The sequence below is a fragment of the Biomphalaria glabrata genome, chromosome 9 (genome assembly GCF_947242115.1).
Source record: "Biomphalaria glabrata chromosome 9, xgBioGlab47.1, whole genome shotgun sequence".
In the NCBI taxonomy this organism is placed as follows: domain Eukaryota; kingdom Metazoa; phylum Mollusca; class Gastropoda; family Planorbidae; genus Biomphalaria; species Biomphalaria glabrata.
Window position 1 is genome coordinate 19,991,442 of NC_074719.1, and position 66,189 is coordinate 20,057,630.

Genomic DNA, 66,189 nt, shown 5'->3' on the forward strand with positions numbered 1-66,189 from the left:
CTAACTACTGTCAAAAACGCAAACTTAAAATCTATGGCTATATCACAAGGTCATCAGGGCACGCAAAGACATTCCTTAGGTGAACAGTATCAGGAAAAAGAAGAGGAAGACAGAGAAAACGATGGGAAGACAACATAGAAGAATGGACAGGCCAGTCAGTGAAAAAAAATTGTCAAAGGCAGAAAGACTGAGAAATGACGAGTAACAAAGAAACTAAAACCAATAGATTACACTTATCTTATTCGTGGTAAACCAGTAACACAGACTAAAACCGCAAAATATCTAGGTGTTATAATAAATGAAAAACTGTCTTGGAATCTACATATTGATGAAACTATTTTTTTTTAAATTTAAAAAGCATTAGTTTTTATTAAAAGAAATTTATACAAATCAAATAAGAACATAAAACTAAAATGTTATTTAATCTTGGTTAGGCCAATACTAGAATTTGCATCCTCTGTTTGGGACCCCTCAACTCAAGAAAGCATTATGAAATTGGAACAGACACAAAAAAAGATCAGTGAGATTAAGACTAAGCTGGAAATTTGTTATAATTACAAGGACTCTCTTCTCATATAAAGACAACACAACAGAAACATATGCATAAATAGAACAGACACAACATAAAGAGTTCATTGAGCTACTACACACATGCAGCTTCGTCCTTTTCATGTTTTTTTTTTAATCAAAGTGTGGCGTTGATAAAGTCTGACCGAGTAAGGTAGGAACGAGTTTTTGTACCTCTCTGTTCTTGTCCTGATTGACAGAAGTCGACCTCTTCGCGACGACTTGACGTAGTTATGATGGAGCGATTTTTCTTAGACATTTCTGTTCAAAAAGTTCCTTCATAACAAAAGAATATTCACGTTTGATTAGAGTAACGCCTTTAGTAAAATCAAAAAATTTAGAAACCCTTAAGGATTGAAGACTTTAAAGTAAAGTAGCAATTTTACATAAAACATTAAACCATAATCTTCACATACAAAACGAAACCTAATAAAATACTCAGAAAGACACAAAGATAAAGGCGCATTCCTCGTTCCATATGCTAGGACAAACATGTACAAATGCTCCTTCTTCCCGAGTGCTATTAGAGAATGGAATGGGTTGCCTGAATCAGTCATGAAAACCAATTACTTGGCAGAATTTAAGTCATTGGTTAACAATCATGACTAGATTGACCTAGGAACACGCATAGGGCGTAATAATCTTTTTTTTTTTGACGTAAGCCTATAATTTATAAGATAATATAAGAAAGACGGTCAACAGATCTTGTGTGGTTCAACAGACTAAGGGATAGGTGAAGGTGAAAATAGCCTCGCTGGTTTCTTTGCCCTGGTTTTCCATGTGATTTTGGCGTCCAGAGGGGCCTATCAAAAACCAGTTTTGTGAGAACCAAATATATACAATGAAGGTCTCAATATAAATGTGAGCAGGTCAGGGTGGCGCTACTGAGTGAGGCCTATTTGTTATCTGCCACTTAACATTTATTCAATATTTTACAGTAGGCAGGTGGTAGCTCTACTGGGTGGGCCCAATCTGTGCACCTCGGTCTGCGACCAAGGGGCTAGAGTCGCCTAAACAACCAGACAGCACAGTTAAACTAAACTAAACTAATCTAGCTAACTAAAAGAACAAACTAAACTAAATTTATAAAACAAAACTTATATACACTTTATTTACATCGACACAAAAAAACAGTAATAAAACAAATATACCCACTACAAAACAATAAACCACTCAAATAACCTAAATTACCCCAACACTAAACAGTAAGCTACTAGGGGCAGAAAAGCAGAACTACAGCAGACAGGCTGATAGGAATTATAGCCTGCAATTACAAATATAAACAAACATAAAAAATATATAAAATAACCATTATAATATTAATGGAAATACTTTTAGAAACATTAACAAATAGACATGGTATAGAAAAGCAACAAGGGGATTATTAGGGATAACTCGGTTGGGGGGGGGGGGGAGAGGGGTGACGCTATCCAGATTAATGGAGCTTCCGGTTCCATCATAGACAATGGCTGAGTAATTAAGCCGGTGATGCACGGCACTAATCCGTTTACATCAAAACAATCTAACAACAATCAATCCTAATTAAAATATATCAAGTAAATATAAAACAATTTCTCAACTTACAGGCAGTACATCATCCATTCTATTTATAGAGCCAGGTCATGACTCGTACAAACTAACTTCTAAAGTAAAAGAACTGGCGGGAGACAGGCATGCACTCAGCACTAGCCTAGATAGTTTACAAAAATTAAAATACAGAAATAAATAGATAAAAAATTAGATCAAGGAGCGCCAGCTCACATAAAGTTGGCAAGTTTTAAGAACTCATAATGCCGGTGTCCATAATTGTACATTATATGTCTATCTTTTTTTTTTTTCTTATTAATTGTTGTTATGTAATTTTAAATCGCTATCAAAAATGTGCATAAACATTATATGCTTTTAAAATAGAGTTATAACTGCTTTAAGGGAACACATTCTTGGAAAAGACTTGAAAGTCAAATGTAAGTCTTGTCTTCGAGTCCAAAGATTAATGAGGAGTGCAGTAGTTCCCGTGGCTATGTCAAATGAATCTTTTGGGGAAATCCATTAACGTGCGTTGTCATAGTAGGCTACACTTTGTAAGTAACAAAGTTCAGTTAGATCAAAACGACACACCTAAAAAACTTAAATCGTGTGACATTATAATAAAGTGGGATTTTTCTTTAAACTTCCTATTCTCTATGTGTATATTACGTCCACTGAGATGAACTCTCTATAAGAGTGCAGTGTAGCCTCAAGGCTCAAATCGAAAGTGACAAGAAAGTGGTAAAGTTCGCTTTTTGTGTGTTCAACAATTTGAAATTAAGAGATATGTAAGTACTTGTTTTCCTTTGAGTTGACATTTACCTTTAGGATACCTTGATAGATACCTTGATAGTTCACGTCATTAGTTATCGTATGATAATCCTTTATTTCTTTCTGGGAAAGTCTATCAATATTAATATTATCTAAAATCAATTACATAAATCGATTATAATGTTTTAATTTTCTCTCTCTCTGGGCGTAGCCAGGATTTTTTTTCGGGGGGGGGGGGGGGGTTGGGGGGGGATTTTTTTCCTTCGCCCCCCTCCGCGAAAAAAATATATTGATATGTATGTATGTGTGTGTGTGTGTACATAATCTTTATTACATTCTGACCCAACATTCTTTCGGAAGACACTTACTGTGCCCTAGAATAGGTTCTTCCTGGAGTTAGTGGGAAAATTGTAGACCCCCGCCATTGCCAGCAAGGGGGTCTGGGGGAGCGCTAGGAGCTTCCCCGGCGCGGGGCGGAGCCCCGCCGTCAAGCACTATTTCTGATATTGAAAGCCAAAATGCACATTCTGAGGTATCTACATTGCATTTTCCTGCTATTAAATTTTTTTTTCAAAAATCTAATGTGCTATTCTTACTGACTTACACCCTCTTACGCCGTTCGGCGCATTAGCCGTCAAGTGTTTCCACTAAAATCTGTCACTGGTAATGTCTGAAGCCTCTTTCCACCTGCTCTGAGGACCTCCATGAATGTGTGGCGCCAAGTTGTACTAGGATGTCATCGTAACTCTTCTTATACCTAATTTCCCGGGCATGCTACCCTGCCTCATAGTGGCGCCCGGGTGGAAACGATCGTAAGAGGAAACGAGTAGGCTAAAGGGTAGTAAAACAAGACTCCCGTGGGGGTGCCTAAGGGGGTGCGAGAGCATCCTCATTGCACTGTGTGGAGTTGTAAAAAAGCTCCCACAACCTTGTCAAACCCAGGCGCTGTTCCTCAAGGGGCCGTTACATAAATGGCGTGTCCTGCACGGTTTAGCCTGGTATAGAAAAGGAAAATGGCGGGGGTCTTAGTGTACGCGGCCTCTTGCCGCGAGTCTGACCCACTCGTCAGACAGAACAGTGTACACTGTTCATTTTCAGGCCAGTGAGAGGGAGCTCCTGTTCGCTTTTGCTGGCTTAGAGTTTCAAGAGCTGAAGGCTCAACTCTATCTGACAGTTTCAAGAAGAAGAAGAATGCCTAATTCATTTTGTCGGAGAACATGTCCCGCAAACCTCATGCGACGCTCTCTCACAATCTTACTAAGGGGTCGACTCCCAGTTCGGCATAGAATTTCCTAGATTTACACCCGATCTCTATAACTGACTTCTAAAATCTGTTTTAGCCATCTTTGTTGAGCCACATTTAGTGTTTTTCAATTTCGGCAGATGACTATTCACTGCACTTTATTAATGGAGCCCCGCCACTGGTAAAAATGTGTAGCCTCTCTTGAATACGCTCTTGGAATTAAGTGACTGTAGTTTGCTTTTGATTTTATATTGAAAAAAGGGAAGTTTTATCGTCAAAATCATCTGTTGGGGGTTTTAAACTAAAAAATCTCTGGGGTTTTGGTTTTTTTTTTTAATTCAAAACCCCATTTAGCTACGGTAATAGAATTTAGTAACAGTAGTTTGCTTTAGAATAATATTGAAGATAGAGGTTTTCCACCTCAAACGCTCTGTAGGGAGATTTTAAACTCAAAACCATCTAGAGGGGTTTTAAACTTTTAAAAAGGCCATCTGTAGGAGAGGGATTTAAACTCAAAACCCCCAATTGTCTTGGCTGCGCTCAAATAATTTTATTGTGTAATTTGCTTTTTTTTATATTGAAGAGGAATTTTTTAGCATCAAACCACTCTGAAGGGAGGTTTAAACTCAAAACTCCTTTTGGCAACGCTCATAGCATTTTGAGTGCGTAATTTGCTTTTTTTCATACATTGGAGATGTATTTTTTAGCTTCAAACCCCGATTACGGGGGGGGGGGGGTTTAAAACTCAAAACCCCTTTGGCTACGCTCATAGATTTCTGAGTGTGTAATTTTCTTTTTTTTTTATATTGAAGATGTAATTTTTAGCTTCAAACTCCAGTGGAGGGGAGTTTAAACTCAAAACCCCTTTGAATACACTCATAACACTCATAACATGTTGAGTGTATAATTTGCTTTGTTTTTAATATTAAAGAGGTATTTTTTGCCTTCAAACCCCACTGAGGGGGGGGGGGGGTTTAAACTCAAAACTGAGTCAAAATCCATTTAGCTACGCTCATAACATTTTGAGTGCGTAATTTGCGTTTTTTTTTATACCGGGTATTGAAGACGTATTTTTTTAGCTTCAAATCCTACAGAAGAAGGGGTGGGGGTTAACTCAAACCCCTTTGGCTACGCTCATAGAATTTTGAGTGTGTAATTTTCTTTTTTTTTATTTTGAAGAGGGGGTTTATCGTAAATTTTGGAGGGGGTTTAAAAATAAAAATCTTCATTAACTGTGCTCGTGAAATTTGGGGGTTTGTAGTTTGCATTTTCTTTTTGTTTTGTGTTATAGAAGAGTGGAATTTAACAGCGAAAACCCCTGGTAGGGTTTTTTAAACTCGAACCCCCCCCCCCTGGTAGGGGTTTATAAACTCACCCCCCCCTGGTAGGGGTTTTAAACTCAAAACCCCTCTGGTAGGGGTTTTAAGCTCAAAAACCCCTGGTAGGGGGTTTTAAACTCAAAACGTCCTTTGCTGTGCTAGGGCAAGTGATAGTTTAGTCTCAAAATCTCACCTAAAATAAACGAAATCAAAGCAAAAAATCAGTCTCTAAATTCCGATAGATACAATGTGGACCAATTTGTAAATAAGCCCAGCATGATTACATAGCTAAACTACACTTTTTGTCCTTTTGCAACACATCTATTGAAGTCAGAACTTCATGGAGAGTGGGCGGAGGTTGGACACGGATCTCAAAAACGGCTCTAACGATTTTCCTAGAAATTTACAAGTACAAAATGTATATCAATGGTCTTCAACAGGAGCGCTAGCGCTCCTCCCAGGGGGGGGGGGGGAGGGGGCGATTCGAGAAATAAAAAATGTATTAAAATTAACATATATATATATATAAATAAGAACAGAAAAAAAGTTAGAAATTGAGTTCGGTAGTCCCCTTTTTCTATGTTTCAATCCTTACTCTGTTGTTTTTAGGGTGTCTATTAAGTTCTTTCGCGAGTAAACGTTTATGATTTGATTCAAAAACAACAACTAGGTAATACGCTTTTTAGATTATAGTCTATTTTATCTACATATGTGAATATGTACATGTTAATTAAAAACAAAACAACAACACTGGAGCTAACATTCAAATAGAATCATTTAACCTTTTTTTTTTTATCAATGACAACGTATAGCGATAAGACAAGAATGACTAGCTCGTTGGCCTCACGGGAAAAACTCTAGTTTGACCTTTATCATTTTTCAAAGTAAAAAAAAATAAATAATAAATTTGACTAGAAACTTAGTAGAAACTAGATCTAGATCTAGATCCAGCCGTCTATGGATCCAGCATATGTTTTGAAAGAACTATTGTGTTCTTGAAAGGGCTAACGCGTTCGGTAATTCCCGAATGCAAGGCATTACTGATTCAAGAATTTATTAAATTTATCTGTATGAAAATTGTACGCATCGTCCTCAATATCTAAATCTAAAAGCCTATCATTGGAATATTGTTAAGTGATCATAGACATAAATAAATATAGACTGGAAAAAGGAAATAACTTCATGTAACTTTAAAACATGTATATCTATAGTATTCGGATTTCCGAATTCTGAAAGAAAAAATTAAAAATTGCAAGATCTTCTGTCTTAAAGATTAAACAAAACTCATAGACATAAATAAAGTACACAAAAATTGCAAGTCACAAAAAAAAATGCTCCATTGTTTTTAATTGAACAACCATTAGTTATTAAGAGAAAAAAACAACACAATAAGTTGTATATAGTAGACATTGTCTTTTTTTTAAGTAGTTTTTAAAGTTCTTCTTGTTGTTCATGTTATTCTTGATCAGACTAAACTAAATCAGTCATCTGCTCTTTCTTTGTTGACATTTCTTATCTTATATAATACAGACGTTACTTCAAAAAAGAAGATGATTACGTCCTACGCGTCATGCATTTTGTTTATGTAAGATCCGATTTATATAATGGTCATAATTTAAGGATACCATTTTGAAAGAGAGAACACGCAGAGAAAGCAATATCGGAGAATGGTGATTTAGAGATGCCCAAAGACAAACATTAGAAAAGAGAAACATTGGGAAAGATTTCGAACTAAAACGACATAAATTGCCAAAAATAACAATTTACAAGGACGCTACATTGAAAGATTACCATCTAAATGATACAGATTACTTTATGCAGTATTTAAAAAAAAGTATACAAAAATTGTTGATTGCGTTTTTTAACAAAGCTAACCCTATAGCCATAAATTACACTTTTGTTTTCTTCCGATTTCCCAGTTCCTAAGAAGGACAGATCAAGATTGCGTCTCATTAGAAGAATTCCCTGAAGATTTTGTAGGTAGGGTCATTTCTTAAGTTGCTTTTCTTTTCTTTTTTAACTACTTGATTAGTATCAGAGCCAGTGAATTGGATTTTAATGTATTCTTTCTCAAACCGGGGAAATTGTATTAAAGGTGAATTGTTGGACAAAGAAAGGGTGGACTTTCTTACTCTTTGCCAACATAATAATAATAAGGCTTGTCTTCGAGTCCGAAGATTAGCGAGGAGTGCTGTATTTACCGTGGCTGCGCAGCCCCAGCTGTGACCTACATATTTTGCCACAACCAGGGCAAGCATAACTATTGTTCGCAGGTGGTCGATTTAGATTTTCCTTTCGCCGTCTGCGTTTGTCCTCGGCAGCGGATTTTCTTTTGGTCTCAAATGTGTATCCCGCAGCCTTCGTGAGTGACCTCCAGCTGTCTCTTTCTGAGGCCGCATGCAACCAGGTGCTCTCTTCTATGTCAGCCAAGAAAAGTTGACGCCTAAGCTGGTCTTTGAAGCGTTTCCGTGGGGCGCCTCTGTTACGTCGACCACCTTTTAGCTCACCAAAAATGACTGTCTTTGACATACGTTCGTCTTCCATACTGGATACGTGCCCTACCAAGCGTAACTGCCGGACCATAAAAAGTCCCTCCATACTGTCCATACCGGCGTTCGCAAGGACATCGCTGTTCGTAGTGCGGTCTTTCCACCGTATGTCCATGATAGAGCGAAAGCATCTTTGGTGGAAGCGCTCAAGAAGTAACAATAAGGAGCTCAAATGATGGATAGAAAATCATTTATTCATGTTTACTGGCGAATCTGCTGAGTAAATATCATTTCATACATACATTTGGTGCCAAATGAGTTGAAAAGTTTGTAACACCCAATGTCACAATTCTTGTTAGGTCATTAAGAGTTTTAGTCTTATAAAACGTTTTTAAAAAATGAATCATTAGTATTCTATTTCTTTATAAGTAAAGACAAAGTAAAATTCCCGTTTCAGACCTTGCGATCTGCTAGCAAGACCATACTCAGAATACTTGAGTGTGGTCAAGCAACTGTGTGGTACAAGTCACGCTTCGATGGTGACGCATAACAATAAAGATTCTCTTTTTTTTACAAGCATATATCAACTCGCTCCGTCTGTCTGTCTAGTACAAATTTTGTAAACGTTATTTCACCCATTTCCCATTCTGGAATTAATTATTGGTACAATTTATAATTGTAGCTAACAAAACATGAAGCAGTCAAAAATTTACCAGTTAGTGGCTGTTAATTAATTTTTTTTTTAAATAGAAAAGGTGTGTATTGATACACATGGCGGTAAATGTCCAGTTCTTTGTCATATATAAGCTCTGTTGTTCTTTTAGCATATTTTTTATATTTTGCTTGTTTCAACCATACCACTAATTATTCATATTACTAACAATAATCTGGTTGTACACTTTTTCAGGCGAGCACGAAAATCAGCTGTCCGAAGGTGGAGAAACAGAACTGCCCTATTTGTTTGAAAAGTGTGCAAAAAATCCAGGTCACCGGGAATTTCATCGTGCTTCTGACTTCACTTTATACAACCTACCTGATGGTCATCGTGACTCGTTAGTGTTCGATCTTGTCCAATCACTTGCTAACCTGACGGTCAAGCTTAAAGTCAACTTTACCAGCGAGAACAGGCCAGAGTTTTGGCCAGGAACGAAAGATAAATATTTCATGCACAAAATGAGAGGCAGTTGGTGTCTGAGGACAGGAAGTGGGCGAATAAGCCGGGTATTCTCCAAAACAGGCCAACTCTGTATGTGCAGAGAACGCCAATGTGCGGGGAATCCTAGCAGTGTGTGGTGGGAGATCAATGTGGAGACAGCCACACACGTTGTCTTCGATGAGAGTGAGGCCAACCACACTTCTGTGGTTCTGTTTCACGACGATAGGGACAGCCCTGATATCACCATAGATAAGGTCATAGATAAGGTCACCATAGAGTATGTGGACGTAGAGAGAGACAGGTGTGTCTTAAAGTTCGTCACCTGTGACCGAGACCTGGGCGAAAAGTTAAACAGCATGGTCATTCACTTCAACCGCGTGTGGGATAAGTAAAAAATATTAATTTCAAATACCGTAACATTGAATTTCTTTTTATTATTATTATTTATGACTTAGGAAATTTCCATCAGTTGGGGGCCCGGGAGGCTTGACCTCTTTGGGGCCCCAGCATTTTACGTAATATTTAATGTAAAAAAAACACTCATTTGGGGGTCCTCTCAAATGGGGGACCGGGGGAATTTTCAAATTCTCTCCCCTCCTCCCCACCCTAGCTACGCCCCTGATTGGGCGGAAAGCTGTCTTCATTCAAATTGGTAATCGAATGGTACCATGCATCATGTCTCCATATGAATACACCTGTGTATTATGCCTTAGGCAACAAAGATGCATCATGGCACTGTGTACCGTGTGGGTTACCTCAGTTTACATCAGGACTGTTTGATTCCTTTGATGCAGACACTTCTAACCCATACAACATCCTAAACACCATCCCAAACCAAACTCACCAACCACTAGCCAGATCCACTCCTGTTAAACCTAAATCTACTAAAATTAATACAACAGCCTTACTAAACAAACCTACTAAAGAAGTAACACCAAAATACCTTAAAACCTTAGTAATAAATTTTCAAAGCATTAGGAACAAAACAGCAGACTTAGAAATTTTATTAGAATGTGAGAAACCAGACATAATTGCAGGCACAGAAACTTGGCTACATCCTGAAATTTATAATGCAGAAATTTTCAATAGTAATTATGAAATTTTTAGAAAAGATAGGGCTGATAATCATGGAGGAGTTCTTTTAGCAATAAAAAACACTCTTATAGCAGAAGAAATTACCTTACCTAACTCAAAAAATATAGAATCAACATTTTGTAAAATATATACCACCTCAACATCCCTAATAATAGGCAGCATTTACAGACCACCAAATTCTAGTTTAGAATACATGCAGGAACTATGTAATCAGATTACTACACTTAAAGAGACAAATAAAAATGCAGTTTTTTGGATTATGGGTGATTTCAACCTACCTGATATAAATTGGAAAACACTAACCATAGATAAACACCAAAACCTTAAGGACATAAATGAGCTTTTCATAGAAACTTTACACAACCTAAGTTTAGATCAAATCATTAAAAAGCCAACTAGATTAAACAACACATTAGATCTCTTCTTAACCAACAGACCTGGATTAGTAGTTGATTATGATATTATCCCTGGTCTATCAGACCATGAGATCATAAAAATACACAGTCAGATAAAAGCAGTAGCCAATACAAAACCCAAAAGAAAAATCTTACTCTGGAATAAATGTAACCTAACACAACTACACCAAGCTGCATTAAACTTTCAACAAACATTCTTATTAGAAAAAGACATTAACCAACCAGTCGATGACCTCTGGAATTTCATTAAAAACCATCTTAAAAGCATTATAGAAAATCATATACCAACTAAATACACATCAAACAAAATAAATAAATGCTGGTTTAATAATAGACTAAAGAAGCTTTGTAAACAGAAGGAAAACCTATATAGAAAATTTAAAGAAACTAATGCAGAAAGAGTTTACAAAAAGTATATAAAAATTAAACACTTAACCCAAAAAGTAAGCAGACAGCTGCAGAGTGAATACATAAACAATGTAATATCTAAAGATAACAGCAAAAACCTATGGTCATATATTAAGTCTAAGAAAATGGAAACAACAGGCGTAGCGCCATTAAAAGATGAACATAACATAATACATAATGATAATGAAACTAAAGCAAACATTCTAAACAAATACTTTGCATCAGCATTCTCAGCCCCAGGAGACAAAGACATATTACTGAATTTGAACCAAGTAGACAACATAGAAGATATAGTAGTACAAGAAAATGGAATTCAAAAACTATTAGCCAACACCAAACCAAATAAAGCTTCTGGACCTGATGGTATTCCAGCTAGATTACTCAAAGAACTAAGTAATGAGCTAGCCCCAGTGTTCAAAATACTCTTTCAGGCTTCACTTAACCAGGGCAGAGTACCAAAGGACTGGAAAGAAGCTAATGTCACCCCCCTATTTAAAAAAGGACCCAGGAAACTACAGACCAGTATCACTTACCAGCATCACATGTAAAATCCTAGAACACATAATATGTAGCAACATCATAAACCACTTAGACAAACATAATGTCCTCACACCATACCAACATGGCTTTAGGAAATATAGATCATGTGAAACACAACTAATAGGACTAATTGATGATTTTTCAAAAGGTTTAGATAATAGTGAACAAATAGATGCTATCTTACTAGATTTTTCTAAGGCTTTTGACAAAGTTCACCACCATAGTTTGCTTAAAAAATTAAAATATTTCGGCATTAATGGTCCACTGCATCAGTGGATTAAAGACTTTCTGATAGGGAGAGAACAAACTGTAATAATAAATGGTTCTAAATCAACACCGATAACAGTAAACTCAGGTGTACCTCAAGGAACAGTCTTGGGTCCACTACTATTTTTAATTTACATAAATGATTTACCAAATTGCATTACTTCAGGAACAAAAGTCAGATTATTTGCAGACGATTGCATAATATATAGAACAATAAAAACAACACAAGACACAGATATTTTACAAAGAGAATTAGAGAAATTACAGAAATGGGAATCAAATTGGAGCCTTTCCACCCAGAAAAATGTCAGTTGTTAAGGGAGTAACAAAAAAACTAAAACAAATTAATTCCACTTATCTTATTCATGGCAAACCAGTAACACAGACTAAAAACGCAAAATACCTAGGTGTTATAATAAATGAAAAACTGTCATGGAATCCACATATTGATGAAACTACAAAAAAATCAAACAAAGCATTAGGATTTATTAAAAGAAATTTCTATAAATCAAATAAGAACATAAAACTAAAATGTTATTTAACCTTGATTAGGCCAATAATAGAATATGCATCCTCTGTTTGGGACCCCTCAACTCAAGAAAACATTAAGAAACTAGAACAGACACAAAATAGAGCAGTGCGATTCATAACAAACGAATATTCACATTTGACTAGAGTAACACCTTTAGTAAAATCACTAAATTTAGAAAGCCTTCAGGACAGAAGGCTCAAAAGTAAAGTAGCAATAATACATAAGACACTGAACCATAATCTTCAAATACAAAAACAAAATTAAATAAAATACTCTGAAAGACACAAAGATAAAGGCACATTCCTCGTCCCATATGCTAGGACAAATTTGTACAAATACTCCTTCTTCCCTAGTGCTATTAGAGCATGGAATCGGTTGCCTGAGCTAGCCAGGAAAACCAGTGACTTGGCAGAATTTAAGTCATTGGTTAATATGCATGACTAAATGCATGACGCGTAGGACGTAATCATCTTCTTTTTTGAAGTAACGTCTGTATTATATAAGATAAGATAAGAAGGTCTGAAACAATGACTTTAGCCTCTTCTCAGCTCGTGTCCTCTGCTCTGAAGTCTATGAAGGTGTGGTGCCATTTTATACAAAGACGTCCCTGTTTGTGATTTTTCTGGGTTTTCTTATCTGAGATTGGTCGAATTTCTTCCGACTATTACACTTCATTATAGTGACGCTGTTTGGGTGAAAAAAAGGTACGCGACAGAGACGTCTTACTTAGCACGAAGTTATCTTAAAAAAGATCACGCCCAATACAGACCTCCGTGTGTTATATATACCTAGACTGTCCCTCGAATAATACCATTGACCAGAGATGCCTCTTTATTATTAGACATTTTTTTTTACTAGGATGAATAGTGGTTCTATAAGAAAACTCATTAATATTGGCCTTTTCTATATTCTTTCTCCTTACTACGAGAAGAAGAATTTCTGAAGCTGAAAACACCAGAATACGCTCCCCGGCCCCCGAAATCAGACTCTTTTCCCGACTTGAGCGTAAAACCGCCGAATGTTCAATTCTATCTCCAGAAAGAATTTTTTACAACACTTAAAAATTATGTAGGCAACACTATTTCTAACAAAACACAACAACATAAAAACAAGGAGCACATTCTAGTGAAATTTCATTATGTAAATTTGCATTCTAAACATAGTGTTAAATTGCATGCATATGGCTCCTTTCGTCTCGAAAGGCAATGGATGCGCCCAAAAGAGTCACTGGTTTTGGCTTAATCTTGAGACGGGGCAGAATCTGGTGTGGCTAATCAAGCCAATTCTAGAACGGCAGACACCTGCCGTCAGAAACCTAGACTTAGACATCGAGCTGACAAAAAGGATAGGAAAAGCTACCACAGCATTGGCAAAACTCTCCAAGTGTTAAATTACTATAAATGAAAAATAAAACTTTAATATTGTGTTATAATTATGACTAAATGTCTTTTTTTTTCATTACCTTCTTAGAAAAACTCACAGACCTCACTGTGGGAACCTATATCGCTCCTCTAGGTCCCCAGCTTCTAGGGAAATGTTTGAGAAACACTGCCATAATGTGTTTTGTTTCAAGTCATTAAGTGACTTGTACTTAGGATTATTTATTTTATATCAATTCAAGAAAAATATTCAGCGTTGAGTTGCTTCATTTTGTCCTAGTGGTGTATTGGATAAATTTGCAGACACCTCCGAATCCGCTTATGTAAGAGGATTGTGAATACATTCAATACAAATCACATCTCTACAAAATACAATCGTGATAATCATTATGAAAGTTGAAGAAACCTTGAAGGTGTTTCGAGTCACTTTATTTTGCGTCACATGACCTATATTGGTTGCTTTAGGAATAAAGAAATAAAGACGACATTAAGGGTACAAAAGGAGTCAATGATTAGGGTCATATTCATTCCGAAAAGACACGAATATAATGCAGAAAGTAATTTTTAAAAAATGCTATTGAAAAGAAAAAGACAATAGATGCAACGCATTAATAAAGAATGCATGAATTTGAAAAGCAGCCTTAGCAAACCTTGATAGAACGAATTATTATCGGCAATGTCTCGCTTTCAAAGGATCCACAAATAGTTTATTCGACACACACACACAAAGGGTATTTGTATCAATTAATACAGGCAATTTCAAAATTTAAGTGAAATAGAAAATAAAATCCTTGAAATTGTATAAACAAACAAATACTTTCACAAAACGTTCGATTCTACACCAGGTAGGTCTGATACTGAACAAATTACTATTATTATTGCATCTCTTTCTTAAATACCTCATGTTGCAATACATTGACATTTTCTGGGGTTTCGCCCAATGACTGATACAACTGTAGAAGGACTTTGCAGCTTCACAATAGACACAAAATGTCATGTTAAAATTGGAACTAAAAGATGGCACGAGGGATGGACGACAACAATGCATGAACGGGGAAAAAAAAGGAAAGATCTACAAAAATGGATTTAAACCAACGGGCGCTTTTGGTCCATGGTTCAGCTCTGTCGTAATATATTTCTTTTTTAGAAAGAAAAAAAAAGGGGGAGGGGCGTCATTTTTTACTTTCGCACGCAGGCGGCCACAGCCGATATATATATATATATATATATATATATATATATATAAATATAGATATATAGATAGATAGATGGATATATGGATGGATGGATGGATGGATGGATATAAAGCAACATTTAAGAAAATACTTTAAAAAAAAACAACAAATTTTTGGCTATATTAGAAAAAAAAAGGGCCATTTAGTTACTTCCTATCTCTCAATACTACAAAATATATCTCCCTTTCTATATAAAACAAAATTAATTAACTAATTAGTTAATTTTTGGATTGATTCATGTATTGTCTTTGACAATGAATCCTTAGAGAAAGGGAAGTGGGAGAAATAACGCGTAAAAGATTTGTACCAGAGTGGATGTAGCCTCAGCTTTGAAACAACAAGGGCCTACAACCTAACAATCAATCCATATACTTTATGTTCAAATTGGATCGAATCCAACAGAATCGGATTTAATAGGATCTGTTCGGATCGAATAAGAAACGGATCGGATCAAATCTCTTTTGTTTGTGTGTGTTTGTTTCTGTGTTTGTTTATTTTTTAAAATAATCTTACCTTCCTAATAGTCTGGCTGTAAAATAAAGCTACAAATGTTTGAAATAAATTACAGTAGGATTCTTTTTTTTTTTCTTTTATTATTTTGTTTAATGGTCGTGTGTGGTGATGAAATGATAAAGGCATAGACTTATATATATATATATATATATATATATATATATATATATATATATAAGTCTATGGATAAAGGATTCAAATATTTCAGTCATAATGAGGAGCTAATCACAACAATTCGCTTCCCTTACAAAATTATACTCATTTTTAATGGAAGTTCTGTTAAGCGTCCTTGACCTTGTTTAGTGTAATCTGCGAATCGTTTTCTAAATTTTAGGCGTTTTACGTCTTACTATTTCTCAAAGAATATTAAATTAGAATATAACAAAAAATGGTTCCGTTAGAAAGATTGTTGTAATGTTCTCTTCAGTTTGTACAGAATACGGAAGTATTGAAGGAAAAATTTTAATAATTATTTTATTTTCAGCATCGCAAGGCCGTTGTGGCTGAGTGGTAAAATGTTTGGCTTCTTAACCGAGGGGTCTCTCGGTGAAGACTGTCATTTTGAATTTCCCAACAACTTTGAAATTCAAATTAGAATATAAAAGAAAAAGATTTGCCGAAACCCGGGATCGAACCAGGGACCTTTAGATCTTCAGTCTAACGCTCTCCCAACTGAGCTATTTCGGCTATATACGTTATTACTTAAAATTATCTCAAGTACAAGTGTTATTAGCATTTACATTAGCTAAAAAAATATTTCAGTTAATAGTCTATAATATTCAGTCATTTGAAATAGAAGTAAATAAACATTTAAAAAACACTTTATTGTTTTACTTATAGATCCAGATATTACTATTACGATATAGAGACCTTGACCTTTTACCCCAAACATGAAACTCTTGTTTCGTTTTCGAAGAACTGTTATATATAGATCACATGTAGAATTATTCTAATTAATTTAATTCAGATATTAATAATTTTAAATGCCACTAAAATAGACAAAACACCATACTAATATAGATCTACTAGAATCTAGATCTAGATTTATATTCGTTTATCTTATGTTAATGTATGCAATCTTAGTTTCTATGTAACACCACCCTGGCAAACGGAAACGAATGTAAGATTTTAGACCTAATTTGAATTCTCGGAAAGAAGATTTCTAGATACTAAATAGATTTAGATCTGCTTAGTGATTCATTTAGAAAGGAACCAAATTTTATATCGAGATCAGGTCCTAGCATCACATATCCAATGTATTTCAGGAAATAGAATCTACATTATTAGCTGAGTTGTAAAAATGACAGACAACGATCCTCCCGAAAGGGAAATAAAGGTATAAATTATTATTATAAATTAAATAATAATAAATAAATAATCTAACCTAGGCTAAGTCGGCCAAGACCTAGTCACTACTCACTAGTAGGTACTTCAACATCGCTATTTTTGTACGCCGGAAGTGTGTTTAAATTCTGGTCCTCATGGTTTCGGTCGCGTCCCCGGTTACCGTCGGAAAAGTGCGTAAAACGTCATTATTTTTGAACCGATCTTCTAGATTAGAGTATCATTTTGTCGGGGAGAAAATGGCGATTCTTTTGATACCAAATTTGACGGGATTGGTTTACTAGATCGTTTTTTTTTAAGTTTCCAAAATTAGGGTGTGTTCCAGATATGATTACTTTTTTATTTTTGTTTTGTAATTATTTATATTGGTTAGTAATTTGTAGTATCCATATCTACATAAGAATCACGTGTGATTATAAAGCTATTTTGGATGGCACTCTTGGTATATGAATGCCAAAATGACCACCAAATCGAAAGTAGCCATTTTGCTATCAATTCTACCGGAAGTAGTAATAAAATACTTATAAAATATAATAAAAACGAAGTTTCCTTGTTTATTAATATAGATAATGAAGCAAAAAAACTCGTATTAATGTAGATCTAGATTTAGTTAGTAATAGATCTAGAGAAGCAACAGATAATGTAGAAAAATCAAATAATTGTTTTAATCATACACTAGAGTGTAGATCTAGGTCTAATACTTAGATTTAGGCTTAGACTTAGATCTATTTTCTAGAATAGGAACAGAGATGCTTAGAATGAAATCTAGAATAAGAATTAGATAAGATAGATAGATCTTTAATTGATTTGATATATACTAGTCTAGTCAATACTTAATTGTCTTAATAAACTAATACTAGTTTCTAGATCTAGAATGTTGAGGACTAAATTTAGATCTATTTTTTTATGTGAAATTTAATGGGAGAAAATCTGAGAAATAGCCTAAAAACTAAAACAGCTTTTCAATATATATTATAAATTAGATAATTTAGCTGTTTTATTATAAGTTTGTTTAGATTATGTCTGTATATATAATATATATATAGACTCAGTATATTTTAAACTTTATAAAAGAGACATTCTGATATCTAATCTTGGCAATTTGACTAATTGTATTGATTTCTATTGCCTCTTGCCTCGCCCCCCCCCCCCCCCCCCCCAATATCCAAATATTTTTTAATTTTACATCTGCATTTTTTTTTAAATAAAAAAAAAGGTCAATATTTTAAAAATGTTTTTTAAAGATAACTTTTTCATACTCCAGCTGTTTAAAGTCTCCTTTTAATTTTATGATTAAATATTAAGAAATAAAAACAAGTTCTCGTCAATATTTGAAAAAAATCTAGCTGTTCCCATAGTACAATTTTTAAAAATAAATGTCACAATTTTGAATTGCTTTTTTTCTTTAAAATTATTATTTATTTTTGTAGCAAATAACATGTTTAAAGTTTCTTGAAAATTTGAAATGGTAATATTAACAAATAAAAAAGTTGTGCTTGAATAAGTCAAATTCCGACCAAATTTGTCGGTTCTATTTTTAGCTTCGTCTGGCTGTAAAAGTATAAAAAATAGATTTAGATCAAAGATTTGGGGGTTAAAAAATGATATATAGAACATGTAAAGTCTCCTGAAAATTTGAAATAGAAATATTGACAAATAAAAAAGTTGTGCATGAATTTAGTCAAATTTCGACCAAATTTGTCGTCTCTATTTTCAGCTTCGCCCGGCTGTAAAAGTGTAAAAAATAGATTTAGATGAAAGATTTGGGGGTTATAAAATGATATAAAGAACATGTAAAGTCTCCTGAAAATTTGAAATGGAAATATTGACAAATACAAAAGTTGTGCATTAATTAAGTCAAATTTCGACCAAATTTGTCGTCTCTATTTTCAGCTTCGCCCGGCTGGAAAAGTATGAAAAATCGGTTTAGATGAAAGATTGGGGTAGTATTACGTTTTAAATAACATACATAAAGTCTTCTGAAAATTTGAACCAAAAATATTGAATAATAAGAAAGATATGCATGCTTTAATAACAAAAAGTCATTTTTCGGGTACCAAAATTTTTTATTGAATACAAAGCCAAAGAAGGAAAAAAAAATAAATACAAAAAAAATCATAACTTTGCTTCTACTTATCATAGAAACATAAATTTGATATTTTTGTAAATGGGACACCAAGCTCTATTTAATGATATCAATTACAAAACAATATGATCAAAACAAATTTTTTTGTTGAAGTGCCTATCACTAGTCATAGTCACCGTGCCTAGTGGCGCCTAGGACCTAGTGACCAGAATCTAGATCTAGTCCTAACTAGCCCTAATCCTAGACTACCTGACCTAGGTTAGTAGGTAGGAGTCGGACTAACTCACTAATAAGTAATCTGTAATGTAATAGTATAATAGTAATAAGTCATACTCAGTAAGTCGTCTAACTAGTCTGACTAAATTGACTAAATCATATGTCACTAAGACTAAGTCACAATTAAGTCTATTAAATGATTAATAGTATTATTTATTATTATTAAAATTAAAGTAAACTTTACTAACTAAGCCCTGGCTATAATACAAAAAACAGAAATGGAGAAGTGGTTTGAGTGCTGGGACAAGTCCCAAAAAGCCTGTGGAGTCTGGGAGCGCACTTCCCCGTGGTGGAGGCTGTCCAGGCCTGAGAAAGCTTTTATAGTACAGTGCAGGACAGGCCATTGTCCTGTTGGCTCATATTTCTTGCGGCTATGGCCAAATTTTGATTCATGGTGCCCCCGCTGCGGGAAAGAAGAGGAAACCGTGCCTCATATTCTGTTTGACTGCCCCAGACTTGCTGATCTCCGTCTCGACAGGTCTGGGAAACCCAAAATTCTCGACCTGTATGGCGACATTTATGCACTACGCAAGGCGGCAGGGTTTCTGTCCAGGGCTTTTGCAAGAGAGGATTTGAGCCTCTCAAGCACTCACTCAAATGGAGTTTGACGATGATGATAACTAACTAAGCCAGACTAAAAACTAAAAAAAATTAGATTATTACATTTATATTATAAGTACTTTAGAAGGAATTAGAATAATTAATGATAAACTACTAAACTAGAGATCCGCTAGAGTAGTTTATTTATTCCGGCCATTACATACATGAATCCGTACAATAACTTACTACATCTGTTTTTGTGGTCATTACCAATTACATCTTTATTTTGTTATTTAATATGAAACTAGCTGCCTAGCATGCCAGCAAGCTGTATTATACGTGCGTGTCCATTTTCCAATGATTCTGACCTATTTTCCTTCCATTAAAGCTGTCTTTTTATGTAAGAAAAAAGAATTTCAAATTTGTAAGTCAGGTTGTTGTTTTTTCCTGTGTTACCAGGATGACTTTACCTATTCCTAGGGTTAATAAAGACTATATTTTTTGGTTGGCTAAGTCTATGCTAATGAGCCCGCCAACATTTATTCTGTTTTTGGAGCTGATTTTTTTTATTCATAAGCCAAGTTGTTTGATTCCATACACACACAAAAATATTAAATTACGATTTTCTTACCAAAATTTATTTCAAACAGCCAGTTTTGGTCATCAATGTAAATGATCTTATATTATATTTGTATGTTTGTTTTTGTTTTTTTTTATAGAGAATAAATGGGCAAATGTTTGGAGTGAGCTTGGTACATTGAATGAAGTTAAATGCCTAGATCTAGACCTACTAAATAGATCTAGATTTATATAGAGAGAATGAAGAGGATTCAGCTATTTAGGCAAGAATGGCTAACCTAGCCTGTACTGTACTACAAGAGTTCATCTGTATTAGAAATTTATTAAATGAATAAACAAAAAAAACACAAACATTCAGCACACATCTAATCAAGCAAACATAAAATAAGTCTAAAAGTTGATGTAGAAGTCACTATCCGTCCAGTGAACTATTTTTGGTAGAATAAGTGTGCATTTATTTTTTTTTGTGTTCATATTTATGCATAATTTGAAAACATCTTAATGATTTCATGTGAGGGGCTATGCCTGGGGATCTTAGTCAATATCAATATATAGAATTACAATCTGAGTTTATTGATGCCAAAATATAGAGACTGTTTGAAATAAATTTTGGTGTTTGGAATCAAATAATGTGTGACAAAATTTGTTTGAATTAAATGAAAACACATATGGCCTCTTTGACCTTAAATATAATAACAAATATAGGTTTGGGACACAAATATGAGTAGTCATCCTTATTGTCCATAAACTAAAAAAAATTTTGATACTTTATTTTCTTTTCTATGTCAAACCATTATCAAATAATGCTCTGTCAAAGTCAAACTTTGAATTTTCGTCCTATAGGTGTTTTAATAGCCATATAAACTACTCTAGATCTAGATTCTAGAATAATATTTAAATGTCTTGATCTATTTGTTATCTAGAACAAGACTATTCTAGACTAACTTCACTAAGTTTAAGAGCTTAAATTAATTTTCTTTTCTTTTGTCATTTGCATTAGGATTTTGAATTTATTCAACTCTGTAAGTTCCGTGTTAGTACATCTGACAATGCAGATTTATTCAGCAAAAGAGGAAAGCTTGTTGCATGTTCTTCCAACTATGGTCTTCTCTTTTTTGGCACCAAATCAGGTAATGCTAGTAGTATCAATCATTTCTTTGTTATAAAAAAAAAAGGTATATTAATCAAATTATAAAGTATAATTTGTTTAATTTGTAGTGATTATTATTATTTTTATTTATTATTTCTTGTTGTTGCTTTAACCAGGGTTTAATGTTGTGAAAACACAAGAGTTGATGAAGATTGATGAAGGTCTAGGTAAAGAGAGAAACAAAGTGACTGTCAATGATGTGCCTGTGGAGTTTAAAGTGGATATAAACTCATCCCAATTAGTAATCCTAGATGTGAGTGGTGACGGGCTTTACCTTGCTGCTGTTGTATCTCAAGCAGGAACATTTTCTGTACTGTTCTATGACATTCGCATTTTTGCTGATAAGGTAAGTACTGGACAGGATTTTGTTTTTGTAATGCTGTCTGAGCAAATGTGTAAAAGATTAGTGTTATCACAGGTGATTGTGGTTTATATGATATAACAGGTGATTGTGGTTTATGTGATATAACAGGTGATTGTGGTTTTTGTGATATGACAGGTGTTTGTGGTTTATGTGATATGACAGATGGTAGTTGTTTATGTGATATGACAGGTGATTGTGGTTGATTGAAAAGGGGTTACATAGAATAGATAAATATTAATTGATATTTATATTAAATTTTATTTATATAAATCTATGCAAGAATACTCAAGGAAGGTGGGAGTGAATGAATGATTAATGAATGGGAAAAAATTACTATGTTCAGATTATTCTAATTATTTGAGGCCTACAAGGTGATATAAATTGGTTCCTGTAAATATTTCAATTTAAATTTTCACATCAATGAAAAACCCCTCCCACTAAAGTTATCTTTCCTAAATCACCAGAATGCTCCAGTGTTTCCATTTGCTACTATGCCACTATCAGTGTCCCAGCCTGGATCAGTGTTGGATCTGTCTTGGAATCCAGCCGTGTACAGCATGTTAGCTGTTTGTACCTCAGATGGTCTTGTACAGCTTGTAGATGTTGCTGACAAACCAAAAGTCATTGCCACTTTACCCAGTCAAGTGGGGGCTTCATGCTGTAAGTTAATTTGAATAAAATTTTTAAAAACTTAAGCAATTCAGTTTGAATTGCTTGTTAATTAAAAAAAGAAAATGTATAAAATAAAGATCACTTTCATGTTGACTGATGTCTATAATATGTGAACCACAGTAGTAAGTCTTTTTAAAATCCAGAAGTGCTTACAATTCAAGTCTTTTTTAGCCATTATTCATGTTTTCCCTTCTTTCCTCTCTTCTTGTTTTATGTCAAATACAACCCTCCAGCAGTGATCAATTTGTTTAGCAGTTCAGCGCTTTCTGTCTGGGCAAACAGGCTCTATCTTATGAGCCAATCACAGACCTGCCTACCGTTACGCAAAATGTGTATTCGTTACGCAAAATCTCCAAAAATGACGCAAATACGCATTTAACCCGTCGCATTACGCATTTCGTATTTCCCCCCCCCCCTCTCTTGACTAGATTACGAGCGGTCACGGAGGTCACGCTAAGCCATCCTGTTGGGGGGGGGCAGAAAAGGTGGGGGAACACATTGTGTCCAGATCTATACGTTGATTGGTTCTTAAAAACAATTAGATTTAGTCTAGAAATGAAGAACGCGAGTGTGAGGGAGTGGCGGGTTGGTACCGTCAGTTAGCTGATACACCAACGTGACTTTTTTTTTGTAAGTTCATTAGTAGAAATTAATTATGTTGAATCCCTGATTCCCGTATTCATTTGTATAGAAAAAAATATTGAAGTGCTATCGATTCAAAACACATAGAGTGACATTGTAGATATCTAGTCTAGATCTGGATTCTAGATCTAGAATCTAGATAACTTGTTATACAGGAATAGATGTAGCTAGAGTCTAGCTAGTCATTACGTTATGTCATGATTCTCTACATTACTCTACAATCTAGATCCAATTTATTTGTAGTATGATTTAGATTGACTAGATCTAGATCGATAACATCTACTACCATCTAGTCTAGATCTAGATTAGATTCTTAGTCTTAGTATAGAATAGATCAAGGATGAAGGTAGGCTTACGAAAGTTTGGAGTAGACCTACGTTTGTAGCGGATCCACAGCATCTGTAACACTCTTGAGCCCAGATCTAGAGTAGATTATATTCATTATATAGACATAGATCCAGATCTAGTCTAGATATCATCTCTATTGTCGTATTGATCTAGATTTAGATTGTAGATCTAATCATGACATCTAGATCTAATATTATATATATATATATATGACAAAATAGTGGATCGCGTAAGTGTTACGCATTTTGGTGCCAAAATACGCATTTTGACAATCAGCATTACGCATTTGGACTATTTTTTGGTATGCAGGTCTGCAATCAGTTTAAAACAAATGACTGAACAATTTTTTGATGAAGTTTTAACATTATAACAATATTGGGCTTAGTGGTTATATCACCTTATTCAATTTCTGTACATCAGCTAAGATTTTTATGCAAACTTGACAATTGTGTGCTTCAATCTATGTTAAGCTTTTTTTTTTTTCAAAAACTAAAATTGATTGTTTATGAATCTCTATAAAACAGTTTGCTGGAGTCCAAAAGGCAAGCAGCTATTAGTTGGAAAGATGGATGGAAGTTTAGGACAATATGACCATGGCCTTGTGGAGAAAAAAAATTGGCCAGTTCCTAATATTTTAAAAGATGCACATTCTGGTAAATATAGACATGCTTTTTACTTCTTCTATATTGATAGAGCATAAGTAGTACTTTGTTTGCCCCTAACATGAAATTAAGACAAAATATTCCTGTATGGGATAATGAAAATGATATAAGCTTAATTTTTTTTTTTTATACTAAATCGTAATGAGGTTTTTCAAGAACACTACACCATTTAGTTCAGTCAGGTATTTTCATTTTGCATTAGGGTCAAACTACTTTTAGGTAAGTGGTTCTGTGAAAAAGTTTTCTCAAGGTTGTAAAATAATGCATTTATATAGTCATGTAATCTTAAAAGTCCTGGTCGTCAAAGATTTTATCTTACCACTTACAAAAAAAAAAAGATAATCATAAATAATAGTTTATTTACCCATGTCATACTTTTTCAGAAATATAAAAATAAAAAAAAAGGGTTTTAAACACAGCACTTCTATTAAAGGGCAATAAAAAGTAGAAAATAAATATTCAAAAAGATCTCTTTGTAATCTTGTTTTTTACTGCTTTTGGGGGTAAAGCCTTTTTTTTTTATGGAGTTTCAGTCACAAATGTATCACCAAATTTTTGTAGAAGGAAAATGATTTCTGAAAAGGGTGATTAAGGCAATGCTAATTTACAATCCATTGCAAAGTGTTTTTTATAATTGATTAATATACATACACTTATTGGTATAATCTTAGCATTAACATTTATTTTATTATTTTTTTTTTTTTTTAATATGTATTTTTATATATATATTAAAAGAAAATGTATTAATTATGACTAATTGATAAACTAATTGGTTGTTTTTTCATTTGATCCATGTGTTGTCATGGAGGAGCATGCATGTAAATTTTGATGACGATTGGATGAGTAGATTGTTGAAAAATTGATAGCAAAAAACCATGAAAGGTACAGAGGGTGTTAATATAAGTGTAACAAAAATGTTTAAACCTAAAATGTCACCATATATGTATTGTACTTTTTTCTCAGTTCTTGATGTTGTTTGGCAATCAACGCACACATTCATTGCTGCTTACCTGCCGGTTGGTGCTCAGCCTTCAGAACAGCCCTCTGTTATATTAACTTCAGCAAATGTAAGTCATTAGAGATGATTAGACAAACCGCTGAAACTATTTCAAAGTTTTTAAAATTTTAAGCTCATATAATATTTTATAAAAAAATAATAATAATTTATATACTGTATGTGAGTATTTCTAATGACCCTCTAAGAATCACTGTTATAAACATATGCAATGGAATATAGCATTCAATAGGGTAAGGAGTAATTTTTGTTATGTTACATGAAGTGTTGCATTGGTGATGATTTGATGACACCATTGCATTTATTGTGCTTGAGTGTAATCACCTGTTACTTTTGCTCCCTCTGGAAGAGTGCTGATGTGTTTTTCAAACTATAAATGTATAATGTATGTACATATTTTTTACATTATTAAATAAGGTAAAAAAGGACAATTTGATTAATGCTACACTTTTTTTTAATTTCATAATAAAATGTTATATTATATTAAGAAAACTTCAATGCCGCTAATATCTTGAAATAGATGCAAAGGCAATTTACTAAAATACTGTTTGTTTTTTACAATTAGGCATACATAATATATGCACATAGATTTAAACTAAACTATTTTTTAACTCTTTATCTCCATAATTATTTTCCACGTTCTGACAATTGTTCATTTTTCACATTTGAATATTCTACCCTGTTATCATTAAACTTCAGTAACATTTTTGTTTGTAGTTAGAAAATGTTTGACTTTTGGTCTAGAGTTTAGTAGAATGCATGCTCCTTTTATATAACACAAATTAAAGTTTATAAAAACACAAATTAATTTATGGAATCAAATCAATGAGAGAAAGAGTTGAGTCAATTTAAGAGAAGGCATGTACTCAATAGCCTTGTGATGTTAGTTACCAAAACAATTAGAGAGAAAAAAGGTCACTATAGATGTTTCCATATTGTTCTTCAACAAATAATAATTATGGTTGTATTCTTGTTATCTAGTTTCATTATTTGACCACACATCATTAAGCTACAAATGTGTTCATATTCTGAATAATTGAGCATAGGATTGAAAGTTTTTAAGTTAGAAATTTTAAAATGTGTTCAATAAAAATAATGAATCTAATCATTGAGGGTCTCAAGTAGTTTGAACTTGTTTTACTTTTGTCTCATGTCTCAGAAAGATCAAGTTCTCCATATCAATTTCTATGATGTGTGTTTTGGGAATGGGGAAGAAAGACAACCTCATTACTTTTTTCATCAAGTTTTGAAATGGTAAGTTGCTTTCTAAATTCATTTACACGAGTAGATGGTAAGTTGCTTTCTAAATTTCACATGAGTAGATGGTAAGTTGCTTTCTAAATTCATTCACACGAGTAGATGGTAAGTTGCTTTCTAAATTCATTCACACGAGTAGATGGTAAGTTGCTTTCTAAATTTCACATGAGTAGATCAGCATCCTTGAACTTTAGTTAGGCTGAACACAACTTCAAAAATACTTTCAGCATTTACAGAGACTAGTAACTATACAATATATCCATGTTGTTACTTTCAAAGTTAATAGCTACTTTTTTACTTTCCTAAAAGCAAAAACTTACATTTTTTATATGAACTATTTAAGCATTTTTTTAAAAATAAAAATATAAACATTTTTACAACTATTCACTATTAATAGTAAAAAAAAAAACGGGAGGTTTCTTTCAATGAAGGAGGTAATGTTTCCATACATTTTATGTAAACGGTTTTATTTTTTGTTCTAAAATAGTGTTATAAAAAAATATTTGTATTATTAGGTTTACATTGAACCATGTTTTCACTGAATACATATTGTAATGTTTCTCCCTATTCAGGCTTTTTGCAACTGCACTACACAACTCTACCAACTCTAGGAACTTGACAACTCAGGGCTAACAAAAAAAAAAAAAGTAAAACTTCAATGTCCAATAAATCACAGCCAAAACTGTACAATTAATTTTCATTCCTGGAAGGTCTCTGTACCTTGTTCAAATAGTACCATACTGAATTGTAAATCAGGAAGTTGTGACTGACTCGACTCTGATACCTCCATTCTTTATATAGGGTCCCTAATGGCCTTCCAGAACTGGACTGAACATCACTCGATCCTTCTTGGTAGTCACCTGACTATATCTGATGTGACTGGTCTGAGTAATGTTTACTTTAGATGTTTCTTGAAACTTGCCCACTCGTCACGATTGACCGCTTATCCTACTCTGGCTTGTGGCAATTTGTGTCAGCTGGCTACACACACACACACACACACACAACTACCCCTATCCGCATCACCACCATAGATATAACAATATGATAAGAATTATAACATAGATAAATCTCCATACTCTGTGGTATCATTCTATCAGCTGGCCTAACATAACAATAATATTATTGTTTCCACACTATCTATCTTTGTAATCTTGTGAAACTCATTTTCTATACAGTTAATGTTGAATGTCTGCATCTTATTCGAGACCTAACTATTGGTGATAATATCATTAAAAATTTGTTTTCTTTTAGGGAAATGGTTCTCATTGCATCCAGCAATTCAACAGAAGCAACAGTCATTGGTAAAAATTTAGATGACAAGGTAATTATTTGATAACTATGTTTTTTATTTTATATCCCTGTTACGGAGATGATTTAAAAGAATCTTGCTGTTTAGCAGGATATCCTCAGCAAATTAGTGCCAGTTTATTATCTAAAGCAAATTAGTGCCAGTTTATTATCTAAAGCAAATTAGTGCCAGTTTATTATCTAAAGCAAATTAGTGCCAGTTTATTATCTAAAGCAAATTAGTGCCAGTTTATTATCTAAAGCAAATTAGTGCCAGTTAATTATCTAAAGCAAATTAGTGCCAGTTTATTATCTAAAGCAAATTAGTGCCAGTTTATTATCTAAAGCAAATTAGTGCCAGTTTATTATCTAAAGCAAATTAGTGCCAGTTTATTATTACAATGAGTTCAAATGAATGTATCTTTTGACAGACCAGCTGGGAACACTGGAACTTAGAGGATTGTTCTAGAGCACAATTGCCTTTAACAGCAGATCAGAATGACTCATTCCCTGTTGGCCTTGCAGTGGACTACTCCCCCATGAAACAAATTATGCTCAGTAAGTTTAGAAACATTTTAGTAGCAGCAATATATTTGGTTTCATTGAAGTCTTGGCATAAAATTATTTGCATCACATGATATGTTTATCTTTTCAGCATGATAATTCATTTAGCACTTTTGATCCAAAATCTTTTAAATTTACTAATGTTTCATAGGAGTTGTTTGTTGGACTAAAGGTAGTAAGGATACAAAACTGTATATTTAAAGATTAAAATGGGTTGACTTATTTTCTGACAGGTGACAACAAATGTCTCCCACCATGTCCAGTCATGTATCTGCTGACCACTGATGGCATACTTCTGGGCTATTATTTACACTATAGCCATAAAGATGCTGCACCTGCAACAACACCGGCACATGCTCTAAGTTCAGTTGGTGCAAGGAAAGGGGGTATGATATGGTGCTGTGTTTAATGTCCAGTTTAAAAAATTTATCAACTGATGTAACTATTAATCATTATTTATTTGATATTAATGTAACAATGGTTTTTTACTTTGATATTTTGTGACCAATACTTTATTTATTAACTTGTTCAGTGCCTGGGACATTCACTGCTGTTTCACCACCTAAACAGCCTGCCCAAGATACTTCAAACTCTGCTCTGTTAGCCACTCCTCTCAATGTCTTTGGAGTCAACAAGCCCACAGCAACACCAGCTCCCAGCATCTTTGGTGCCCCTGCTGCCAGTCCCTTTGGAGCTCCAACCCCAACACAGAGTATCTTTGGAGGCAGAACCCCAACTTCAGGTATATTTGGAGCGCCTGCTACGACATCAAATGTTTTTACAGCACCAACACCAACTGCAAGTATATTTGGAACACCAACATCAACGTTAGGCTTATTTGGAGCATCCGCCTCCACATCAAGTGTTTTTACAGCACCCACGCCAACTTCAAGCATTTTTGGAAAATCAGCAACACCAGCATCTACTTTATCTACCCCGAATGTCTTTGGGGTGGCGGCTCCAGTTGCCACCTCAGCACCTGGTAGCACTGGTGCTGGAGCAACTCCTAGCCTGTTTGGTTCTGCTGTTCCTACTGCAACTTCAACTCCTGCTGTGTTTGGTTCAGTGTCACCTGCAACATCCACAAATGTATTTTCAACAACGACAACTACTTCAGCCTTCTCATTTTCAGGACTAGGGACAAAGACTACAAGTGAGTTGTTACTGTTACTATTTATTTTTACTACTTGAGCTATTGTGTACCAGTGACACCTCACTGCTGTGCGACCTTTAGTGGAGACTCTGCAAAGTCTATTCTTTTATTTTTTCTTCTCCATCTTTTTCTGTTACCTTTTTTTCTTCCTTGATTATGTCTTTTGGAACAGTTTCTGTAAAGCTAACTATTAGCACACAACTTAGCTTCCTAAGACTGGCTAATGGGGAGCTAAATACAAAAGTTGGCAGGGATATTTTTTCAGACATTTTCATCTGTGGTTGGTGGTTGAGCAGACTTGCTTCCATGTCTTATCTGATCCAATGGAAATCATCATCATCTTTCCTTTGCGTTTCTTCAGTTGTTCTCCATGTTTCATAATCTAGTTGAAATAGAATGACTTAGTTATAACTATATATCTGTGTGTAGGCAAGATATACATTTATTTTGAAGCGTATGTCACCAGAACTTCATGGATGGATGAATGCAAAGTGAAAACGAATTATCCTTTATGTTTATTTTTTTTTTGTCTCTGCCATTTTCAAACTGAAAAATAGACTACTGTTGTCTAGTGCTATGTATATACGATAGTTGCCATTGATATATTTAATAATTTTAATATTTTTACTCATATTACATTTGTGAGAATCAAATTAACCCTTTCTCTTCTAATCGACAATATCATTGTTGATTTGATCCTGCTATTTCTGTCACATGGACAATACTAGTTTTAATGCTTTAAAAGTCTTTTTTTTTTTTTCTTTTTTTTTTTTTTTTTTTTGCCAAACTGTTTTTCAAAATTTAATCTTGAATTTTTTTTTAACAAGTTTTTTTTTTTTTTTAAACAAAAACAATGTTTTAAAAGTGGGGGGCTTTAATAGTCTCAATATATTTTAGATTGATGGTTAATATAGTAATGACAATGGATAATGAGTTGTAGACAGTCCTGTTATAAAATGTGTTTTTTAATATGTTATGTATGAAGTTTAGTGAAAATATGGGTATATATATTTTTTTATAATTTTTGGATCATAATATATTTCCTAGATCTAGTCTAGAGATAGAGGTTATCAGCTTGTCCACAGTTGGTTAGTTTTCATTTTTCAAAAAGTAGTGACGTAATTAGTACAGTTTTCAATTTCATGTGTTTTACATGTGCTATATATGTAAAGTTTTGTAAAAAAAAAAAAAATACTCTTTTTTTTTTTTTCTATTTGGATCATAAAATACTACTTAGATCTTTTCTAGACCCAATGTCTGTAAGTTTTTTTTATTCTCCTTAATAAAAAAGTAAAGTTCCTCTTTCTTCTATAGGGCAGATAAAGTTAAGGTCATCTGTTTTTTTGGCCAACGGTTAATGAGCAGGGTGTCATGTGGCCAGCTCAACAACCATGACCTTTCCCCAACTAAAGTCAGGTACCCATTAGAGTTGGATGGACCCAGGGTCACCCTAAAAATCCAGAAAATTCAAAATCCCAGTCTTCACTGAAGCCAAGCACTTAACCACAGCGCACCTGAAATCATCTTCATATACTACAATCAGATTAAGTTTTGGTTTTATAAGCATTCAATTGTGAAAGGTTTTAAGGGTATGCATTCCCCTTTAATTTTATATCAAATATAACATTCTAATAAACAAAAACATTAGAGCTATTGAAGTTTAATCAAAACAAAGGGTAAAATGAATAATTCCTTCCAAAGTGAAAAATAAATACTTAGAGAAAAAGTTAATGGTTGTAGCTTAGTGTCCAAACTTATTATTTGTACTTTCAATGAGTTAAATTCAGAAAAGGACATGTTTAGTACATATGAAATGGACCTATTGTAAATTTTTATTTCATCTCTTATTTTTGTACAGCAACTCCTAATTCAGCTTTCACTGGACGTTCTTTTGCTTTGCCACCCTCTGCACCTGCTACAGTGTCATCTAAAGGGGATTCTATAGTAAGTCATTTTGGTCATGATCAACCCATACTAGCTTTTATTATTCTCTGGTAGTACTGGTGTCTTTGACTTCAATCCAAACCAATTCATATTTGTCATCACAGTGTCTAATTAAGAGAAAATATGCAGACTTCCAAACAGTGTTTCATCTACTTTGTTACAAATTTTCCTGTTATTTTTTTAAATTGCTTTTCTATAGTTATATGGTGCATCTTTCATTTGTATAGCATGCTCAATGTGCTTGGTCCAATCTCTTTTGTGGTCATGTGAGGGGAGGGAATGTATGGGATAGAGGTTTCTGTTCTGCCTTTAGGTTGTCAGCGAACACAGCTCACAACTCAGATCCAGTTGATATGTAACAAATACATTTGTGTTTGAATTCTCATGTGATGATGGACCTCTGCAGTGATATAGATGTGTCCTACCTGGATACTAGCTTGAAACAAAACTGTGTGATTGTAGTAACCTAATAAAACACTACAAGAAGACATGTCTTGATCCCAGGCTTTATTGAACAAGAATGACAAAACAGTTCACAATAACACAGTATACATACATAAGTTGACCTGGACACCAAGACATTTTGACACACTAGAACAAATCAGTTCACAACACACAAGAAACATAAATACATAACAGTGATGATGGACCTCTGTAGTGATATAGATGTGTCCTAACTGAATACGGTTCCATGACAATTCATTCACTGACATTTTGTTCACCGACAAATCATTCACAACTTTTTTCATTTTCCTGACATTTTGTTCACCCTACAGAATAATTTTAAAATAATTTTTTCTTGTGTTCCCGCTTCTGTTGATACTTTGGGTCAACTTCTCATTTGCAAGCTCATTAGCATCAATCAAAGCAGCCTCAGTATGTCTTTCACCAATCACACAATTTTTCAAATGATGTCAGCCCTGCTGCTATTATCTTACTTTGAAGTTCACTGCAAGTAAAATTGACTTGAAACAGTAAAGAGTGCCAATAAGATAGTGCAACCAAAAACCTTTAGTTTCTCATTTGGCATGCATTCTAGGCACTGTGGCTGAGCGGTAAAGCGCTTGACTTCCCAACCGAGGTCCCAGGTTTGAATCCTGGTGAAGACTGGGATTTTTAACTGGGATATTTCTGTCCCTCTGAGTCCACCCAGCTCTAATGGGTACCCGACATTAGTTGGGGAAAAGTAAAGGTATGACACCCTCATAACCCTGGGCCAAAGAAACAGATGACCTTTACATCATCTGCCCTATAGATCGCAAGGTCTGAAAGGGGAACTTTACTTTTCTTTTCTCATTTTGCTTACTAAGGATTGAGACTCATTTTTTTCCTTGAATATCTGTGCTTCCTGCTAGTTCTTCTAAAGCTTCACACACTTCTGTAGCTTGGAGTCTTACAACATTTAACTTTCCATTCTAAATTCCCATCTAATAATGGTTTAAGAGACGCCTTTCACATTCTTTTTAAAAACAGTCCATCTTTTTGTAGGTGAATCAAAAAAATATGTATATTTGCTGCAGGGTTCCTAAAAATTTCATGGCAATTTGAATACATTTTAGAAATATCTCCAAGAACAAGATTAAAATTATAACGCTCATGAAATATATTTATGGTGTTAATTAATTAAAGTTACCATAAATCTTATGGATCCATATAAGTCTTACATTTTTAACAGCCCTTGATAAGAGCCATGACTAAAAAAAAGTAAATTGTGGGACCCTATCAGGAGCAATCAGTAAAATCAACCTAAGACCAGCCCTGCACAGGAACTAGTGTTGCTTTAAATTGAATGCTTTAAATAAATAGACTTATATTTTTTACTACCATTGAGCACATATATAGGCTTTAGCATAAACTTACCATTACTATTCAATTTTAGTCAGTATTTGGCCAGCAGAAAGCTACACCACAATCCCAGCCAGTTTTTGGATCCCTACAGCCATCTTCTGCTTCTGTGACACCAGTTTCTTCAATGAAGGCCACTGGTGTTGATGTAGGTCAAGGCACTCTCAAAAATGAAGGTTAGTCATTCATTGGCCATAATATTTTGAAAAAAAAAAAGACAGATTTTGTCCTTTTGACATTTTGACATTCTAATACTTATTTTTTAAATAAAAAAAAAACAACATATGTATGTCCGTTCCAGCAGCGTCAACATCCAGTTTGTTTGGCGCTCATCAAGCTCCATCTGCCTTCACTTTGAAAACACAGCAGCCTGGTGGTTCAATCAGTCAAGGACAGAGCAAATCACCTCTTCAGACTACAAGTTAGTGATTGATTGTCTTTTTTAATTGAATATATAATTTTTGTGACTGTTTATTGTAGTTTAGTGTATTTTTTCTTCTTCAAAGTGAAGTTGTCATTGTAAAATATATTTAATATTTTTCACTACTAAAGGCTATTTAATAGTCCTTTAAAACTATGGCCCATCTACACTATTTCACCTATTTCTTAGCCTTTTGAGTCATTAGGGCACCAAACATGATCTATAAACCGTTGTTCTCCATTCCTCTCTGTCTATGGCTACTGTACTGTAAATTCAATTGCACCTTCCCTCTAGACCTTTACTGTTAAGGCCTGGAATCATCCAGAGCTGGAGACATTCTTCCTCATTGTCTTGTGCAATTACCATTATAATGTCTGTAGTGCTTCTTGTACTAGTTCAGCACATCTTCTTTAAAGCACTCACTCTGACTGAAAGTTTGACACATCTTGTATAAAGTTCTTACTCTTGTTAGTAGTTCAACACATCCTGTTTCAAGTAATCATCTTGATAGTACAAAGGTTGATAAGTAAGGACAAAATACTTAAAAATTTAGAGTATATTAAAACTCCAAATTTAATATGTAGTTTCATTTCTTTAATCCATCTTTCTTCAGCTCCACCAGCTCAGCCGCTAACTAAAGTCATGACCCAGCCACAAAAACAGAATAGTACAAACTTAGCAGGTAATTGTAATGTCTTAGATAATTGTAATGTCTGAGGTAATTGTAATGTCTGAGGTAATCGTAATGTCTGAGATAATTGTAATGTCTCAGGTAATTATAATGTCTGAGATACTTGTAAAGTCTGAGGTAATTGTAATGTCTGAGATAATTGTAAAGTCTGGGGTAATTGTAATGTCTTGACTTGTAGCATTATCCCCACTCATGTTCAAAACAAATTTTCAAATCAGTTTGTCAGGATTTGCTCATGTTGTTATTAGTTTATTATGCATGTGTCTCTGTGTTTGTATTATATTATACTGTTTAGTTGTACCTGTGTAGACCAATGGATTAAAATGTTATTAGGATACTAATTGTCCATTTTCAAAACTAGTTATTGAAAAAAATGTATGAATATGATCATAGGATTACACCTGGCAGAACACCAAGTAAAGGCAGACAACACACAACATAGTAGATGATGATTTTAACAGGCCATATAAAATTTAAGATATTTATGAATATATCTACACAATGATAAACATAAATATAACAGGTCTGAGAGAATTCAATGTAAATGTCAGGAAACAAATGATAGATAGTTCAGATATTTTATGACTTAATGTCTAAACTATTTTAGCATTTTTTGTTCTGAAATGGTTACCCTAAAAAAACTGGTTATGAAAATGTGTACAGGAAATAGGATTATATGGACTAACTAATTGTGGTAAGCTAATTGTTTAGTCTTTCCAAGTTTTAAATGACTCAATTTTGATGTATTTTAACTGCAAATTTTAAAACGTCGATTTTTTGTTCTCATTAGTCTCCCAATCAACTAATGTGGAAGCAGCTCTGGACAGCTCTTTTACTCAGAATATACAGGATGAAGTAAGTTTTTTTTTTTTTTTAATTATTATATTTTGTTGTCCCAACTATTTTTTGTATGCTTACACTCTGTTGATTTTATTTTCAAACATAATTCTCTATAAATGTATATCCCCACAAGATTGCAGACTTTGAGAAGGAGCTTGATGAACTGAGAGCTCGTTCAAAGCAAAGATTTGATAGTGTTGGAACACCTAAAGAGAAGGAAACACTGATTCAAGAAACTGAAAGATTGATTCACTTTTTTAAGGAGATTAATATAACTACAAAGGTTTGTGTGTTTCTTTCAAGTGGCGAATGTTTGTTAATGTCACTTTTATACTTACATGCATTAGGTTTTTATATCTCTATTTAGATGTTAACATGAGAAAAACCACTCTATGTCCCACTGTTAAGATGTATTTAATATCTACTATGTTTAGGATTTAATGCATTTCATTTTGTTACCTCTCTGAAATCTATATTCACTGTTCTTGGCTAGCTCCTTTATGGTTTTGAACAAAAGATTAGTACATTTTTTAATATTAAGAAACATATTTATGATTTTCATTAATTGATAAATGCTTACTTAATTCTAGCAATTTAAGCTGGTTATCTTAAAATAGAAAGTTATTTGCTAGCCATGGCTGTGTAATCATTTAACCACTTCTAGCTGGTTCACCACTGAATTATGCCATTTCATTTTCTTCCAGCATCAAGCAAATAGCCAGAGTTGTATTAATGTTACTCAATTTACTAATTTAATTGTCAGTTTTCTTTGCATTTTTTCCACTATTTTTCTGGTATAAAATACAGGAACAACTGAGAGAAGCCCAGGAACAGAAGAATTGCTGCTACAACTTATTTGCTACCATTGAGAACTGTAAAATGCAACATGAGCTCTCAAATGATCCTCACCACAATAAGTTACTACAGGTAACACAAGACAGCTGACCATCTAATAAGTTGCTGGTGGACTTCTTTAAGTTGGAAACTAAGTGATGTCCTGAGGCTTATTACTAAAAATAGGACACACACCTTTAAACTATTACTTACAGAATAAATCCTACACATCCACCCACCCACCCCTCTTTAAACACTGTGCCCACCTTTATGAAACGGTGAATCATATCCTCTAGGCAGACCCTTTTACCAACATAACCAACTCTCTGTATAGCAGTGCTGAAAAAAAAAAAAACTGCATTATATTTACTTTGCACAGTCTTCAAAATAACCAGCAAAACACTGGCTAGAAAAAGAAGAATATAAATATGTATTATAAACTAGGAATAATTAGGAAAGGTTTTTTTACTACTGACATTGATTTCAATTTATCAATGCAATGTCTTTTAGTTACCATATAATAATTACAGCTAAAGTTATTGAATATAAACAAAAATGTGTGGCTAAACCTTGAGTGGGCTTGAGTTCAAATCCATACTCAATTTGTATTTACTGAAGGCAGCAGGGAAACCTCCAGGATACTCCCTACTGGCCGCTGGTCCACAAAACAAGAGATTGGACCACAACGCACTGACAATGTTATAAGCATGAAAGCAATTCCAAATAAAATAAAAGTCTACATTACATAAGACAAAATATAACAAGTACTTTTTTGTTTATTCACATGATGCTTTTGATGCATCAGAAAATTACATGCCCCATCATGGGTGTAGCCAGGATTTTTTTCAGGGGTGGTTTTGGGGGGAACCCCACCCCCCCAGCCACAAAAAAATGTGTGTGTGTACACACTTTATTACATTCTGACCCTTTATTCTTTCGGAAGACGTTTATTGTACCCTAGAATAGGTTCTTTCTGGAGTTAGTGGAAAAATTGTAGACTCCCTGCCATTGCCTTCAAGGGTATCTGGGGGAGCTCTGTGATTTCTCCCAGCGCGTGGCGGAGCCCCACTGCTAAGCATTATATCCGGTATTGAAAGCCAACAAAATGCATATTCTGAGGTATCTACAGTGCATTATCCTGCTATTAAAAAGTTTTATTTCAAAAACCTTATGTGCTATTCTTACTTAGATCCTCCCGCGTCGTTCAGCTCATTGGGCGGAAAGCTGCTTCCACAAAAATCTGTCACTGGCAATGTCTGAAGCCACTTCCCACCTGCTCTGAGGACCTACATGAACGTGTGGTGCCAAGTTGTATTAGGATGTCCCTGTTTGCGCTTTCCTCATATTGGCCTACATGTTATTATTATGCGTAATTCATTTTGTCAGAGAATATGTCCCGCAAACCTGATGCGACGCTCTGTCACAACCTTACTGAGGGGGTCGACTCGCAGTTCGGCAAAGGATTTCCTTGATTGAGACCCGATCTCTATAACTGACTCCTAAAATCCGTCTTAACCAATTTTGTTGAGCCACATTTAGTCTTTTTCAATTTTGGCAGATGACTATTCACTGCACTTTATTAATGGAGCCCAGCCACTGGTAGAAATTTGTAACCTCTCTTGGCTACGCTCTTGGAGTTAGGTGACTATAGTTTGTTTTAGTTTTTATATCGAAAAGGGAAGTTTCATCGTCAAAATCATTTTTTGAGGTGTTTTAAACTAAAAAATTAGTGGATTTTTATTTTTAAAATTAAAAACTCCCATAGCTACTCTCATAGAATTTGATGACGGTAGTTTGCTTTAGAATAAAATTGAAGAGAGAGGTTTTCAATCTCAAAACTCTCTGTAATGGGTTATTTAAAGTCAAAACCATCAGGAGGGGTTTTAAACTTTAAAAAAAAGCCCTCTGAAGAAGGGGGGGTTTAAACTCAAAACCCCCCTTGGCTTTGCTACGCTCATAGAATTTTGAGTATGTAATTTGCTTTTTTTTTGATATTGAAGAGGTATTTTTTAGCATCAAACCCTGCTGATGGGAGGTTTAAACTCTTAACCCCTTTGGCTACTCTCATAGATTTATGAGTGTGCAATTTGATTTTTTTCATATTAAAGAGGTATTTTTTAGGCTCTAAACCCTGCTGGAGTGGGTTTTAAACACAAAACCCCTCTTGGCTACGCTCATAGATTTTTGAATGAGTAATTTGCTTTTTTTTATATTGAAGAGGTATTTTTTAGCATCAAACCCCGCTGAAAAGGGGGGGGGGGGTAAACTCTAACCCCTTTGGCTATGCTCATAGATTTTTGAGTGTGCAATTTGCTTATTAGCGGCCCCCAAAAGGGGAAAAGACGCTATTAGTTTTGTGTGGAATGTCTGTCTGTCCGTCCATCCCGTTTAGATCTCATAAACTAGAAAAGATGAAAAGTGAAAATCTGATACCATAATATTTTAGACCATTCAAAGTTCTGATGCAACGGCTACTTTTTAATTTATTTTATCATTTTTCTGAAAGCAAAAAAATCTAATTTTTTATATCACTTATGCAAGCAGTTTTTTCATAAAAATACACCACTTCTACATTTATGCACAAAATAAAGTTTTCTTTTTTTTAAAGAGAAAAAATCTATTTAGTATGCATATAAGTCGGACATAATTTAAAACAACAATTAATAAGTTGTTTTTCATATTATCGCGTGAACTGCAGTACTGCATGTGGAAATTTTTAATTTTTTTTTACAGAAATTTTTTTTCTAGAGGATTTGAATAAGAGATTGACCCTTTACAAAACAATTAGATCAATTGGATATTCATAAGAAGGCATCAGTTAGGCCAGGTTCACATTTAACTTCACACATTCACTTTCACCTATCCTTTGGTCTGCTGTACCGCTGGGGCACCACACAAGATCTGTCAACCTTCTTTCTCCATTCTTCTCTGTCATTTTTCTTTGATAGAATTTCATTCTGATGTTCTTTCTCAAAATATTGAAACCTGGCTTTTTACCTGCCTGGGTGGACCACTTCGGGGACCAATTTTGAGTATGTGTTTCCACACAAGATCTGTCAACCTTCTTTCTCCATTCTTCTCTGTCATTTTTCTTTGATAGAATTTCATTCTGATGTTCTTTCTGAAAATATTGAAACCTGGCTTTTTACCTACCTGGGTGGACCACTTCGGGGGCCGATTTTGAGTTTGTGTTTCCACACAAACTGTCTTTGTAACATTGTTTTATATTGAAGAGGTATTTTTTTGCTTCTAACCCCGCTGAAGAGGGGTTTTTAATTCAAAACCCCTTTTGGCTAAGCACATAGATTTTTTAGTGTGTAATTTGCTTTTTTTGTATTGAAGAGGTATTTTTTTTTCTTCGAATCTTGAAACTCAAAACCCCTTTGGCTACGCTCATATAATTTTGAGTGTGTAATTTGCTTTTTTTTTTATATTGAAGACGTGGTTTTTAGCTCTAAACCCCGCTGGAGGGGGTTTTAAACACAAAACCCTCTTGGCTATGCTCATAGAATCTGGTGACTGATGTATGGATAGTTTTATCGTAAATTTCGCAGGGGGTTTTGAAATCGAAATCTTCCTTAGCTATGCTCTTGGAATTTGGGAATTGTTTGCATTTTTTTTTGGTTTGGTTATAAACACAAAATCCTCTAGGCTATGTTCATAGAATCTGGTGACTGATGTATGGATAGTTTTATCGTAAATTTTGGAGGGGCTTTGAAATCGAAATCTTCCTTAGCTATGCTCTTGGAATTTGGGAATTGTCGTTTGCATTTTTTTTTTTTTTTGGTTTGGTTTTATAGAAGTGGGGGATTGGACTGCTAAACCCCCCTGGAAGGGGGTTTTAAACTCAAAACCCCCATTAGCTGCGCTGGGGCAAGTGATGGTTTAGTGTTAAAATCTCACTTAAAATAAACAAAATCAAAGCAAAAAATCAGTCACTAAATTCCGATCTCCCCCCCCCCCCACCCCCCTTGTGGGAAATGAATCCCCCCCCCTCCCCCGGCTACGCCCATGTGTCCCATTATATCTTTTGTTTTCTTTTCAAGTCAAATTGTAGTTTAGAACTTAAGGAATATTATCATTAAGTTTCTGTTGTTTCACTGTTGTTCATTTCTTTCAACCATTTTTGTAATAGAACTTGCCATGTTATTATTTAGACTTAATTTGAAAGAATGGCTATGAAACTTGTAACATATTCTTCTTGTCCAACCTACAGAGTAAGAAGTTAGACCCAGCTGGTATGCAAAAGTTGAAGACGTTGCAGCAGATGTCACAAGCTATAGAGTTCAGCTTGGAGGAAGTGGATCATGTGCTGGATGCCAAGTGGCAGGAACATTTGAACAACAAGAAAAAAGAAGAAAGGTTTTATAAGTTGTTTTTTTTTATTGGTTGTTGTGTATCATTGGTATATATATTCTGTTTTACCTAGGTACACTATAGACTCAGGCATTATATGAACAAAGTGATAGTTAACACTTTGTTAAAATGATATATTGAGGAATCCTAAACACCTAGCCCAATAACTCATGTATCAAAATCCTGGGTTATAAAATTAAAATACAAAAGTTATTTATAATACAAGACAATAAAACAATATGTTTACTTTCAAAAATGATACTTTCAATACATTAAAACAGAGAAAATGGCCTCATAAGCTCTCCGTTTCTTTGTGTGGCCTTATACAATGCAGTACTTTCACAAGATATATATATATAGTTATATATAAAATGGACTTAAAAATTAGAAAAATATGCTTGCTAACTGTGTATAATGTCTTTTAATCCATGTCTTTTAATTCACATTTATACTGTATTGTAAATTTACATTTCATTTTTGTACACTTTCCATTGAGGAATAACAAGATTTAGCAATTTCTAGAACGAATTTTGCAAATATATAGATTAAAAATTTTGTTATTCTCTTTTTACATTACATTTCACCACTAGCCTACTAGTTGCTAAGTCAGCGGATACGAATGTTTTGTTTTCCTATCTTCAAATATTTCTTAGTTAAGACTCCTATTTCTGATAAGTTTGATTACTGAGATAATTGGGTCAATAATATGTTTAATAATCAGCCTAACTTTGCACAAACTTTCCCGTTTAAAGCTTATGGTTGGGATATTGCTCTTTAAATGATTAAAAACCTTTTTTCTCAAAGCACGGGCTTTTGATCAGTTGCTACATTTGCCTTTTGGTTTCAAGCCAATCGACACTTTTTACACAGTTCTTTATAGCATTGAATAAATACTGGCCTGACTTTGTGTCTTTGACTGAATGTTTCCAAATATTGCCAATAAGAATAATCTTTATTTACTTTAAACTTTTTAGAATGACATGTAGAGACAATGTTTCTTTTTAGCCTCTTCATCATAAGTGATAAGAAACAGAAATTTCAATAATTTATTATATAAATAATATATAATTATTTTAAATATATTTGCATTTTTTTGTGTATGTATAATCGGTAAGCATACCTAATTTCTGTAAGTGTCAGTGGGCTGCATAAAACACTCAGGTGGGCACATGGGGCCCGCGAGCGTAATTTGCCCACCCCTGGTTTAGATAAATATCTTAAACATATATATATATAATTCTCTTCTTCCCTCAACAGTTTAAACGAGTAGTAAGGGGTAAAGGAAAGATCACTCTCTGGATAGTCCATGAGAAAACAGGGGGGGGGGGGGGGGAGAACACGTAGGCACAAAATAGCAGGGCAGGACCGTTGCAATATCACTTTTCTACTTTATTTCTACCTCACAGTAAAAAAAAGGGGGGGGGGGAGTAATCTACTCTGTAGTAACTATCGAAGCGACAGAGCACACTTAATTTAAGAGTGGAAAAAAAAGACAATTTTCGTCTGTATATTTCAGGAGATTGGTATGAGTTTTCAAAAGATTTTAATAATTTCCGGATATTTCCAGGACTTTTCGTATATTTTGCAATTTCAGGAGATTTCCAGGACCTCCTGTTAAATCGACAGGAGGCCGCGGGAAATCTGTTATAAGTTATAAAATGTTTAATTTAATAATTTATACACCTAAAATTAGCACAGGTCCTATAAAGTGCTGGGCCCACTGTGGTTGCATAGGTGCAGTGGCCTAAGGTTGGCCCTGCTAAATAGCGGCGTATGCTACGCCACTGGTCGACTAGTTATTTTTATTTGATCTTTTCTGTACAGATTACTTACTCCAACTGGAGATTCCATCTACAAGGCCATCAAAAACAATAACACACTGATCATGTGCAACTGGGATAAACTCAAGAAACTGGAAGAACAGTTCATGAATCTCAAGATGTACAGCAAGGCCTCCAACAGGGACATTCAGTCACTCAAACAGACTGTGTTGAACGGGTAAGCTACTGTGGTATTGGTTGAGAAAAAACATTAGCGTCACTTATTTAGTCGTGCTTTCTCAGCTTTCGTTTACATTGCGTGGCTTGTTTTTTGTTTTTTTTAAATGCATTGATAGAGTTACTGTGCTGATCAGAGGGCATATGACATTGATCTGTGAACAAAGGCTAGGTATATGCCATACAAACCTTGACTCAACACAATTTATTTTTTAAATATTTGATTAGGGCTCTTTTTTTCCAGTGTCCCTTCATTAATCATGTATTTTTTCCACTTCTTCCACTGGTTTAGGGGCTAGTCAAAAAAAAAAGGATCTTTTGGTGCTATTAAACATTTGGAAAAAATCTTTCCATCAATTTGGGACAATCGAATGCAGGTTATTTCATATGCGAAAAGGGTTTAATTGTTCTAAGTACATGGTTGTAAAAATAGGCTAAAATATATTTCTGTTAAAATCTCCCTAGCACTGGAGAATTAATGAGTGAATCAGTCAGATATATATATATATACATAAAAACAACACAACTTTTGAACAGAAAACCTTTGTGTGCCTAAAACACTTGCAAAAATAAGACTGGAGAACGTTTTTTATTGTTTTAAAAATATCTAAAGGTTGTACATCTGGTATGTTGTTAAGGTGGGGCTTACATTAAAAAAAAATAATTAATTACCATGTAAGATATACTTTAAAATAATATGCTTGCACATTTAAACATACAATTTGATTATGTGTATTTTTTTTTTAGTGACAATCAATCTTCAAGTCAGCCTTCTCCCAACTTGACTTCTGCTGTGGCCAATGGAATGACACCTGAAAAAATAGCAAGACTTAGAGACTTTCTTTCCCAAAGAAAAGTTCCTAGGGTGAAATCAACAACTCCAAGTAAGTCTAAAGGTTTGATTCACATGTGGAGATACAATGTTCTTTGCAATAATTTAGAAACATTTAAAATGCATTGTACATTGTTTAACCAGAGTTTTTTTTAAATGAACTCAATAATTTCTGTCTGATTGTTCCATCATAATAATAGCATCATCAAAAAATGCAATGAGAACATAAAAAAGGCAAACTACTTATTACCATTTTTAACAGTTAGTGTTAGGTAGTGAAGCAACTTCCAAATCAACATACTGTTTTTTTTATTGATTCAGTTATAAAGTTACAGTATCAAGAAGTGTTAACATTTGAATTCTTTTTATAAATGCTATATAAGGAAGTACACTTACCATCATAACTAGTGTGTTTCTATGAGACGCCATTGCAAGTTTTAATGAGGTCCTTTGTGTCCACAGCTAATATCTCACTGTCAAGGATTATCTCTCAAAGTCCAGGCCATAGTCCAAGTGAGTCAGCTAGCCCACAACAGCAGCAGTCTGCTCAGAGAAAACATGCATTGAAAGAACAGCAGCAGACCCCAACTGGCCCTCCCACATCTACTCCTGTAGCCCCTGCAGATTTGTTCAGAGCCAATGGAGGTGAGACCTAGCTACACAAGTGATGGGGGGGGGGGGGGACTGGAAAATAAACCAATGGTATTCTCAAGGAAGTTAGTGGGAATGTGGCATCACAGCTTAGGTGTCAAACAATTCATGCTCTACCTGGCAACTTACTTTTGTTCTAATTCCCACATTCTTTTGTAATCAACTAGTTAAATAAAGATATAAGTATATAATATGTTTCTCTTGTTTATAGTATTTTAGGAAAGTCTTATCTTATAAAATACAGACGTTGCTTCAAAAAGAAAATGATAACATCCTATGTGTGTCCCTAGGTCAAGCTAGTCATGCATGTTAATCAATCACTTAAATTCTAAGTCATTGGTTTTCCTGGCTGATTCAAGCGATGCATTCCATGCTCTAATAGCAAAAGGAAAGAAGGCGCATTTGTACAAATTTGTCCTAGCATATGGAACAGGGAATGTGCCTTTATCTTTGTGTCTTTCTGAGTATTTTATTAGGTTTTGTATTTGAAGATTATGGTTCAGTGTTTTATGTTTAATTGCCTCTCTATGTTTGAGTCTACTCTTCTGAAAGCTTTCTAAATTGAGTGATTTTACTAAAGGTGCTACTCTAGTCAACTGTGAATCTCACTGCTCTATTTTGTCTCTTTTCTAGTTTCTTAATGTTTTCTTGAGTTGAGGGGTCCAAGGTTAAATAACATTTTAGTTTTATGTTCTTATTTGATTTGTAGAAATTTAACAAAAATGAACCAGAATGCTTTGTTTGATTTTTTAATACTTTCATCAATATGTGGATTCCATGATAGTTTTTCATTTTCATAGGTCTATCATTTACCAACTACTTTAATTAATGATCTGTTGGCCATCTACTTCACTTTATTGGTGAACTTTATTTTTTTTAATTTATTTTAATATTTTCTTTTCTTTTTTTATTTTAAATTTAGCATTCAAGTGTTTACATTTCAAATTGTATGATTTTCTCCTGTCAAACAGCTTCAGAAAAAATGAGAATGAGTGTCCCACCAGTCTCACCAGCAGTGAAAGTTGAAAATTTATCCCCAGCTTCAAATACAACACATGCACCATCGTCAAAGATTCCACCGACATCTTTCTCTGGTGTTGCCTACTTTAAGCCATCACCACAAACTGTAGTTGTGACCAAGCCTCTACTAACAACACCTCAGTCTGCTAAATCACCATTGGGCTTGTCTGAAGCTGCTAGGGTAAGATGATAAGAGAAGTTAGGAACATTTTTAAAAAGTTATGTATCCTTTTCCCCAACTGATAGGTGAACTCGGGTGCCCTAAAAATCCAAGCCTTTACTGGGATTTGATCACGAGTCCCCTTGATTTGGAAACTAAACGCTTTACCACTTAACTATCATGCCCCAAAGCAAGAGATGAGGATTTGTTAATGAATCTTTTCTTTCTTTTTTTATGATGGCAAATTGAAATGAACATGTTTATATTTATTCAGGTACATAATCAACTTTGAAATATTATTATTCAAATGATTAATTTGTTTTTACTCTTATATTGTTAACCTATTTTTTCCTATGTCTAGTTTTCATGATTTTGACTCTTTCATGCCATTGTAAATTGTATGTTCTCCTGTAAGATTTGAGTTTGATAACCTTTCAATTCACTTATTTGACATGCTGACTAAAGTGTTGCCCAGCTGTAGTTCCTTGTTAGAATACTTGTGATGTTCCAGAATCCATCATAATTGTATTTGACATAATTGAAGGAACATAAAATATGCTCTGCCTGGTGCTGGTACATATCAGGTCTGTTTAAATTGACTGCTAAAAAAAATGTACGGAACTCTCTTTACATAAATTTACATGTCTGGAGGCATGGTGGCTGAGAGGTAAAGCGCTTGGCTTCTGAACCAGGGGTCTTCGGTTTAAATCCTGGTGAAGATTGGTATTTTTAATTTTGGGATCTTTGGCCCCTCTGTGTCCACCCAGTTCTAATGGGTACCTGGCATAGGTTGGGGAAAAGTAAAGATGGTTGGTCATTGTGCTCGTTAACCATGGGCCACTGAAACAGATAACCTTTATATCATCTGCCCTATAGATCGCAAGGTCTGAAAGGGGAACTTTTGTTTTACTTTACATATCTGAAAAGTCTTGAAGAGAAATATAACTATTTGGCATGACCTGATTGCTTGATTATTGTTTGTTCTCATTCTAGAGTATCACTTTTTCCAATCCTCCTGGTGGACTCAAAGAGGAGATTCCACAGTCTGCTTACTATGAGGATGTAACCACTGAAGATGACAATGATGAAGAGGAGGAGGACTATGAGGATGAGGACAATGGCTACGAGGATGAGGATGAAGAAGAAGAGGATACTGGTTATGATGAGGTAGAGAAAGGTAAAGAGGCTCTTACAAGTATCTATATGGGCTTATAAATATTTACCTATACATTCTTACCCCACCCATTTTTTCTTGCACTGATTATAAATTAATGAAGAACACAGTAATTAACTAATGCACATTTAAATCAATACATTTAGATCTGCTCAATTTGTGTTGATTCTTGTTTTTGTTTTGTTTTTGTTGTAAAGGTATTGGTTCTTTGGTTTAGTAAATTCTGATGTTGTTTTTTTTAACTCTTTCTCTCCTAATCAACGATACCATATATTAAGTTGTGTGAAAATATGAATAACAATAATAAAAATACATTTATTTCAATTTGGATCATAAAATATTACCTAGATCTAGTCTAATCTAGTTCTCATGGGTCTTGTCCACTGTCTGTAAGTTTTCATTTTTAAATCTCATAATCTAAAATTAAATTAAATTTTGGTTTTATAAACATTATTTTGTTTTATCTAAAAGGGCGTGCATTCCCATTTAGTTCTATACCAAATAAAACCATTTTCTGTTTGAAAACAAAACAGTTATTTCAGTTTAATCATTACAGGGGAATGAAATACAAATGAGTAAAATAAACAATTCCATCTGAACGTGGGAAATAATTACGGAGAAAAAGAGTTAATTATAAAGCTAAAGATGCCTGTATTTTTTAAAATTCTTTATTTTGTTATATAGAATGTCTATGTTGCTGAACTCATTGAGTGCGGTGTTGTTGTTGTTTTTTTTAAATGCTACTTTTTGGGAAAAAAAAAGAAAATGTTCCAAACATGCCTAAAACAAAAATGTGTTATTCAAGTACCAATGAAGCTATAGTAACATTTGGTATCAAAGTAAAGGTAAATGAATGGAGAATGTGAAAATGAAAACATCTTTCTATTTAAATATAAGATACAAATTATAATCTAAATAATATGACCCTCAAAAAAAAAAATGGATGCCAGCTTTAGAACTTCTGAGACCTAAATATAGATTTTGATCTTTGCATTACTGTTGAAACATCATATTAGACTATTGACATCTTTTTCAAAAAGAAATGTGATAAAACAGTCAATAAAAGATGATGAATCACTGATTATATTATTATTTTTACATGGCTTTTTAGTCAGAAAAAGGCAAAAAATATTGCACTATTTCTACCAATAACAATAGATACCAGTACTAAATCTATCAATCAAATGTACTCAAATATTATGTACATTTGAATCAATGGGATATAGATCTAGATTTATCTTCTTTTTATTTGCCTAGAACATCTTTCATTCTAATACCAGACCAGTGCAAGACATAGGCTAGCGAGAGATCAAAGCATAAATCTCTAACTAGCTGAAGGACAATAAAAATTCTAATTCATTATACCTAAGATCTAGACCTAGATCATTATTACTATTCCTTTGTAATAAATTATGGATCTAGAATAGTTTTATATTTTACTTTTATTTAGTAGTAAACCTTTTGGAGTACTTACAAGACAGAGTGCAACTTGAACCTGTATAAGTAGGCCTATAGTCATGGTGATGATTTTTACTGATTAACAATACTAAATAACAATTGCTACAAAATATACCAATAAAAAGCCCAGCATGGTGGATGAATATTGGATTTAGATCTACCCTTTCTGTTGTTTCATTTATCTTATGCTTATATCTATAGGGATCTACCCAGGTGTAAAGATAAAAGCATAGATCTAGTCAACCTTTATCTACATTCCAGACCTAGCCTAAGCACAATACTAGATCTAAATCTAAATGCTAATAATGTCCAAGTCTGTCTCATCCTATGCTAAATGTAGTATAAAGAGAAAAATTATAAAGCTTCTTCAGTTGTAAAAATTGTGGGTGTGTCTTGGACAAGCATAGCCATGATGTTGTAGATTTTTACAGATAAACAATACTAAAAAAAAAAAGAAAATAGGCAAAAAATGCCCACAGTGGATGATTATTTGATGTAGATCTACCATTTCCTTTCTTTTTATTTATCATAAGCTTAGATCTAGAGAAATATCTAGATCTAGAGTCTAAATCTAGAGATAAAAGCTTAGATTTAGATCTAGTCAATCTCGATCTACACTCTACACCTAGCCTACTGACAATAATAGATTTAGATCTAAATAATAATAATATATATATAAATACGCTAAATTTAGACTTACCTGGATCTTATCTATATATCTAGATCAAATTCTTCATTATTACTATTTATTTGTGATAAATTTTAGAATAATTATAAAGTATCTTCAGTAGTAAACATTGTGGGTGTGTCTTGGACTAGCGTAGTCATGGCGACGTTTTTTTACATCGTAAAAAAAGTAAAAATAAATGTCTAAATAAAGCCTAGAGCTTCTAATTTCTATGTAAACAAAGGATGAAGAACTCTTTTATAAAGTAAAAATAGTTCCACTGTTGTTAGTTTAAAAAGTTAAATTTAATAATGCAACAAAACAAAGGTAGGGTATGAATGTCTATGGGATAGACGTTCTGTGCGTTTAGGGGTAGTCAGACCGTCTAAGGGATAGACGCTCCGCACTCAATGAGTTAATGTTATTTTGTTGATGTTAATTCTGTGTTGTTGTTTTTTTATGTTGATGGTGCCTCTTTTTCTGTTTGAAGTTAATGGTACCTCTTTTTCTGTTCGAAGTTGATGGTGCCTCTTTTTCATTTGGCCAAACTCCTACATCTTCTAAAACAGCTGCTGGGGGAACTTTTAAGCCTCCACAGAACACAAGTTTAAGTTCCTTAGGTCAGTTTTGGTTTTGCTTTTTTTTTTTTCTAGTATGATCACTGTAAAACTGTTGATTAGTTCAATGATTTTTTTTTTTTTTTTTGTGGTCTGATTTATTTTATATCACCAAACTTTTTTTGTGTGTATAATGTCTACTTAGACATAGGTTGACAGTTCATACCTACATGATCATTTTAAAACTTGTGAGACTGTTGTAGTAATTATTTAAAAAAATCATTTGCTGATTTTTTCTATAAGTATGTATTATGAATTGGAGACTCTCAAATTACACGCAACTGTGAATTTGTACTTTTATAGGTATTTTTATAGTGTTTATAGAACACACAATGTTAATTATGTTACCTTTTGTCCATTCCATTATCAGCTTCTCTTTCTTCCTTTAAATCCTCTTGAACAAACATTTGCACCATTCCATATTCAGGCCTAAATCTATCTGCATCTCTATCTTCCCTTATATCTTCTTTCAACATCCATTCCACATTCACACTACACTGCATTCTGTGAAAATGTTTACATCATACTAAATACAATAAAAGTAAGTTACAGATGTTCTCAGCATTTTTGGGTATTTATAATAAAAACATTTTGCCTCCCAGTGGAGGATAATTTGAGACATTTGACCTTTTGATACGGAGATAGAATTGATAGCCTTTGGCTACTAAACTAGCTAAAAAGCACATAATTGTCAATAACTTCACCAAAGACTTAAGAAACTGTTTTAATATATTTCTTTACCTTGTATTGATTTGTAAAAATGTATTTGAAAATACAGATTTTTTTTTTTAATTTCTACTTTTATTCAGTGTTATCATATCAAGTAACTTTTTTTCCTAGGCAAACCCACTGGACAGCCAACAGCTTTGAATGATATATTTAGCCCAAAACCTTTGATACCCTCAAATGAATCAGGTATATAGTCGCATATGTACAGCACTATTTGTTTTGTGTTTATATGACATTTTTTTTTATTCCCTCATGTTAGGTCTCCTTTTTTTTTATATTGTTATTCTTTATTTAAGTTAGACTCTTCTATGTGGGTACAAAAAAAAGAAAACTTTGAATTATTCTAGCACATGTCAAGGTTTATTTTGTCATCTAAAAGTAATGTGGATATATTTTTAATATTCCTGGTTTAATTTATTATCTTTGAGCAGAATTTCCCGCTTTCTGAAAGGAAGTCATGGATAAATATAGTTAGAACTTTTTTTATTAATCTGAATTGAATATTTTTGAATACAAAAAAATATTGCTAGTAATTTTAAATGTGGTCCACAGAGAAGTCAAGTTTAACTAGATCAAGCAGCAATGGTTTTAGTGTGACCCTACCTAAACCCAGTGAACCCTCTTCAAAGTTTGTCTTTGGTGGTGGCTCTGCAGTCACAGTTACAACTACAAGTACCACAACACTTTTTGGCCAGAAGACTGAATCAAAGCAGGCAACAGGTAATGCACACAGTACCTTAAGAAAGCTATGTTATGTCATTAAGTTGAGTTTCAGACATTTTTGTCTTGTTAGTAGATATCTGTTCCTATCATTAGTAACTGGTCATTTATGTTTATACCTCTATATTGAATCAAATGTTTTATTCTGCACTTTTGCATTAAAGTTAAATAGTTTGAACTTTCATCCTAATATTTGTTGTGAAGAAAGTGCAGATGTCACACAACTAGCTGACTTCTCATATTTAGTTCTTACACATAGGAAAAAAGTATTGGTGGATTTAACAGAAACCTCTAGTGCAGTCTGAAAAATTACGTCTTCAACACTTTACACAATCTTCTTTTGTTTGTAAATCAAAGTACAAAAATAGGATTGATGACACACCATATAAATGAAGATTCAGCTTATGATGGCCTTATTTCAGGAAGATAAAATCAGGAAACACAAACATTTGGTTCATCTCATCTTTGTACTTACTAACAAATCTAGCACTTATCTTTCAAATTATGTTTAATTTTGTTACAGTTTTATACTTATAAATTGATCTATTTAAACAAAAGAAAAAATAAGGAAAGTCTCCCTTAAAGTTTCCGAAATTGCAAAGTGTACCTTTGCTGGCATCCTGTCCTTTTATATGGACTATACCAGTTTTATTTGTGTTAGATTATTGGTTATTTCATGACATAATTATTTTTTTTAAAGGGTTTTCATTTGGCGGCACTGCTGTGTTTGGTCAGAAGTTACCAGCATCATCTGGTGTTGCCCCTACTTCTTCCATTTTTGGTTCCGTTGCAACACCGTCTAAGAATGTCACATTTTCTGATGTGAATGTTAAAAATCAAGAACGCTCAGACAAAGGTGACGGCTCCACAGCTGGTTAGTAACTGTTTCAGTTTGTGGTCTGCACTAAACACTAGCTTGTTGTTTTACATAAACAATCTAGAAAGACTACCTGTTGAATTGTCCAATGAAAATGAATAGATCTATTTTTGTGTGTTGGGTAAATGGACAACACAAGTGGGACTAGAAGCTGTTAGTGTTTATCATGTAGGCATGTAGAAGTTAATGTACAAACCTGTCTGTTCACTTTTTGCTTCAGTATGACATTTTTAAAAATGTCATACTTGAAAAAAGTAAATTCTAACTTGATAATTAACAAAATGTATTGAGTAAATATCTTTCATTAGTAAAATCTACTAAAATTGGGTTTATTTATTTATTTGTTTATTTCTTACTAAGAGTTACTTGCCTAATACAGGAATGCCTATTAGTATGCAAGTCACTTATTAAGTTTGAAAGTGACACTTTCTAATTAGTTGTATACCTTTGGTTTTTCTTTAATATGTAAAAAAATGTGCAATACATTTTTATGTTTTCCTTACATTATTTATTGGTCTGTTGTAGAATAAAAATGTCTTTTTTTTTTTTTTACATAAAAGTCAAATCTAAAATCTCAATGTAGAGTTGATAAATATCAATGATCTTTCAATGTTCTTTCTTGCCATAGTTTTTTATAAAAAAAAAAGGATCGTTACTGACAGGATGAAGAGCCTTGTTTTAGCCATATATGGTTTTCATTAACAACTAACCTTTTGTTTATAGTGTTTAGTTTTTTTAATAGAAGATTAAAAAATGGAAAATGTAGACTTATCCTGAAAAAATCTATATAGCTATTTAAAGATTAAAAACTTTTTTTTTTTTTTTGAAGTATAGTTTCCAAATTCTGATAAGCAAAATAATGTTCAGGAATATAAAGAAATTTAATGTCAGTTTTTTTCATCTCTGGACTATTTTTGTAAAGTTTGTAAATGTTTGAACAATTTTCTATACAACTAATACTTCTTTTTTAGATAAAGCTATTTTTGTATTGTTAACTCAAATGACTGAAAGGATTGTATAAAGACATCTGATCTAGTGCACAATTTTCTTGTCTTTCAAATGTTCATCTTCACTCACTGGGTAATATTTTTCTCAGCTGATTCCAAAATAGATGTAATCAAATCAACACCTCAGTCAACAAGTCCGACAAGTAGTGTTAGTGTGTCAAGTTTAGGTAAGATTATATTTAGTTGTACCCTAGGCCAATAGGTTTAAGCAGGTCTTTTCTTATAAATTACAGATGTTTCTTCAGATGTTTTTGCCATGCATCTATGTATTAATATAATCATGCATGTAAATGTGATATTTAAATTCTACTTTGTCTTTGAGGTATCCTAAACAGAGAATATTCTAGTATTCGTTCAACTAATTTTAATTATGTTCTTTTTAGAATTGAAAAAAGTTTAATTTTTTTATTTTGCCATCCATATTGGGATTCCTTTATAGCTTTTCATTTATTTAAGTACTAAGCTTTAAATTCAATAACAACAAAGAAACTAATTTTTTAACAACCCATCTTGTTGCCACCAGGTCAAAGAAGTGAAAAAAACACGTCTGATGCAAGCCAGTTTAACTTTGGAGCTACTCCCTCAACAGGTAGAGAATGTTTTGAGTTAGCCATTACTGATTGTTATTTCTTTATCTACCCACTGTGAACAATTGTGTGAGATGATAAATGGATTGAACTCAATTTGGCACTGTTGCTATTTATCTAAGAACAAGGAAGTGTGAATAGGACATTGACCCACTGTCCTTTTTTCAATCTCATCCCCCTAACATTGGAGCTTATGATGATGCTAGGACACTTTGTCAACTCCAGTTATGTGGCAGTACAATTGCAATGAAATTGTTGAAGCAATGAAGTTTTCCAATATGTCATTCAAGTAGATTAACAAAAAACAGTCTGTTACCCTCATAGAGTAAAGTAAAACTGAGTCATTTGTTTTGCCACTACCTAACAAAGAGTGTACTATAGAAGCTGAACCCTGAACTGCATTATTGCCAACTAGTCTTTGGGAAATAAGTGAAACCAAAAGTTGAATCAGAGTGTGAGTAGCAAAGTTTAAACCTGAAATGTTCATTTGATGAACATTGTGCCAATCTATTCTATATAGATTTTATTTGGAAATTAGAAATCAAGAACATGAAACAGAAATGATTCAATGCTCGTGTTGTGAACATATTGAACCAGCATTAGTTACTGCATTAATAACGTTGTCAACAAAAAAACATGTTGTAGACACTTTAACTGTTTGTGTTTTCTTAGGTCAAAGCAGCTCAACTGTATTTGGTCAGACTTCACAAGCTGCAGCTAAACCATCAGGCGATCTTCAGAATAGTACTACTGTTACAACAGATGAGGTCAGTGGTTTTGGTTGTATTCAGTGAGATTGGAAAAAGTTGAGAAATGTTTTCTCCTAATTAATTTATCATATCCCATTTACGCTTGTACATAGTATCATTTATAGGCATTTTATTTTTATGCCAAATGTTTTTTTAGATTTTGGATTAACTAAAGTGATTTTTTTTTACATTTCAAATATTAAAGGCTTTAAAGTTTTTTTTTGTTTTTTTTTTTTCTTTCCAGTCTACTGTATCATCTTCAACCCAGCCATCTACTGTCAATACAACATCAACTTTAACATCAGTATTTGGAAGCACATCTACCACTACAGCAGCATCAGGTTTTGGTAGTCCTGCTTCTTCTGTTCCTGGAATCACAACACCATCTGCACCAACCACAGCAACATCATCCTTTGGCACTCCTGCTACTTCTGTGATTGGTGCCTCAACATCTGCACCTGCTACTACACTAGTTTCAGATGCTGCTGCTTCAAATGCATCTTCTATCTTTAGTGGGAGCAAATCATCAATTTTTGGTTTGTCATCTACCCCTACACAGCCTTTGTTTGGCACACCCACTACAACAGCATCCTCAGTATTTGGAGGCACTCCTTCTACTTCAGCAGCATCAATTTTTGGAGGATCTGCTGCTTCTGCTAAGTCTGTATTTGGGGGCAACACAGGTACCCCTGAAACCTCTTCAGCATCAGTCTTTGGAGGATCTGCTTCTACTACTTCTGTATTTGGTGGGAGCACAGGTTCCACACTGTTTGGCGGACCTAAAGTCACAGCCTCCTCTAGCGTTTTTGGTGGAGCTGCTGCAACCACTGCATCTGTTTTTGGCTCCCCTGCTGCATCCACAAGTTCATCATCTGTCTTTGGAAATCCCGTCACCACGACATCATCATCCCTGTTTGGAACAGCATCGTCTGCATTTGGTGTAGCAAGTACAGCGGCATCTTCAACTCCCTTTGGTGGAACCAGCTCGTCATCTACTAATTTGTTTGGTGCAGCCACCATAACAACATCCTCGACACCCTTTGGCACAGCAGCAACCACCACAGCCTCAGCAGTATTTGGTGGAGGTACTGGCACCTCACAGACATCAGTGTTTGGTAATAGTGGCTCAGTGTTTGGTCAAACCTCCAGTAAGCCACTCTTCGGTGGTACCTCTGCAGCACCAGTGTTTGGAAGCTCAGGTAAAGTATTTTCTTTGGAGTAACAGAGGAGGTTTTTTTCTGTCGCTTGTTTGTAATACAAAAAGCTTTGTATTGTCCAATTTTTTGTGTCCATGTTTGTAAATCTTTAGGATTTGTCTCTGTGATTTTTGCATCTGGCTGAGGGATGTTGTCGATTATTATATGCTCTTGTAAGACTTCAAATGATTTTTCAATTTTAGAGAGTGATGTCTACCAAACCACAAATTATACACTTATACAGAGTTTGTTTAGCATGAAGCTCTTTTAAAATTAAGTTAAAAGGTTTCATTTAATTCTAAGTGTTGTTTTTTCTTTGAAACATACACTAGTGCGGTTATTGTTTTAAACCAGCATAACTCTTTAACCCATTTACTATGTACTGTCTAAGTCTTCCTGATAAATAAAACATTAGATACCATTACAAACAAAAATAGTTTCCACAGCACAAATTAAGTTAATTATCTTCATTTTTTTTTTAAATAGGGAAGTTGTTCACTCAATTTAAAGCATTTAGACTAAACTTTAAAAAGTACATTTTCTAGAACTAAATATTGTTATTTAACTAGAAATGTTAAGATTATAATATGCTGTATTGAATGTTTTCTAGGTACCACTTCCAACAACAGCAATGTATTTGGTGCATCTTCAGGTACCAGTGTGTTTGGTTCCAGCAGTGGTACATCAGCATTGTCTCCTGGCACTGGCTTGTTTGGGGCTGGAACTAATTCAGGTTTGGGTGTTGAATTGACATTGACCTTTCAAACTTAGAGAAGCAATGACATGAAATTTAAATCCCTTGAAGTAAATGAAAAGAAAAATAGAACAGAACATTAAAATAAATATAAAATAGTAGGGGATCATTTTAAAGCATTTTTGAACAGGTACCACTTCAGTCTCTGTAATGAAGATGCTAAATTATATTAGAATTTAAAAAAAAAAATGAAGTGTATCAATTTAAATTGACTAAAAAGTCATATATGATTGTTTGACATCACAAGAAAAAAGTTTAATACACTTTGTTTTCAATACAAAATATATTCTCACTTGTTACTGACTCTTACTGCTGTGTTTACTGTGAAATGTGCTTTTGCTTCTTTAGTATGAGATCCTGGCACCTTGGGAGAAAGTGTGCTTGCAGAAACCACAAGAATGTGTTTCAACAGTTTTTTAAATGTTCTCTTTTCTGACTACACTCCAAAATTCTATTACTGATTGTTCTTTGAACAGTTTTTGGAAAAGCTTATTACCTGTCATCTCTATCAATACATTTTGCTGCTGAATGGAATTCTTGGCACTCATAGTATTTTCTTACAAAACTTCAATGTAACAAGAAAGGAAAAAATTTCTAAATTCTAAATAGAGCTTCTTTAAATGGTTGGTAATTATTTACCTTCAAAGTTCATTCTAAGAAACACAAAAAGGTCACTTTTGAAAATTGGTGCCCTACGCCAACAAAAGCTAGCTTGGCATCTATAAATTCACAAAATACCTTCCATTGATTTGTCTATCAAGAGCTCTGTGGTACGATTGAACAGATTTGCATGAGATTTTGTACACAGTTTCCTTGTACATCTTAGGTGCTTGCTAAGAAATGGTTTTGATATATATGCTGTCTGAATGTGTCAATTCACGGAAAATCACCAGCATTTTATTAAACCTTTGTTGTTGATTTTTCACTATTTCCCCAGAATGGCCACAGTCTATATATAACGCATAATTACAAATTTTCATTATTAGACTTTCGTATTTGTAATTATGTATTAGTAAGTTTAAGCAAAAGCTGTATAATACAAAAATTATGTATTTCTATGATTTCAGCTTTTGTGTTATGTCAGTACTAGAAATTCTTTTTGGAAAGAGATTGTATTCTTGTATTTCTATAGTATCAATTCTAACACTATTAGATTATTCAGTTGCTATTAATTTTAATTATAGGCTCAACCTTTGGACAAACCTTTGGCTTTGGTTCGTCAGCCAACTCAGCATCTACTACGTCCTCTGTATTTGGACAGCAGGCTAATTTACCATCAACATCCTCATCTGTGTTTGGACAGTCCAGTTTTGGAACTTCAAGGTTGGCTGCAAAATATTTATTGTCCAAATATTTGTTGGTTTGTTGGTTTCATTATTATCAATACTTGTCTGTTTTGCTGAATTATTTCTTGTTTTCACTACAGCTTTGGGTTTGGTGGCCTAGGTGGGAAGCCATCAGAAGAGAAAGCTAAGCAAAATGTCTTTGGTACACCTCAGGTGTTTGGGTCTTCAGCACAAACTAACAGTAAGTTGTGTTTTTTAAAAGAGAAGGGGAGTTGTGTGAATACTAACAGATTTGTACAAATGTACTTGGATCTTCTGCTAGAGCAAGCACATAGGCTGAATTTCTGAAAATCAATGTACAAAACTAGACAATCAGCTAACATATACTCATCAAAACTTAACCTAATTATCATAAAAGGTTATTAGAATTTTAACAAGATTTATTATTGACAACTAGTTTTGTGTGTGTTAAGTTGTGAAACAATGTATCCATAGCATTGATCATCTACAATTCATAGGTCTCTGTTCATTGTATCCATAGCATTGACCATACACATTTCATAGATCTGTTCATTGTATCCATAGCATTGACCATACACATTTCATAGATCTCTGTTCATTGTATCCATAGCATTGACCATACACATTTCATAGAGCTATTCATAGTATCCATAGCAACGACCATCCAACTTAACTTTTCATCTACATAAATAAATCAATAAAATGAAATGATCTCTATCTAGATTTATTTGGTGGTGGAGGAAGCAGCACTTTTGGTGGAACATCATCATCACCTTTCTCTAGCAGTTCATCTGGTGGTGGTGGTGGTGGATTCGCTGGTGGCACTGGAGTGGCTTCTACAGGTTTTGGTGTCTCAACACAACAGAGTTCTGGATGTAAGTCTTTGTGTTTGTGCTAATACTGATGTCAGCTTGTGCTAATATTGATGTCAGCTTGTGCTAATATTGATGTCAGCTTGTGCTAATACTGATGTCAGCTTGTGCTAATATTGATGTCAGCTTGTGCTAATACTGATGTCAGCTTGTGCTAATACTGATGTCAGCTTGTGCTAATACTGATGTCAGCTTGTGCTAATACTGATGTCAGCTTTATTTTGAATTGCAAGAGTTCTATTGCTAGTTGGACTTTATACATTGTTGTTTATGAATGTCTTATCATTCATAGTCTATATAAAAATATGTATCTATATAATAAAACACTGATAGCAATGAAAACAAATAAAAAAAATCTGACCAAATCTACAATGAATTGATGTGGTTGTTCCAATTGTATTTATTGTTTATGTTTACTATAGTGTTATGACCAACAAACTTTGTTGCTTATGTTCAGTGTTAGGACCAGCTCCAGCCTTTGGAACAGCACCAAGTTTTGGAAGCTCTGCTACTTTTGGCAGCAAACCTGCTTTTGGCTCCAGTCCTGCCTTTGGTGGTGTACCAGCATTTGGTGCGTCTCCATCTTTTGCTAGTCCCTCTTCTGGCACCTCTTTCGGCTCATCTTCCACTGGAGGCTTTGGCAAGTAAGTAAACTTAATCTAAAAGTTTTTTTCTGCTTTGTTTGTAGTTAATGAAGCAAAACAATGTTTTTGTTAACTTACTTTTCTATTTCATACTCATGGTAATAGTTTCTAAAATAGTTTTTTAGTTATTTAAACAAATAGTTGAGAAAAATCAGTTGGTTGTATTGGGAAAATGAGAAAAAAAAATGTATTTGGAAAAAAAAGAAGAATCTGTCAGTTTTGGAAAAGTGATTGCTGTTCTCTTAACCTATAGAATATTCAAGTATATCAGAAGCTATTATAAGTTAAACTTTTATATTCTCTTATTGCTCCATGTGGAAAAGTAATATATTGTTATAAACCTGGTGGTGGCACAGATGGGGGTAGTGGTGTGAGTGTGGTCAGCCGACGCAAATCGTCCCAAGCCAGCGCTAGACGAGCGGTCAACCGTGACGAGTTACGACGGTCAGCCGAGACGAGTGTCAACATGACGGTTCGGGAAGGATCGCCGTCGTGAACAGAGCTCAGGAGCGTCACGAGGGATGTAGTCATGTGACGAAGCTAGAAACATCGAGCGATGTTCCGTCCGGTTCTAGAAGGCCAGCAGGGACCCTATATAAAGAGCGGAGGTGTCGCAGTCAAGACGGTTCACGTCAGAAGGTTCACAACAGGGCTCAGAACACGGTCAACTACAGCACAGTTCAACGGTGTGGTTCTGTACGGAGCATTATGACGTTCAGTGCGGAGTACTGTCAAGTACAGTTGAGACGACTGGCGTCTTGATCTTGGTCTGCAGCCAAGTCCGACACAACGAGCCTAGTGTGTGAAGTCAGTCCTGAACTGTTGAACCCAGTGCAAGCCCGGAACAAGACGGAGAGACCAGTGCAAGAGTTGATACGGCGATACAGTGTTATCGGAGAGATATTTGTACAGTCTTGTGTTAGGTGCTGCCAATTGTACAGTATTGGCTGTTTTTTATTCAACTATTAAAGTGTTACGTTACTTTGGAGATCTGAGTTGTCAAGTTCTTTAAGTTGGTGGTGTATGGTGCAGTTTGCAGAGAGCCTGGATAGTGAGATTTGTAACAATATTTTACAATGATATAGGGCTGGCCTTCCTTAAGAATTCACCAGTGTTAATGAAGGGTTGAACTCTGACAGTTACATCCCAATGTCTTCAATAGTCTTTATTTTCCAGTGTCAGTTACATTATTTTTTTTTCTTTCAGCTTTGCTAGTGTCCAGGCTCCCACTTTTGGTCAGTTGGCTCAAGCTTCACCATCATCTACTACTACAGGGTTTGGTGGGTTTGGGTCCTCCCAGACTAGCCAGTCCTCTGTGTTTGGTGGTGGCTTCAACTCATCTCAAAGTACATTTGGTGGAGGGGGAGGCAGTTCTGTGTTTGGGCAAGCTGCGTCTAGCCCTAGCTTTGGTGGTACTCCAACTCAAGGTACTTTTGATTGCTTCATGTTTACACATTTGGGTTCACAACCTGCTTTTACTTTGTCATCATTTGGTTCATCAACAGATATTTCGTTATTCTTAAAACTACTAAATAGTAAATAGACGATGCTGAAATTGTTTGTTCCTCTTTGATAAGATATTTCAAATTTTGTTTCAGGGTTTGGTGCCAGTCCATCACTTGGGTAAGTTGTTTCACCTTGTTACTCAAACTTAGCTGAATGACATAATGACAGGAGGCTTGCTCAGGTTTAAATGCTGTCTGTTGATGAAAGAATATTTCTTAGTACAAAATAAAACAGCTCTTTTGATGGGTTCTGAACATTTCACACTTTTGTTGAATCAGTAGCACCAGAAAAAAATGATTTGTCAAATTTTTTTCAAAAAAGGGAATTAACTCTAGAAAGGTTATCCCACCTTGCTTCCCTATTTCTTGTATGTTTTATCTGATGAACTTGTGTTTAGATCAAATATCTAATGTTGAAATGTTTGTTTCTATTTCAGTGGTAACCCAGCTTTTAGTTCCTACAGAGGTTAACTCCTCACTGATGGAGGAATGTCTTCTTTACATTTGTAGTCAACCTTCTTTTTTTTTTTTATTTTGTGACTAAGCATAAATATTGGTGGGAAAATAATTCTTTCATCAAATATTGTTCTATTTTATTGTAGTTCAAAAAGTGATCCCTAGATGTAGTAATTATTTGGTCTCCCATTTCTTTCCTATTGTTTTCTGTGTGTCTTCGCCAATCTGAAAACTCTCCAGTGTAAGGACAGTGCCTGGCCAGACTTCTATTTAGTGTCTCTTACTGAATGCCTTGGACCAAATACCTCTCCTCTAAGTAAATAACATACGAAAGGTGATAGAGGCTTGACTGTGTTCACTCAATGTTACCGTTGTATCAGGGATGTCAATGTTGTTCTGTGACTTGAAACATGTGAATAAAAGAAATTTTGAAACATACATTAAGGGTTGAGATGATGTGGCCTGTCTTATTTCTGTAGGCAAAAGTTGAAATGTATTTTGAGTTACCTTTTCTTGATTCAACACTCACACACCACAGGTTCTTTTAATAATAGAATTTAGTGAAACTGGGTTTAAAATAAAGTTGATAGAAGTTTAATATTTTCAAATGACAGAAAATGAATGTAACTCCAGCAATGAAATAAAAATTACATGGAATAAAAAAAAATTAGATGAAGTTTAAAAAATCACATGTATAATTTATAACTGTCAAAACAAAATGGTAGTTTGATATATTAACAGTGAACTATTTTGAACCCCTAACAAAGAATCCATTTATAAAGTCCAAACTCCATGTTATAGCAAGTAAGACCCAAAGTTGTTTAAAGAATGATGATAGGGTTTGTTTTCCCTCCATCATAGACATACGGTGGCACAGACAATATGCAGGTACTTCCTTTAGTCTGACAGTTACGCAGGGCACGTATCTCGTATGGTGATGTATGTATGACAAAGGCAGTCTTTTTTTTTTGGTGTGCTGAAAAGTGCTCGGCGTAGCAGATGTGCCCCCCGAAAACGCTTTAAAGATCAGCTTAAGCGCCAGTTTGCTTTAGCTGACCTGGCTGCATGCGGCCTCAGAACGAGAGAGCTGGAGATCACTTGCAAAGACTGCGGGAGACACATTTGAGACCGATAGAAAACCACTGCCGAAACCAGACGTAGGCGGCGAAAAGAGAATTTAAATCAACTCCGGCGGACAATAGTTATGTCTGTGTTGGTTTGGCAAAATATGTAGGTCGCACGAAACACCGCACTCCTAATTAATCTTGGTACTCAAAGACAAGCTTTGCTATAGATACAATAATTTTTTATTTTTTTTTGAAACTTAGATAACCTGAAGTTCTGAATGATCTTTTTTTTTCCCGTAGTGGTCTGATGATTTAAAAAGACTTTGGCTAGTGACATGTCTAGAGAGTAGACAGGACACAATTCTGTATAGAACTACTCAGTTGTTAGAACTGACATTGAAACATGATGAAGAAGTATTTACATTCAAAGATCCTTCAAGGAACCCCCCCCCCCCAAACATTGCATTACAGAATCATCTTCGTAGTTAACAATTTGAATTCGGTATGTCGGAAAAAAAATTAGTGAAGTTCCCCTTTCAGTCTTGAGATCTATAGGCAGTGGTTGTAAAAGTCATCGGTTGTTGTTTTTTTTTTTTTTTTGCGAGGTTTTAAGCAGAGAGTCACGAGGCCAACACAACTATCAACGGCCTTTATTTACTCCCAGGTTAGGTGGGCGGAGTCATGGGAGTCCTAAAATCCCCGTCTTCCTCGAGATTTGAACTCGGATCGGAAGCCAAGCGCTTTACCAATCAGCCACCAGGCCTCCTTAGCATTTCACTTTACCAAAAAAAAGAGTCTATTTCATAATACTTCAGTGTTTTTTTTTTATAACCTGGTGAATTTAAACTACATTCGAAACATTAATTTTGATTAGAAGTTGTCAGTATAATGCATACTTCATGCTCTTAAACTGACACTTACAAAAAAACTATCCAGGCATGCGATCGGCTGACATAAAACTAGCAGGAACAATATTGAAAAAACAGTATTACACTAACTTATCAACAACTATACAAATTCAAAACAAGACTAAAGCACAGCCCTCGCCTCTAGAATCAGATTGACGCTCTCTTTGGTCATGGCCACATTCTTGTATGCTTGCGACTTTTGGACGCTAACTGCAGAACTAGAGAGGCGGATCCAAGCTGAGATGCTATAGAAGGATCCCAGGTAGCACCTACAAAGATCGCATTACAAATAAGATTCGGTACATGATAACAGTGGCTATTTGACCCCCCACGATGACCTTCTGACCACAATTAAAAAACGCGAACTTAAACTTTATGGCCATCTCAAAGTTCCACAGGGCTCGCAAAGACGGAAAGACACTCCTTCGGGGAAAGAAGAGACAGTGAAAGACATCAAAGAGTCGATGGGCCTGTCACTGAAAGAGATTCTACTCAAGCAAAAGACAGGAATGGAGAAAAACGGTTGACAGATCATGTGTGGTGTCACAACGGTTCATCAGACTATGGGACAGGTAACACTGCATATAGTACTTCTTCTTAAACTGTCAGGTAGAATTGAGCCTTCGGCTCTTGGAACTCTAGGCCAGCAAAAGTGAACAAGTGCTCCCTCTCACCGGCCTGAATGAGAACAGTGTACACTGTTTTTTCTGGCGGGTGGGTCAGACTTGCGGCAAGAGGCCGCATATACTAAGACCCCCCGCCATTTTCCTTTTCTATACCAGGCTAACCGTGCGTGACACGCCATTTATGTAATGGCCCCTTGAGGAACAGCGCCTGGATTGTGACAAGGTTGTGGTAGCTTTTTTACAACTCCGCGCAGTGCAATGAGGATGCTCTCGCACCCCTCTTAGGCACCCCCACGGGAGTCTTGTTTTGCTACCCTTTAATCGTTTCCACCCGGGCGCCACTATGAGGCAGGGTAACATGCCCGGGGCATATAGTACTTGAGACTTCAATCGTACCGGTAATTAAGTCTATGATTCGAAACAGGAGGTCATATGGTAAGACAATGATTATTTTTGCTTGGAATTAAATTTGATTACAGCGGGTTTATTTTTTTTTTTCTTCAATTAAATATGATAAGGTGCTATTACATCGTAAATAATGAAAAGGAAAAAAAAATAACATAACGCTTTAAAAATTAATTATTCACAAATATACCTACCAAATTTTAATGGAACTAAAATTTTACTTAAAACTGATCGACCAACACTTATTTCTCTAACAGACACTTATCTGGCAGTGAAACGTTTAATTAACAAGTTTACTCTACATTATAGGCCCTACATAAACTACTTATACTATGTGAGTATTTGTAGTTTCAGATGTTAGAATTCAATCCAAAGGTAGGGTAGTTATAGTTGAACGGCATTACGCTATATAAAAGATCGGGCCAATCTCTTATTCCTCAAGTCAAGAATGAAACATTTCCGAAAAAAAAAAGTGTTTTTCTTTGGTTAAGTAGTCTATTGTATCCTGTAGACCAGGGGTGGGCAAATTACGGCCCGCGGGCCACATGCGGCCCTCCGGAGTGTTTTATGCGGCCCGCCGACACCTACAGAAATCAGGCGTGCCCACAGTATATGCATATTAAAATGTAAATATATTTAAAATAATATCTATACAAATTATTGAAACTGTTTCATTCTAAAAATTTTCAAGTAAACGAAGATTAAGCTATTTGACTAGACTGCAATGCACTCAGTCTCAAACATAATATCATGCCAGTATGTATTCAATGCTATGAAGAACTGTGTTGAGTATTGGATATGCTTGGAACAAGATGGCAAGTGTAACAACTGATGGAGCTCGTGTTTTGAATGAGAAAAATAGTTGTTGTTTTATTTTATTTTTTTTTAAACATCCCAACCATAAACTTTAAACAGCAAAATTTGCTTAAAGCTGCATACATGTGCATAATATCTAATTGCAGCAATATCATAATAAAGATTTAGGAACAACAAAATCCAATGTATCCGCTAGAAAAGCATGGGCAAGAGAGATGAGAAAATAGCATGTAATTGTTATGTTACATGAAGGGCATCAACTGTGACCTTGTTACCAATAGTTATAATGAAGAGTGGAAGACAGATTTCATGTGTTTCATAATGTCTATTACAATGGGCTGCTTGCATATGAAATGCAAATGCATGTTAATTTTTTTCAAACAAGGCTTTCCCATTTCTACAAGCAAACTAAAGAAAACAAATTTTGTCATTTTCCTTTGCTGAAAAGTGAAACTATTTCCAGAGAAATGGTTAAAAAAAAACAACACTTATTTAGATTCCTTAATTGCGCAATTTATAAAAGCAAATTTTAAGGTGTCCAGAACCATTTTTTAATACCATCAGCTCACCATTTAGCGCAGAAGCTGATTCAGCTCCAGAGGACATGACTCCAGGCAAAGAGAAGCTCCAGTCAGTACTTGCACGGGAGTCTTATGGGTGCCAGAAGCTGTATTTCCACACTTTAAAAAAAACTTTTTGCTGCTGTAAACTCTATTTAGGCACACATACATCAGTTCTTCTTCTTCTTCATTCTCATTTTACATGTTGGAGGGTTCAGATAAGCACTAAGATATGAACTGCGCAGTGGTTTCCAGATCTGGCAGTTCTCCAAATAGTTTTTGTCCTATATAAGTGTTTTGGGTCCAGAGTATGCACATTTGAAGGACATGGTCAGCATAATCTGGTGATGCTCAACATTTAACGACATTTAACTTCCGGAACATATATTGTCTCATTCAGTGAATAAGCAAAATAAGTGAAAAACTAAATCACTTGTCAAAGTTGACTGACTGTTATTTGACAGCAGTCACAACTGTCAGGACTGAGTTCTGGTCAGCCTGGGTCTCCTGTTTACTGTAGAGGAGAAGGGGGGCAATTCAGGTTGTTGATTTCAAAACTGTTATTGTTTTGGGTTGTTTTTATTTGGTGAGATGTTTTGTTAAACACAATGTAACTCATGATAAGCAGTGTGTTTTGTTCCTAGTCCAGGACAGTTGGATTTTTTGGATATATATAGTCTAAGTGTGGACTCTAACTATTTTTTCTGTATTATAGGGAAAATGATGTAATTAAACATGTTATATGTCGGTATAGTGGCATTCTGAATCTTATTTTATCGTTGTATGTGTCATTGTCCAGGACTTGGGTACATTTAGCATGAAAATGAGTCTTGACATTTTGGGGGCCTGTCCAAAACAACTACATGCGATGGATGCATCAATCTCCAGTGAAGTATCTGTTGTATCCAGACAGCATATATCTCTGAGTACTGCAACCTGAAGTATCTACTGCACCCAGACAACGCATATCTCTGAGTACTGCAACCTGAAGTATCTACTGCACCCAGACAACGCATATCTCTGAGTACTGCAAACTGAAGTATTTACTGCACCCAGACAACGCATATCTCTGAGTACTGCAACCTGAAGTATCTACTGCACCCAGACAACGCATATCTCTGAGTACTGCAACCTGAAGTATCTACTGCACCCAGACAACGCATATCTCTGAGTACTGTAACCTGAAGTATCTGCTGCACCCAGACAACGCATATCTCTGAGTACTGCAACCTGAAGTATCTACTGCACCCAGACAACGCATATCTCTGAGTACTGTAACCTGAAGTATCTGCTGCACCCAGACAGCGCATATCTGAGTACAGTAACCTGAAGTATCGGCTGCACCCAGACAGCGCATATCTCTGAGTACAGTAACCTGAAGTATCTGCTGCACCCAGACAGCGCATATCTCCAAGTGTGTACTAATGAAAGAGTTCAAGTCCATAAGGAGCGGAAACTCGTTGTCTGTATTTTAGGCTGTTACTATCTAATAATAATG

General features: G+C 34.5%; 1 protein-coding gene and 1 non-coding gene across 4 annotated transcripts; one reads left to right on the top strand and one right to left on the bottom strand.

The window, feature by feature from the left end:
• Window positions 1-16,071: 16,071 nt before the first annotated feature.
• Window positions 16,072-16,144, bottom strand: Trnaf-gaa (transfer RNA phenylalanine (anticodon GAA)). The gene has a single exon. It is a non-coding gene; the product is annotated as a tRNA-Phe (tRNA).
• A 373-nt stretch (window positions 16,145-16,517) lies between these two features.
• Window positions 16,518-60,747, top strand: LOC106053528 (nuclear pore complex protein Nup214-like). Of its 3 annotated transcripts, none has more exons than XM_056040744.1 (40): window positions 16,519-16,793; window positions 21,283-21,412; window positions 21,549-21,778; window positions 22,261-22,456; window positions 23,983-24,111; window positions 25,084-25,187; window positions 26,295-26,389; window positions 27,647-27,716; window positions 28,114-28,240; window positions 28,480-28,632; window positions 28,779-29,399; window positions 31,258-31,343; window positions 33,223-33,364; window positions 33,493-33,609; window positions 34,223-34,291; window positions 35,091-35,155; window positions 35,274-35,423; window positions 35,948-36,061; window positions 40,185-40,336; window positions 42,155-42,328; window positions 43,075-43,211; window positions 43,622-43,804; window positions 44,782-45,011; window positions 45,984-46,167; window positions 48,808-48,909; window positions 49,747-49,821; window positions 50,188-50,355; window positions 51,056-51,229; window positions 52,329-52,406; window positions 52,763-52,828; window positions 53,499-53,593; window positions 53,820-54,774; window positions 55,382-55,504; window positions 56,710-56,848; window positions 56,952-57,052; window positions 57,555-57,707; window positions 58,162-58,348; window positions 59,555-59,775; window positions 59,947-59,971; window positions 60,291-60,747. In XM_056040744.1, exons 1-40 carry the CDS (start codon window positions 16,758-16,760, stop codon window positions 60,322-60,324), a joined length of 6,390 nt encoding a protein of 2,129 aa, XP_055896719.1. In that variant the 5' UTR covers window positions 16,519-16,757; the 3' UTR covers window positions 60,325-60,747. The 3 variants fall into 3 exon arrangements, with proteins under 3 accessions (XP_055896720.1, XP_055896719.1, XP_055896718.1); XM_056040743.1 differs by having other exon boundaries at window positions 16,520-16,793; window positions 33,490-33,609; XM_056040745.1 differs by lacking the exon at window positions 48,808-48,909 and having other exon boundaries at window positions 16,518-16,793; window positions 33,490-33,609.
• Window positions 60,748-66,189: the final 5,442 nt, after the last annotated feature.

Coding starts and splice junctions, on each gene's coding strand:
- LOC106053528 (XM_056040743.1), top strand. CDS start 16,758: ATGACAGACAACGATCCTCCCGAAAGGGAAATAAAG. Junction 16,794..21,282: donor CTCCCGAAAGGGAAATAAAG/GTATAAATTATT, acceptor CATTTGCATTAG/GATTTTGAATTTATTCAACT. Junction 46,168..48,807: donor TTATGATGAGGTAGAGAAAG/GTAAAGAGGCTC, acceptor TTCTGTTCGAAG/TTGATGGTGCCTCTTTTTCA.